Genomic DNA, 52,334 nt, shown 5'->3' with positions numbered 1-52,334 from the left:
CATCCAAGTAGTTGAAATTATAGACCTATGTCACGATAGACCTGTGTCACCATGCTTGGCTGAGTTTTCAAGAGACAGGGTTTTGCCTTGTTGCCCAGGCTGGTCTTTAACCATTGGGCTCAAGTGTTCTGCCCACCTCAGCCTCTCATAGTGCTGACGTTACGGATATGAGATGTTCAGCCTCAATATTTGTTTAGTCTGAATAAAGAGACAAGTGAATTTTTAAATAATAGAATGTTATAAGTAATATACCTAATGTATCTAATAATTGAATATTGTATTTAAAATATTGCTTACATTTGTGTTATTGTTAATATTTAAAGTTATGTAACTTTTGAAGTGTTATGTTGAGGAATTATGCCATAAATAACAAGGAAATAAATTAGAAATAGGTCATCAGTAGCAAAGAGGGTTACAATATATTTTCTAGTATGATTCAACTGGAATCTTAACATTGTGATTTTAGATTAACATTTCTTAAATGTTTTATTAGGCCCAACTCATGTTCTATTAAATATACCATTTTAAGCTATACATTACCCTTTAGAGTTCTGGTGACAAATTCTTTTTCTGGGTGGAAAGTTGATGGAAAGTTCCAGGTTTCTCTCTGTTATAATAATTTTCTTTCAGGTAGTGGTAGATGACCATATTTACCTAATTGAAAGTTTTAGAGTAATGAAGTCTATCACAGAAGTACTTACAAAAAACTTATTGAAGCATAAATATTAATTAGTATTATTAGGGATATGAAAGAACAAAAGGCTGTGTTACAGATTTATTTCTCCAGGTACTTTATTGCACTTCATGTTGTTTCTTTTCTTTCTTCACTTAAGCTCATATTTCATTGATCAATTAGGCTTGTTTTTCATTTGTATCTCTCTTTACTCTCACATTTTAAATAGAAATTTTGGAGGAGTCAGGGTCTTGCTCTGTTTCCCAGGCTGGAGTGTAGTGGCATGATCTTGGCTCACTACTGTCTCCAACTCTCAGGCTCAAGTGATCCTCCCACATCAGCCTCCTGAGCAGCTGGGATACAGGCACAGACCATCATGCCTGACTCCTTTTTGTACTTTTGTGTAGAGATGTGTTCTCATTTTGTTGCCCTGGCTGGTCTCAAACTCCTGAACTCAAGCAATCCACCCACCTTGGCCTTGCAAAGGGCTGGGATTACAGGTGTGAGCCACCATGCCTGGGCAACATTGAGGTTTATTTAAAGGAATTGATTAGGGCTGTGTGTGCTGGTGCACACTGGTTATCTCAACAGTTTGGGAGGCAGAAGTGGAAGGTTTGCTTGAGCCTAGGAGGTTGAGACCAGCCTGGGCAGTATAATGAGGCCTTGTCTCTACAAAACTACCAATAAATACATTAGCCTGGCATGATGGTATGCACCTGTAGTTCCAGCTATCAGGAAGTTGAGGTGGGAATATTGCCTGAGGTCAAGGGTTGAGACCACAGTGAGCCATAATGATGCCACTGCATTCTAGCCCTGGGTTGACAGAATGAGATCCAGTTTCATAAAAAGAGAATGATAAGAATCTCTTGATGTAACTCATTATAATTTTTTAAATGGAAACTAATTCTTGATATTTCCTTAGCAGTGTGTCCCCGAGAAATTGTCACAGCCTTTACCTGGACCTTCCCATGAAAAAGGCAACAGAATAGTCAATGGGAAAGGAGAAGGTGAGAAGTGTATTTTATTTAAAAAGTCATTTGATGGAATGTTTCTTTTAAAACATGAGCACTAATATAGTCTACTAGCTAAAGAAAATGTCCTATTAACTATAATAAGTAAAGGAGAAGTCAAATGGTGATAAATTGTGTCTCTAACCAAGGGTCAGCAGTTGATTCTATTGGGAGCACCACTAAAGGAGCTGAGTGTGAGTTCCATTTTAAGATACTCTAAGACCTGAGGCAACTCAGGAGAGAGGGAAGAGGAAATGAATAAAGAGAAAGAAAGAATGAAGAGGGCAGAGTGTACATGTAATACATAAAAAAACATATGCAGGCGTATGTAATGGAGGTTAGTAAAGTCAAATTGCTCTGTAGAGGAAGGAAGAACAGGGTGTTAGAAATAGGAAAGAAGATAAAGTAAGCTTCCAGTACGAAAATGTGTCAGCGAATTAGAGTAACATTTTCCTACTCTTGCTGTCATCCTCACTACTGGGGAGGCATTAAGGATTGAGGTACTTTACCACACAGACCTGTGGTTTTATCTACCATAGATGAATATCACCGTAAATGGTCAGCCATGAATGGCTATAATTTAGTTTTATAGAAAATGGTGTAAATTCATGGGATAGTATCATATAGGCCAAATTAACATCGTTGAAATGAACAGTGTTGGGTGATTTATGGAGAAGAAATTAAGTAGAGATGGTATTGCCTGATTAAAAGTTCATTAGAAACATTATGGCTTATAATGTAGTATTAAATTCAGGGACATAGTAGGGAAGAAATTGACGCTAGGCCAAACAGGGCAATTAGGGTAAACCAATATGCAAGCACATCAGTGTAGAAAAGGGCATTCAAATTGTCGTGAATTAGTTGAGAAGCTTCTGGAAAGTGCACATTCTGATTCAGCAGGTATGGGATTCTGTATTTCTCATGAGTACTCAGGTGATGTTGGTGCTGGTCCCTGGACATAGCCCTGAATAGCAAGGGAATAGCCTTCCTTTAGAGAAATCTGGAAAAAGAACTATTGGAGAGCAATTTAAAAAATAACAGAATCCAGGGAAAGCATTAATTTCCTTTTATTTCTGAGCATGATTCTAGCCACAGGGGAAGGAGAATGAGATGAGAAGAGAGATTACAGGTGTATACTACTCCTGAACACAGATGACAACAGTGGTCGCAATGATCCATAAAAAGCAGCTAGGAAGGGAAGCATCAGGATGACAGATCTAAAAATCACTTTTTCAAAGGAAGAGGGATTGTGAAAGGACAAGGAGGGAGGAAAGAAAGATATTTGCTGTGTTCTTGGGAGTTAAAGCCAAGTAAACTTGAGATGAGTCACTTCCAGTTGCTTTGGCATATGGCCAGTCTCACAAGAGAGGTTATTGCTGTGGAGAGTACTGGAGGCAGGAGGGAGTGCTAGACTTGGGGTAAACTGCAGCAGCTCATTTCACTTCATAACTGTCAGGCCTCAGAGAGAGAAGTTTCACTGACATGAGCGAATAAGATGTGATTAAATTGCATATAGATGCTTTGGCTAATTTTTTTTGAGACAGCCAGTTATTTGATATGATAGCTGTTTTGTAAATGTCCTTTACAGTGTAAGATAATATACCAAACTTAGTTAATTTTAGATGCAATCATATTATACAATTCATTCTGTGAATACCAAATTTCTCATTTTCAATAAATACTGCACTGATTTTGCAATATAACAGTGTATTCATATCCAGCAAGTCTGTGGTATTTCAGTGTTTTCTTTTTTGATAAATATTTTGATATTGGAAACTGATTCTACATAGTTTATTTGATGTGTTTTATGGACCACCTTGTATGAGTGGATCCAGGAGCTCTAATTCAAGGCCAAACGAGGGGATAGGAGAAATGTAGGTGCTACAGTAGCCCATGTGGTCATGGGAAAAATGAATATTTCATTTAGCTGTGATTTCATAAGTGTGTATAACAGCTGATCAATTTAGAACACTCTTTGATGAGTGGTGAATTGCACGTTCACCTGAACTGTCATCTCAACTGTGTATTTCCTCAGCGACAGGACATGGGGAATTTATCTGTGGTGTGCTGGCAGCAATGCCTCTGATGTGTTGAGTGAAAATACTCTGTACCTTCACCCTCAGCCTTGACATTGATACCCTCAGGTTTGATTTCCTCATCTGTTTAATGGTCTCTTTACTCCTCATCAGCCCATGTGTTTACAGTGATATCCAGGCTTTTCTGTTTTAGGTATAGGCATTTGAAACATAATGTCACTATTGAAATGTAAACTGAGTTTTAGGAATCCTATATTCCTATTTTCCTCATTATATTTCTGTCATGTTGCTGTCCTAGGCAAGGAAAAGAAGAAGCCAAGCAGTACCCTCAAAACTTTAAGTAATTATTTTTATAGTCAGGCATGAGAACTCAGCTTGATAGTAACACTGCCTGAATGTTTGGTTGGCCCTGTCATACTTACATATAATTGATGACATATCCCCTTTGCTTTGTAGGGCCTCCTGCACAACATCCTTCCTTGAAGGTAATTAATTATGCATATTTTTGAAGCACTAACTCCATGTTGTATAAAATATATATGATTTATGAATCATTTTCTTTTAAAACCCATTCAGCCTAGCACTAAAATGGAAGATCCTGCTGTGAAAGGGGCAGTACAAAGAAAGAAAGTACAGACCTTGAGAGCAGGTATGTTATCAATACAAATGGAATGCTGGAAATAAGTACATTAAATGATGGAAGTGCTCACATTATTCTCACCGCTAATTCTATTTGCTTAAAATTGAATGGTAGGCATTGACATAAATGTTATTGTTTGTATTCATATTTGAATAAAAACAAATTTAGAAGCCATAAAAATATTTTTAAAATGTAAACTTTGACTCAGATGTTTCTCTTTTAATATTTTGTATAGCATAAAGTTTTCAATATAAAATTTTTGTACTTGTCAGGGATTCAAAGCAGTGAAATTTGAGACTCTAAGATATTTCCACTGAGTTATGTGCTAGTTGGAGTTCTGATCTTTACCTAGAGGAAGGCTTTACTTATTAACGTGTCAGTTTCTGTGTTAACTTTAGAGGCTTGCTGCTAGTGTTATTACACTGATGATCTGAAGCCAATCAGATGTTCCAATGAGCAGACTGTGCATGTAGGTGTATGCATACGTGTGTGTATGTGTGAGTTTGTGACGTCTTTGATTATTAAAAATGAGGAAAGTAACGATTCATTTATAACTGGTAGACAGTCTTTTAAAAGGGTTATTTTGAGACTTTTTGGTGTTAAGGTTTTTAAAACATGATTGCATAGAGCTACCGACATCGTAAATTGGTTTTCATTTCAAAGCCCTTTTGAAATCTTTAACTATATTGTGATGCTCAGAAGTAATATGCAGAATGTTTTATTTGTGTCCTAAAATGGTACATGAGTGGTTCTACACTTTACATACTTTTCTGCCACCTTCTTTGGTGTATCATATTTTCCAGATGCATCCACATTGATATGATTATCTCTGGTTTAACTCATTTTACACTTTTCATTGTATTCCCTTTTTCCACTTTACCACTTTCAGTTAGACTCTCCTGTTGCTGATAAATGAAGAAAGAAAGAAAAATAGAAATAATGTCAGATTAAAAGGGCTTTTTAAAATCAGTTTGTATCTATTAATATTTACTATATGAAAGTTTAAAGCTGAAAAGTTCAGAATACAAGCATGCACCACCATATTTTATACATGCAGTTAGAACTATGACTCGTGAGCCTTTAGCCTATGAAGTTAGGACAATTCATTTCTCTGAGGAAGAATGCTGCACTGTTCTCAGAAAAGAAAATTGAAAATAGAAAGTGGCATTGTCTTATTTGACCTCGTGGACATCCTTGAATGAATCTGAAACTCCAGGGTCTCTCAGATCAAAATTCAGAAATAATGTTTTGATCAATATATATAGTTTATGTAAGTTCAGTTATCATGAACCCTTGATGGCCAACTGACCTTTCAAGTTTCACTTCTGCATTTTTTGCTCTTTTCCTTGACTTGTCTTAAAAGCTAAAATTCAACAGTTTTATTGATACAGAAACCGGGAATATAACTTTCAAAATATATTTCTGTCCTATCTCACAGCGTTGTGTACTCTTCAGATCTCGTGTGAACATAGACTTATTTTTATAATGGAAAAATTAGGTCTTTTGTTTGTGTTTTTGAGACAAAGTCTTGCTCTATCACCAAGGCTGGAGTGCAGTGGCTCAGTCTTGGCTCATTACAACCTCTGCCTCTTGGGTTCAAGCAATTCTCCTGCCTCAGCCCCTCAATTAGCTGATATTACATCCACGTGCTACCACACCCTGCTAATTTTTCTATTTTAGCAGAGATGGTGTTTCTCCATGTTGGCCAGGCTGCTCTCAAACTCCTGACCTCAGGTGATCTGCCCACCTCAGCTTTCCAATGTGCTGGGATTATAGGCGGGATCCACTGTGTTGGCTACAGATAAGATTGTTAAGGCTATTGTATTTTAGATAAATCTTTGGTCTATATTTAAGGCTTCACATGTGAATTCTGAAGGTATTCATGCATTGAGGGAAGATCATCTTGGTTAAATGAAGGCAGTTTTTAATTTAATGTATACTCATTATAATGGTTTTGAAGTTTTTGTCTCTAGTACACAGAAACACACAATAATGTCATGTGTTTATTCTCAAACTTATTCAAATATTTTCTTATCACTGAAGAATCTTAATTATTAATAAACAAATTTCTCATGGAAAACAACATATATAATAGAGATCGTTGAGTGAGTCAAAGTAAATTGTAGTAAATCACAGAAGCTTAAAACAAGTTAAATAAACTTGTTTGAGTTAATAGCAATTACAGGACTTGTAAAATACATTAGACCATGAGGGAGTAGTGTGTTTGTGGGGTAGATGACAACATGGCACTGCTTCAGGGAAGAAAGAATTTTTACACTTTATTACAATTTGTATTACTATTTACATTCTAATAAATAAAAACATAATTTTCAGATATTTTAGATTATGTTTCTACTAGTTGAATCATCAATAGTAAGACTTTTCAAAGATTTGGGAAGTTGTGAGTTGATGATAAATGTCTATCACCATCAGTGATGAAAAATCAGACAGCAACTACAGACTTTGGACACACGAACTTCATAGTTAAAGAAAGGATTAATATTGGAGCTGTGTTACTATCAGGGAATTATATTCTTCATTACCTGTGTGAGTCGCAGCTATTAGAGTAGGAAGAGAACAAAGAAGGGAAGGAAGCATAAAACATGTTATTCTCGATTCCCTTGGCTGGCTTCATGCTCCCATAGTTCTGACTTTTCAGAAGTCATTTTGTGGCCAAAAGTACTTTGTGTTTCCTCCCCTTGTGCAGCCTACATTCAAACAGAATGCTTCTTAGCAAGGCATTTGTATTCTTCCTTTAAGGAAAGCAACATATAAATAACAAAGAGAATAAGGAGAAAGAGTAATTTCATTGAGGTTAGTATGTAACATAAATTTGAGAGTGGGTACCATGATTATATTTAGAATTTTGGGGCTGGATTGGAAAAATTGGGGGCTGCTGCAGACGTCTACAGATTTTCTACTCAAACACAATGTGGCTTTGATTTATTTTTACATCTCTAATTCTGCAATTATTAGTTACAACTGTATGCAACGTCACTAAAAATATCTTCCCAAACCAAATATTAAATAATGTCTATAGCTTTCTGTATTATAATGTTGATTTTCCCAATATTAATGGGAACCATCGAGCATTTGCCTTATGGTGTCTCCTCAGCTGTACTCACACATTCCTTCACCTTGTCTTAATGGATATAATCATGCACTAGGAGTATGGGTGTTCAGAAGAGCTGTATCATTTAAAGATAACACAGGAGCATCAAATTTAGTTCTGCTAGAACACCAAGTCTATTGACTAACTGCGGCTAATATGGGGTCTACTTTACATACAAGTGAAATTCAGTGCTCTTAATCAGTCATATGATCATGTCAATAGCAATAAATTATGCAATATATTTTCACCCCTATAGTTTTAATTTCTTTTTCCCCTTATGTCTAGAATTAACATTTTGTTTTACAAAACATGATGATAGTCTTCTAGAGTAGTGATGACAAGTTATAAATCCAAAGTTTCTTAACTATGCAAATGACTTGTTTGCTTCTATTTTCTCATGAGCTTGGTAAATCCAGGAAGCAGAACTTTTAAAAGAAAATCCCCAAATGTGGCTGGGCGCCGTGGCTTGTGGGTGTAATTCCAGCACTTTGGGAGTCTGAGGCAGGCAGATAACCTGAGGTTGGGAGTTTGAGACCAGCCTGACCAACATAGAGAAACCCATCTCTACTAAAAACACAAAATTAGCTGGGCATGATGGCACATGCCTGTAATTCCAGCTACTTGGGAGGCTGAGGCAGGAGAATCTCTTGAACCTGGGAGGCAGAGGTTGCAGTGAGCTGAGATAACACCACTGCACTCCAGCCTGGACAGCAAGAGTGAAACTCCATCTCAAACAACAACAAACACAACAACAACAACCACAAAACCCAAATGCATTTCCTGTGCACGGTAAAACTGAAACAGAAAAAGTGTAAAGTAAATAGAAGTAACTGAAACAGTTTATGTAGATTAATTTACTTCTCATTTGATAAAGTTTGTAAAGTAATGAGCAGAGTGTATTGCTCCAGGGACCCAGATATATACATTTATTCATGCAGTAAAAATCTATTCTTATAATGACCACTGATACTTATATCCTAAATATTTCTGAAAACATCTCAGGCCTGCATCATCTTTGCAACATTGCCTTATGTTTTATCTTTGTTCATTTGTTTATGTGTCTCAGAATTTTATGCTCCTCACAGTATTTAGAGTTAATTATCTCTAATGCAAATAGATCCGTGAACCACTCCTGAATACCTAATGTCCAAGCATCTTAAAGGTATATAAGGATATCAGAAACTGACTTCTGGGTTGGGCACGGTGGCTCATGTCTGTAATCCCAGCACTTTGGGAGGCTGAAGCAGGTGGATCATTTGAGGTCAGGAGTTCAAGATGATCCTGGTCAAACAGGTAAAACCCCATCTCTAAAAAAAATACAAAAATTAGCAGACGGTAGTGGCATGCACCTGTAATCTCAGCTACTTGGGAGGCTAAGGCAGGAGATCTGCTTGAACCTGGGAGGCCGGGTTGCAGTGAGCCAAGATCATTCCACTGCACTCCAGTCTGGGAGACAGAGTAAGACCTTGTCTCAAAAAAAAGAAGAAAAAAAGAAAACTGATTTCTGCCCAAATCTTCATCCATAGCCCGTTCCCCGTCTGCCTTTTTCTCTGGAATTACTGAGCTGCTGGCAATGGCCCCCTCACCATTCCTCTTTTGTAGAGAAATACATACACTCTTGGAGGCTTCTCTCCCTCTCTCATTGCTTCCTGGCATGTGCTCACCCTTTCCTGCCCTCTGCCTCACTTAATCTGGCTAACCTCACTCTCTAAGTCGCAGCTCATGCATGATCTTTAGGAAAGCCATCGCTGACAGCTTTATTTTCCTTCCTTATACCCCAGTGCTTAACACATAGCAGGAACTCAATAACTAATTATTTAGTAAAGTTAAGACTGTTTATACAAAGATGATTCAAAAGATTGTCCTCTACAATCTAGCAGCAAAGGGGATCAACAAGTAAAGGCATGATGTGCAGTTCAGGTGGTAAAGTGACACTGGAAAAATTGCCAAAGTACTAAGGGAGGCCCATGAAGCAGACACGTGTGTGTGGAGAAAGACAGCTAGAATGAAGGAAGACTTCACACAGCATTCTGAGCCTTTTTTCTTTTTCTTTTTCTGTTGTTGGAGACAAGTTCTTACTCTATGCCCCAGGGTGGAGTGCAATGACGTGATCGAGACTCACTGCAACCTCAAACTCCTGAGCTCAAAGGATCTTCTCACCTAAACTTCTTGAGTAGCTGGGATTGCAGGCACATATCAACATACCTGTCTAATTTTTTGTAGAGTCAATGTTATCTATGGTTCCCAGGCTGGCCTTAAAACTCTTGGCCTTGAGCAATTCTCCCATTGTGGCCTTCCAAAGTGCTGGGATTACAGATGTGAGCTATTATGGCCAGCCTACATTCTGAGTCTTAAAAGATGAAAATAAATTTTTCAGAATAGTAGGGGAAAACATTTGTGATGTAAAAAATGGGGTGAACACTAATTAAGGTATAAACAACGACAATTTTGCAAATTATTAGTAACTGCCAACTCAATGGGTGTGTTGTAAAAAGATACTGTTATGAATTATAGTAAAGTGTTACATTGTATATTTTGACTGCATTTCAAAATTTGTTTTGTTTGCAACAGCTTTGTTTATTTATATTGGGTGGAACAATTTGTAAGTGACCCTGAGATTTTGTATGGCTTGAACCTGGTGATACCTACTGTCTCCCCAAGTGGTTTGTTGAAGTTTTGGATAATAAGAAGTATTTCTTAAAGAAGTAAATATTTCAGTAAACATTAAGCTTCATTTAAACTCTCAAAATATATATACAAAGAAATTTTATTCTCTATTTTTATAAAGATTATAAGTCTTTATCTAACTGTTCTTAGTTCATTTGAACTAAACCAATGAATTTGTCAACAGAACAAGCCTTACTAGTGGCTTCAGAGGAGGAGCAAGAAAGGCATGAAAGAAGCGAAAAGAAGCAACCACAGGTATATAAAAATTTAAGTTTCTTGTTTAACATTGTTTTTTTTTTTTTTTTTTTTTTTTTGCTTTAGTAACAAAGCATAGACCAAATGACATGACCTTTTAGAATATACCTTTAGAATCAAATGGATCATAATTTTATATTCAATTTTTAAAACATTTTAACCTGTTACAAAACCTAAGATATTCTTACTATCTCTAGTAATTCATAGTTGTCTTTACCCTTGGAATTGAGGCAAGAAATCTTCTTTTATTTTTATAACCTTACTCTTAATACAGAAGGTAACATGAAATATTGAGTCATATTACTAAGGAATAGAAATTATGAACAATTTAACCATGATGGCCATTGAGCTAAACTAGTGCTAAAGGAGTCATCATTGCCAGTGGTTCAAATGTTGCAGTTTTATATTGCTGGTCATCAGTGTCGAGTTTAAAGATGTATTCTGTTTTGTGGTAGCCAGTTGACTTCAGTGTCTGTGTTCTGGAAGTGAATGGGGTCATAAAAGTCAACCCAGTTGCCTATTAAGAGAATCCTACCTTGCAGAATGGGACTTTGGGTGTCAGGGTACAAACAATAACTTTATTTCAACATAAATACATAGTAAATATTCCTACAATTTAAAAAATCCATCCACTATCACTAGTGGAACTTAAAATATATTAGAAGTGGATATAAGCAGAAAATCTATCTAGATACATAACACTATCATAGTATATCATTTGAATTGGAATTTAAAATTTTGCTTCTCTTTCTTAGTGGTGTTCAGTTTGGCTCTCAATAATTGAGTGTTTGCCTAGTCTCTAGTTAATCTTCAGAAATATATGTGCACTGTAGGGGCTCACTCTTTCTTTTATGCTGAGGTAAAATCTTTGTAAGAGAGGAATCTTTTATAATACTACCTATCTTTGAATTTATTTCTGGTAGATTTAACACATAATGAATTAAGTTCAGTCCAAACAAACACAGAGAGTTCAGCTTGCCAGTTCATGTTTCTCTCCTATGTTAAGCCAAGGCAAATTATTTTTCACATTTTAGTTACAATCCCATCATATAAGAGTAGCGACACATAGATTAAGTATCAGTTAAATTTTAATTATTTTCTAACATTTCTTTGTTTGTACTTGATTAAAGCCAATTTTAAAACATGTACTCCAACAGAAAAGACAGTAACTGAGAAACAAAACAAGCAAATTTGTTTTCCATTTTGCACCTGCCAAAAAAAAGGTCTCAAGAACCAGAACTGGGTGAGAATTGTGATAACGGGAATCTATCTGTATATTCAGGACTTTCTTTAATATTCATTACAAACAAGTTCAAGCTGAATATTGGTGAAAGTTTTGAAAACTCCAAAAGTATTGCTTGCCCTGAGGCAGAGCTTCTACATAGTAACTCTAAAGAGGGATGAACAAAAAAGGAGTGCCCTCTGATCTGATGAGTCATGTCCATGATTGTGAGGAGGAAGATGCATCTGGAGGGTCTAACTCTGTGGCATTCCAGGCAGCGCCTGAACAGAGGAAGCCCATGACAAATGTCTTTCATTCCATTCCCACTCCAGGTACCTGAAATATACTTACCAGTCATCTTCTAAGCTTCATTTAAATGAAAATAAATCAGACTATAAAAATGATAACAAACCAGACACATAGTTTGTTTCTAACACAGATGAAGAAAAAATTTTAATGATACAGACACCAAAAAATTAAGGAACCTAGTAATTATGATTGAAATGAAAGATGATTAAGAGTTTGACATGCAAATAGCAAAAAATATAAACCCGAATATCACTCTTTGGAAATTAGACATTAGGTACTGGCCTCAGTCTAGAGATCCTGAAAGTCTTTTTGATTTGTGGTTTACCCACCCAAAGAAATGAAGCATATGATTCAGATAGAAAGCTACAGTATTTCTGCTGCTACAGACACTTCTAAAAACAGAAAACCAATACAGTGCTTATTCCAGAAGCCACCATATGACAATCCCAGTGCTAACAACTACAAAAGCAGGAATCTTGAATTATAAAATGTGAGTTATTCTCTGCCACATAGTGAAAAAACATCAAAAATATAGCTAGGAGACTTACAGCAAGATATTCCAAGGTTTAAGAATGAGATAGGCATGTTACAAGTAGAGTTCCCGGCTTTGGAGAAAGAGAAAGTCCAACTTCAAAAAGACAGAGGTTTACTTGCTGCTTCTCTTTTTTCTCTTTATCAATTATTTGATTTAGTCAAATTTTCTATTCAAGAAAATCTCATGCGTACAGTTACAGCGGGGTTATCTAAATGTGTAATTATGTGTCAAAGTAGATTAGTTCTGCTATCTAAATAACGTTCTGGAGAATGTTCTCATAATGTTTGTTCATTAATCAACCTAAGTCTCACTCTCAGTCTTCCAAGTGGCATATGGGCTGGGAAACTAATTCAGCCATATACCAAGAGACCTTCTGAACCAGAGAAACATAAAGAAATTGCTAAAGAAATAAGCTCTAGATTCTAGATTCTTTTTTCTGTATTCATTTAGAGATGAAGTTACATTTATTTATTAATAGAATGGGAATACAATGGGAGGGAAGCAATGACTGAGATGAGCCACAAAAACACATCTCGCCTTGAGAGTTGCAATGAATATTCCCAGCCAAATGAGTCTGTTTAATGTGTTTACATGCATGCAAGTTTATCTGCTTAGCTCAAACTGTTTGAACTTGTAGTCCCATCATGGTTATTTCAAATACTTTTGAAAACAGATATATACTTCCACATATTTTAAAAAATCACCAGTTTCCAATTTTTCTGCTGAATCAGACCTTATGTTGTTTAATAAAGTATAGTAAGTTTTGGTATGTATGATTTTGATCATATAAGGAGCATCATTTATCAGCCAAAAATTTAACCTTTGACTCTTTAGTAGGAAGTTGAGTTCTGTACATTGTGTTCTAAAGATAGAGATTTTCTTCTTTCAAAGTAAAAGCACATGAGGCTTTTTGCACCCTCTGAGGCATTAAATTGCTTTGCTCAAGTTAGACTTTTAATATATCTGACTAATTTGATAAATTGATCTTTTATGTAATTCAGCAATATAGAGTTGTATCATGTTATTTGGTGCCATGAAATGCTAGTGAATGCCACCTTAGGAGATGTGGATGAAACATTTAATAGGTCTTGGTTGGTTTGACCCTCCCATTATCAGTAGATAACGGGGCTAAAGTTGGTAACTGGAACATATACATTCCACCTATCAACTTTTGTGGTAATTGAATGTGAAATCTGGGAAGCATTGCATTTTCCAGAATTCTGCACTAGAAACTCAGCAGTTTCACTCTGCTTCTTGTGTTGTGGCAAACTTTGGTTCCCATCCTTCAGGGAGCACGTTTACTTTTTTGATATCCCAGGATTCAAATGGAAAAAAAAAAAAGAAAAAGAGAGAGAGAGAGGGATAAAAGCAGTGGGGAAAAGAATAGCTTAGTGCAGAAAAGGGAAACTTCTTTACTGTTCCTGAAGCCCCACAAGGTCACATCCTCTTCATCTGGCTATTTCATGTAAAATCCAGGTGGTAAAGACAGAAGACATATGTTAGGCCTGTGTCTTTTTATTTCTCTGTTTCTGCCAGTCAGATAGCATAAAAATTTATATCAGGCAGCAAAGAGTGGATGGGAATAAAAGCACAAAATGGAGAAGAGTCCTTTTTGAAATTTTGTAAAATTCTTCTGTTCACTCAAACAGAAATAAGCAGACTTGGCAAAAATTTCAATGGTAAAATGATGAGTACCTTATAATTATAATCATTATGTACAATGATAAAATTAAAGTAAACACAAAATACTTTTATGATAAAAATGGTGACATTTAACCTGAATCAAGTGAAAAAATCAGGGAAAAATGTTCTTTTTATTGAATAAAATAATAACAATTATTATTCATATTACTTTTATTAAAGGTCAAAGAAGGAAATAATACAAACAAAAGTGAAAAAATACCAGTATCAGAAAATCTATGTGATCGCACAGCTGCTGCTGACAGATTACCCAACAAAGAAAGACTGGGGAAATGCATCCTCAGCAGTTTCCCAAGAAGCTGAAGGAAGAGCGTGATAGGTAAGCCTAGAGCACGGATTTTTTTTTCTTTTTCTTTTTTTGATGGAGTTTCTCTCTTCTTTCCCAAGCTGGAGTACAATGGTGTGATCTCGGCTCACTGCAACCTCTGCTCCCAAGTTCAAGCAATTCTGCTGCCTCAGCCTCCCTAGTAGCTGGGATTACAGGCATGTGCCTCCATGCCTGGCTAATTTTTTGTATTTTTAGTAGAAATGGGGTTTCACCCTGTTAGCCAGGCTGGTCTCGAACTCCTGACCTCAGATGTTCTGCCCACTTCGGCCTCCCAAAATGCTGGGTTTACAGGAGTGAGCCACCGTGCCTGGCTGCCTATAGCAGTATTTAACAGGAGGTAATTGTCATTGTGCTATAAACTAATGCAAATTTGGACTAATATTCCTTATGATTAACAAGTTTTATATTTTTACCAGGGATATTTAGTCCTGCCTGGTAATCAGAAAAATGCAAATTAACATAAAATAAGATATATTTTTAAAAGTCATGCTGATATTTAAAAAGTAATTACCATGTTGGCGTATGTGAGGAAAAACGCATTCTGTACACCGTTGGTATATGAAATTGGTAAATTATTTCCGAAGGGCAACTTAGTGCTTTGTATCAAAAATTCAAATAACCCGACATCCCTTTAACTCAACAACTCCATTTCTGGGACTAGATTTCACGGGAAAACAAAACTTGTGTAAACATACACACACTTATTAAGGATATTAATTATATATTACACATAATGAACAATAGGTTAATAAATATATAAAATCTATGTAATAACAAGGTGAATTGAAAGTATTTAGAAAGTAATATAAAAAATATGGGGTAACAGATGTTAGACTCTTTAGCCTAGTTTTGGCTGACAGTCATCTGCAGATATAGTTTGTGTGAGGGACAGCTGAAGGTTCCATCTTACTCTGTCAATCATTTGGAGAGGTACCTGCAATATTTCATAAAGATGAAACTTTATTTCTAGTGAACTTAGACACTTGTCAATAAATAGTAACTTTAAAAATGTAGTTGATCGTAAACAATCTTTTCTAATAAGGGAGTAATTATGATTGTGTGATTTAAAAAGGTAATTTTGAACTTGTAACTTTACTGAATAATCTCCAGTATCCTTTTTTATAATATATACTAGAGTGACTAGTAACAGAAACTTTAGCGGAATATCCTTTCCTTACTACTTTTCAAGTATATGCATTCTTTGAAGATGTTGAAGTGAGAAATTAAATATCTGAGAGCTGCAAAGGAAAAATAATCCAGAACATGGAAGTTTTATTAGGATGATAAACAACATCTGCAGAGATGAGCTCTTTATTTTTTAACAAAATGCATTTTAAGAGAAATGTCTTTATCTGCAGATGCACCTTCAAACAGGAAAATGAAGAAAAAATAAATGTTAATATGCTGTACAAAAAAAATAGAGAAGAATTAGACAGGAAAGAGAAACAACATAAGAAAGAAGCTGAAGCAAAACAACCTGAACCGACTGTTCAGTCACTAGAGATGAAACCAAAAACTGCAAGATATACTCCAAATCAGGTAAATCAATCTTTGGTAAAAATTCTATATTTTAAACATTATTTATCAATTTTACTTATAATATCCACTTGATTTAATATATACTATAATAGGTCTAAAACAAATCAGAAATGTTATCTCACTTTTAAAAATGAATGATGACACTTACAGGTACAATTATTAATATTTATTATAAGTCTTGGCATCCACATAGGATATTATTTTATTACCAAGTGCTTTTGCAAACAATAACATGCCATAATGTATACTTAGTGATAACCTATTGATAAAAATGTTGTTCCCAGAAAATTGTTCCTTGTACTTCCCTATTTCATATTGATTACTGTACCTAAAATAAAATAAAGAAGAAACAGAAATTATTGCAATCACAAATAATCTCATGATATTCTAAGAAGAGCTCTATAAATTTTATCTTATTTACCGTTGGTGTTTTAAAATAAAAGTTTTATTTTGTATTGATATAATTACACCACAGAAGTAACTGTGATCTGTTGGAGAACTAGAAATAGACTCACAAGTCCTGGGGAAAATCCTGTAGCTTGCTTATATTTTTAACCTTTCTTTTTCAAAATTATAGTAACTAGAGGAGTTCATCAATGAATGTATATAGGAGTGACTAGTATAATGTCTAGATTTATGATTTAGTAAGTGTAATTCTTATAACTGACTACAGAAGTGTTAAAAGAGTCAAATTGCAATAGAATATTATCTGGGAAACAGAACTGTAATAACTTTGGGAAATTTTATCTGTCCAAATATGTGTGAACTAAGGTTCTTACTATAGGGTGGTGTAAGGGTTAGATATCAAAGTGTAAATGCATTTTTTGATATATTTTAATTTAGTCAAATTTGTTAATGCTTTAATTTATGCTTTTGGGTTTGTTGTAATTCAGGCAAAGGCTTTTCCAATTCTGATATTCTTACAAATTCTCTGGTGTGCATGTGTGCGTGTGTGTGTGTTTACTTTTATGAATTCATTGACTTTAAATAAATTTCTGAACTTTTTGGAATTTATGCTCTACAAGGTTCAAAGTTTTGCTTCAACTTTTTCTCCTGTTGGATATCCACTGACAGTAAACTTTTTAGTGTACGGATGTGCAGGTTTTTCTTTAGCTTCAGAGGTAATCATGATATGTTATTTTATGGAGTACTAGCTAAAACTTTCTTTTATTTTATTTAGGATTTTCATACTCATGAAGAAACGGAAGATCTGATGGATGAAAATTGCATTTTGAAGACAGATATTGCTATACTCAGGCAGGAAATACTCACAATGAAAAATGACAACTTGGAAAAAGAAAATGAATATCTTAAGGACATTAAAATTGTTAAAGAAAGAAATGCTGCCCTTGAAAAGAGTATAAAACTCAATGAGGAAATAACAAAAACAGCATTCCAGGATCAACAAGAGCTGAATGATCTCAAAGCTGAGAATAAAAGGCTCAATTCCGAACTGCTGAAGAAAAAAGAAAGCAAGGCAAGACTGGAAGCTGAAATTGAATCTTATCAGTCTAGACTGGCTGCTGTTATAAGTAAGCACAGTGAAAGTGTGAAAACAGAAAGAAACCTAAAACTTACTTTACAGAACACACAAGACATTTCTGTGCAAGAAAAAATGAGTTCTGATGTCTCCGAAGTTGAAGATAAGAATGAGTTTCTCACTGAACAACTTTCTAAAACGCAAATTAAATTCAATACCTTAAAAGATAAGTTCCCTAAGACAAGAGATACTCTCAGAACAAAGTCATTGGATTTAGAAACTCTACAAAACGACCTAAGCCAAACCCAGCAGCAAATAAAGGAAATGAAAGAGATGTATCAAAATGCAGAAGCTAAAGTGAGTAATTCCACTGGAGAGTGGAACTGTGTGGAAGAAAGGATATGTCAACTCCAGGGTGAAAATCTGTGGCTTGAACAGCAACTAGATGATGTTCATCAGAAAGAGGATCGTAAAGAGAGAGTAATTAATATCCAAAGAGGTTCTATTGAGAGTGGAAAGAAAGACCTCCTGCTCCAAGAGAAAAATAAGAAGCTAATGAATGACTGTGATCATTTAAAAGAAAGTCTCTTTCGATATGAGAGAGAGAAAGCAGAGAGAGTAGTAAGTATCAAGGAAGAGAAATATTTTCAAACTTCTAGAAAGAAAATGTAAACATTTGGTTCTGGATACATGTTGAACCTAGTTGAATATAAAAATCAATAGATGAAATGTGTGTTTACCATATTGTATAATTCCATTTATGTGAAGCATCCAAAAAAGAGAAACGTATAGGGACATAAAGTAGATTACTGTTTGCGAGGGCTGGGGCTGGAAGCTGGTAATGACCGCTAAAGGGCGTGAGGGATCTTGCAGTGATGGAAATGCTCTAAAGTTGGATTGTAGAGATGGCTGCACAACTTAGTAAATGTACTAAAACTCGTTTAACTTAAGTTAAAACAGATGTAGTATGTAAATGATATTTCAACAAAGCTGTTTTAATAAGAAAACATAAAAGGCAAAATGTGTTTACTCCATCAGCTTAGAAACACACCTTGTTTCTAGGAAATAAAAGGTAGAGGTGAGACATGATTTACTTTGAGAAAAGACATTGTGTCACCTGCAAATTGTATTAGGCACAGAGTCATATTTTCAGGTAGATAGTCCTGTACTGGTTAAATAATAATTTTAATGTCTTTATGTTGCCACATGTTAAGACCATGATGAAGGTATAAATGGAAATGTTTACACCTGAAATGAGTCTTTTCAAATTACAATTTAATTAAGTGATTTTCTTTGACACTTAATTCTAGATTTCCCAGATGAACTGAAGTGCATTGCTGTGTCTTGTCATACCTTGCTTTAAGTAGCTTTTAATATATTTTAGTTGGTATAGCTTTGTTATTATTCATATTAACAAATCTGAAAATATGTCAAATTACATATTTTTATGACCACATAATGTTTTAAGGGCACCTACTTGTTAAAAAATCATAATTTAGGATAAATGTGGTAAATTTTAGCAAAACCGTATTTGGTTTAGTCTTCCCACTGGAATTTATAGTTTACTTTGAATATTTTTATTAATAATTAACTCATAATTTTTATTTCAAAGCTCAATGACTATCATTTGAATATAACTTTGTCCAGTACAAAGATACTATAGCTGCCTGTGATTTATGAGTTAGGCATTAGATCCCCATTTTCAAACGAAAGAGGGGTGGCAGGCTTCACATACAGTGGGAATGGAGTAATTACAGAGGGAGTTGTAGGAGCTTGAAGTCAGAGAGGGAGGTAGAGGCCTGTTTACCTAGGGCCTCAAAGGTCATTGGAATTTTACTTTTATTCTGAGATAGGAATCTGTTAGAAGGATTTGAACAGGTGATTAAATATGTTAGGAACTTTGAGGTTGAGTTGAGCTTCCAAGATGATTGAATGGTGGGATGAGTCTGTTGCGTAAGTAAGAATACCAATTAGGCAGGAAGGGAACACATTCTGCATTCCTCACTGAATTCAGTAATAAATAAAAGTGTGTACATGTGATGAAAAGAAGGTGAATTAATGTGTGTGGTGATAATTTTCAAAGTAGGTACGTTAGAGTTCAATAGTCTTAACATAATTTAATAATAAGGCAATTAATAAAATCAGTAACAAAAATATTTTATCGGGTGGTTGTGAGACAACTTCAACGAGAAGTAGCTGATTCCCTTAAAAAATTAACTATGTTAGAGTCTCCACTGGAAGGTACATCACGTTGTCACATTAATTTGGATGAGACACAGGCCTCAAAGAAGAAATTATTTCAAGTGGAAAGTCAAGTATGTATGAAATTTAACATGTCAACAGTTATTCTGCAGCTGATTGAATTATATAACATGTTTTAGGATACTAATTTTGGCAGAAGCTTTTGTGTTTTAATTGTAATTAATTATTTCCATTTTACTATGTTTATAATGTACTTTTCTTTTATATTGTGACTTTCATTCTACCATTTTGAAAAACCATTGTATACCTTTTCTCTTGCAACACATGCCCTTGGAAAGGTTGAGAATTATACATCATTCCTCACAGAAAATTGACTTTTCTCCTGTTAAACAGTATTTTTAAGTAATTTTTGTGTTGCTCTGATGAGGCACGCCAGATTAAATCAGAGGAGAATGTTTAATGGAATGTTCCAGAAAATTATCTTATTTCTTCACTTTTGTGAATGAACACAGAATCTGTGTCTATTTATTTCACAGATTCTAGGTTAACTTGTACAGAAAGGCCACTATACTAGTCTTTGAAATGTACGTATTTTAGGTTAATTTACAAACCATTTGAAAAGTTAGGCATTTTCTTTATCTTTTATTTAAAATATACTATAAAACTGTAGAAATATTTAGATTTGATATAGTATGTACATCAAAAATTGAGAGTTGATAAAATTATCTTGGTCCTGCCATTGGATTTTAAAAACGGTTTCACTGATATAATTCACACATCAGATGGTTCAACCATTTAAAATGTGCAACTCAGTATTATTAGTATATTCACAGCATTTTCATCACCCTGAAAAGCAACCCCACATCTCCTAAGCATGACTGCAACCTTCCTCCGTGTCTCTTCACCTACCCCTGTTATAGGCAACCACCATCTACTTTTGTCTCCACAGGTTGGCCTGTTCTGTGTATTTCATATACATAGAGTTATACAATCTGTAGTCCTTTGTGACTGGCTTTTTCACTTAGCATAATATTTTCAGAATTCATGCACATTTTGGCACACACTGGTAGTTTATTTCTTCTTATAGTTAAATGATATTCTATTGCATGACTATACTGGTTTTCCATTCATTCATCAGTTGATGGATCTTTAGGTTAGTTTCCACTTTTTAGCCATTATGAAAAATGCTGCTGTAAACATTCACTTACAGGTTATTATGTGGACACGTGTTTTTATTTTCCTGCCATTGAACTTTATCCTCAGAGTTAATTGGGCAGATTTCAGCACTTGTCTTGCTCATGCTATCCTTTCTGCCTTTTCAGTTTCTGTTCATCTAGCCTCATTCATCAGACCTGGCAGACGATTTTTTGTTTCATGAATTTTTCTATGACTGTTCTGACTCTCATCGACCTTATGTGTTAGCAATTGTTGTCTAGTCTGTGCAGAAAAACTTAGTCCTTAATTTTACATGGCTTTTTAATGAAAGATAATTTTGTCTCATTATAAATGTGCTTAATGGGGGAATAATATATAATATGTATGCCACCTATCCTTGCATAAATTGAAAACATTTTAGCTTAGAAGATTTTAACATACAATGAAGTACTTTATACCACACCAATTATTTCTTCTTTGAGACTTTGACACAGTAAGGTTTATATTCTAAATGTATTTTTAGCAATTAAATATCAAATCTAAACCAATGAGTCTAATAGAGGAGAATCGTTCAAATCCATGTTTATGTTTTTCTCACTATGAAAAGGAATCTAAATTGGCCTTTTTTCACTCCGCAGCCAGAACTGTATTTCTGGACTGCTACCAGTTTGTCAGCTGAACAGTTCTGGCTGCAGCTTGTCTGAGGAACGATAGCACAGCCCCTCAATCTGAGTGCTCAGCAGACGGCTAGTGAAGGCAGCACCACAGCAACAGTTGCTCAGAGGGAACTGATTCAGGAACCTCGATTTAGCAATAGAGCCTAGGGTTTTCCAGCTCAGTGTCTTTAGCCTGTCTCTGTTGGTCATGTCAGTTACATACTATTCAATCCAGGAGGCGCTATTTACATTGTAGTACATACATAGTCATTGCCTACTGAGTCACACAGATAGAAAAGTCAGTTATAAATTTTATGCCCCCCATTTGCTGCAGCTCTCAGTGGTGAGAAGAATGATGGAGTGCAGCTATAGTAGACTAGTTCCATTGGCATGCCACCTGCCTAACATACACAATTTTGTTAAGATATACAGATAGAATTATTATACTAATAGCAAATATTTTATGTCGCTCACTATGTTCCACGTGCTCTTCTAAGGGCTTCATGTTAGTCCCCAGTTAAACACCTGGTTGGGGGAGGTGACTCATGCCAGTAATCCTAGCATTTTAGAAGGCTGAGGCAGGAGGATCGCTTGAGCCCAGGAGTTGAGACTAGCCAGAGCAATATAGTGAGACCCTGTCTCAAAAAAAAAAAAAAAAATTTAAACACTTACTGAGGCATAGTGGTGCATGCCTGTAGTCCCAGCTACAATGGGAGGCTGTGGTAGGAGGGTCACTTGAACTTGGAATATTGGGACTGCAGTGAGTGGTGATCAAGCCTCTGCACTCCAGCCTGGGTAACAGAGCGAGACTCTGTCTCATAAGTAAAACGTTCTGTATAGATTCCCATAGAATTGAGTTAGACATCAGGCATAGAATTATTAGCCACTTGATGTCTGCCTTGAGTGTAAAACATGTAATAAGGGGCAGCTTTAAACCATTTCCATCAATAGCCTCTAACTTCTCAGGAAGGTTCTTATTTCATGAATTTCTAAGCAAGAGACTACCTGGATTAAGACATTTGGTGGATACCATTTTGAGATGAGGAATCTCAATTGGGAAGCAGGGAGACCTCTACTTGACTGGAGCTGCCAATGATATAGTTGAGTGTCCCCCTGAAAGAAACTTTAGAACAAGACTTTCATCATGCCACATCTCTATGGAAAAGGAAATTCTTTAAAAGAAAACAAAGGCAAACAATTGATAATCTGATTCTCATGGGAAAGTTTTTGTTACAAAAGAAAACAAGGAGTGGGTGCCATGGTTCATGTCTGTAATCCCAACACTTTGGGAGGCTAAGGTGGGTGGGTTACCTGAGGTCAAGAGTTCAAAAACAGCCTGGCCAACATGGTGAAACCCTGTCTCTACTGAAAATATAAAAATCAGCCAGGTGTGGTGGTGTGCACCTGTAGTCCCAGCTGCTTGGGAGGCTGAGGCAGGAGAATCACTTGGACTCAGGAGGTGGAAGTTGCAGAAAGCCAAGATGGCACCACTGCACTCCAGCCTGGATGACACGGTGTGACTTCATATCAACAAAAAATGAAAAACAAAGAAAAACAGTGTATACTGGTCCAAAAAAGAAGAAAGAAAGAAAAAAAGGACAAAGTATACTGGTCAGTATCGTCACAATGAGATAGTCCCTCTTTGAGATTAGAAAATAACAGTATTCTCAAAGTAGCATCAATAAGAACCAATGTAAAATAGACAAGATTCACTATCTACAAAAGTCATCTGCACCAAGTAGCAACGTATGAGTGTGTGGTTGAGAATATGGTCTATAATATGTGTCCTAGAAGGAAGAGGCCTCAAGAGAAAGGTCAGAGCTGGAAATGTAGATTAGGGAATCTAGGTCAAAGTTTTGAGGTTTTTCAGAGTCCCGAGAGAATTTAAAAAGTGAAATAGCATCCGGGTGTGGTGTCTCATGCCTTTAATCGCAGCACTTTGGGAGGTCAAGGCAGGCAGATCATGAGGTCAGGAGTTCAAGACCAGTCTAGCCAACATAGTGAAATCCCGTCTCTACTAAAAATACAAAAAATTAGCCAGGTATGGTAGCACATGCCTGTAATCCTAGCTGCTTGGGAGGCTGAGGCAGGAGAATCACTTGAACCCAAGAGGTGGAGGCTGCAGTGAGCCGAGATCATGCCACTGCACTCCAGCCTGGGTGACAGTGGGAGAGTCCATCTCAAAACAAAAAACAAAAACTAAACAGAACAAAAACCAAAAAGGAGTAGAGCTGAACAACACAGGTTGCTGCATTTAGAAATGAAGTGGGGTCAGAGGAGCAGAGGGAGCATTTGGTGACCGCTCGCAGTTGCTGCTGAGTAAAGCGGAGTAAAGTCCTTGACGACCCTTGGAGTTTTTAATTGGAATTATTAAAAATCAGATTTCAGTATAAAAAACACAATAAGTGATGAAAAATAGATTTCTGGATGAGACCATGTGTCATAGAGTCCAATGGAAGGGGAGAAACAGGGTAATAGAAAAGCCACAAAAAGTAGACAAAAGTTGTGCTTTTGTTTATTATAGAAAAAATAAACTTTATTTAAAGAGAAGTGGTTAAGAGAAAGAGAAAAACTGAAACCTATGGGTGAATACTTAGAATGACAGTATTTATCTCAGCCTGAAGACAGATGAGGATCAAAAATGTAACAGGAACTAGATAAGAGTTTTCTAAAACTCGTGTTAGTAAGACATAATTTAAGAAAACTTGGAATATCTTAAATATTAATGACAATGTTTCTAGAGTATCTTTAAAAACTAAATGTAAATATATAACTACTCCTTTTTTTTTTTTTTTTTTTTTTTTACTAACCCTTAGTATTTTATGTGTAAAAACCCTCATTTGTAACAAAGATTTTTGGCAGTTTAAATTTCAGAAAAGATAATGATGAAAGTATGAATCATTTTTAGCAGTATTAAGAAAAATTACTATTTTTGAAATCTGCCCTTCCTGGCATCGGGTTTATAAAATGCACTTTATACACCTGCCTAAATAAGTATTACTCATCCACTTATGAGAAAAATATTTGAGATAAAAGAGGGTCTCTAGATTTTACAAAAATAATTTTAAACATTTTTTTTTAAGACTGAAGAAAAAAAGGAAGAATTAAGAAAACTTGTTGAGTTAATATCATCACTGGAATGTAATGTGAATCGAGTAAGAAAGAAAAATCATGAATTAGAACAAGAGGCAACTGGGTAAGGTTTTCCTATTGTAGAACATGTTAACCATTTATTAATTGATTTAACTCTAATTTTACTTGACTAAAACCTAGATACAAATTCATGTTGTGTCTGTATTTTCATAATTAAACGAATTCTATTTTGAAATGTATTTTACAAGCTCACAACACAACTTTATAGGCATCTGCGTCGTGGGGGCGGGAGTCAGCTGAGCTGCTGGGGCAAGGTGAAAGTTTTTTGAAGCCAAAATATTATACTTATTTTATTTTTTTATTATTATTTTTTTGGTGGAGAACAGAGTCTGGCTCTGTCTCCCAGGCTGGAGTGTAAAGGCCCGATCTTGGCTCACTGTAACCTATGCCTCCAAGCAATTCTCCTGCCTCAGTCTCCTGAGTTGCTGGGATTACAGATGTGTGTCACCATGCCTGGCTAATTTTTGTATTTTTAGTAGAGACAGGGTTTTTCCAAGTTGGTCAGGCTGGTCTCGAACTCCTGACCTCACGATCTGCCCGCTGCAGCCTCCCAAAGTGACGTGAGCCACCGCGCCTGGCCACTTACTCTTTAATGGTTTTGAAAACAATGACAAAGCCTTGGACAAGTAATGTCAAGTACACTCTTCATTATGTAGCTTGAATTTTGATTTCTGAAGATATTTTTGCTGTCTGTGGTCATTTTTTCTTCCCTTTGTAGTATCCTCTGCTGCATTCAAATTCTTTAAAGACCTATTTGTGTCATTCTTTAACATCAAAATTTATCTTGATATGTAGCTTATATTTTGTTTCTGCTTCTTTCTTTTTCTTTTAGATATAAAACATATCGTGGAAGTTTACTCATTTTACACGGTACCTCCGTTGTATACATGAAGTATACATGTTATAAAACTTCTGTTTTACATAAATAAATTTCATATATATATAAATATATGTAAAACCTAAAGAAAAAGTAAAATGAGCATTCACGTTTTGATCACTTTTTTTTTTTAATGGAATGTGTCTTTGAAGCCCTGAACACAGCTACTTCTCTATTTATTTACTGAGCACTTAAGTTTGTTTTTGAATCTAATCGACATTTTTCTGACATTGCCTTTCTCTACATGGTTTTGTATCTCTTTATTTTGTTGACATCATGTCAGCAAAGATCTCTAGATCTCTTCTTCAAAGTCTTTAAATCATCACACATCTCTCTGCCCCTTTCCCTTTTTCTAAAACGGCCTGTTTCCTTTTTCTCCTCAACTCAGATACTAAAGATGTTTTCTTCTCTTTTTCTACATTGAATGATCTCCTTGATGCTTTTTGTGTGTACTTTTTTCTCTTCTTATAGACTGCGGTCAATGGGTGTCAAAATGTATTTTTGTGTCTTTTTCAAACATATGTGTTTTACTTTTTTATCTTGGTTACTCATCTCTGGGTTATGGCTTATATTTAGTAATAGGTTATTTTACTTAGCATACCAACACGGATACGAATAGTTTATTTACAAGAAGTGTAGTTAGGCCAGGTGTGGTGGCTCACACTTGTAATCCCAGCACTTTGGGAGGCCAAGGTGGGTAGATCATTAGAGGTCAAGAGTTCAAGACCAGTCTGACCAGCGAAACCCCATCTCTACTAAAAATACAAAATGAACCAGGCGTGGTAGTACACGGCTGTGATCCCAGTTACTTGGGAGGCTGAGACAGGTGAATCACTTGAATCCAGGAGGCAGAGGTTGCAGTGAGCCGAGATCACACCATTGCACGTCGCCCTGGGCAACAAGAGTGAAATTCCATCTCAAAACAAAACAAAACAAAATGTATGGTTATAATATCACTTTACCTGCTATATATGCCATAAATTATTCTTCATATTATTTATCTAAGATTGTAATTTCATATAGAATGCTTTCAAACTATGTTCAGTTGAAACTGAAAGGATCATAGCTTATAGATTTGTTTCTTTGATATGCCATAGCATAACATCTTTTTAAATAATTATTAAATAGTTACTCTAAAAAATACTTGACTTACTAACTATGTACATTTTTGCAGATATAAGAAACTCCTGGAAAGGACAATAAATATGTTATATGTATTTGGAAATGAAGACTTTGGTTTCCATGGAGACTTAAAAACAGATAAACTGAAAATGGATATTCTGATTAAGAAGCTAAACCATAAGGTAATTTTTTTTAAAAAAATTATTTTATCTTAAGGTCTAGATTACCTGAGCAAGGCATGCAGGTGTGTTACATAGGTAAACGTGTGCCATGCCATGGTGGTTTGCTGCACCTATCAATCCATCACCTAGATATTAAGCCCCGCAGGCATTAGCTATTGATCTTGATGCTCTCCCTCCTGACCCCAACAGGCCCCAGTGTTTGTTGTTTCCCTCCCCAAGTCCGTGTGTTCTCATTGTTCAGTTCCCACTTAAAAGTGAGAAGATGCAGTGTTTGGTTTTGTGTTCCTGCATTAGTTTGCAGAGGATAACAGCTTCAAGTTCATCCATGTCCCTGCAAAGAGCATGACCTCATTCGTTTGTATGGCTCCATAGTATTCCATGGTGTATATATACCACATTTTCTTCATCCCGTCTATCGCTGATGGACATCTGGGTTGATTCCATGTCTTTACTGTTGTGAACGGTGCTGCAGTGAACATACAAATGCATGTATCTTTATAATAGAGTAATTTACATTCCAACATACGGTAATTTTAAATCAGTTTTGGGATCAAAAATCACATAATTTGGGAAAATATTAATAATGAAAAAACCCAAATTCTGCCAAAATATGTTGAGAAAATAGAGGATAAATATATCTTTTCAGATTTTAAATGCATCAGGCTCTTAGTTAATCTTCCCCAGAACTGGGAAGACCTAGAAGGGGAGAGATTGGGCTACATTAATGAGGGCCATTTCAATCTCTTGGCCCTGCAGCGGCCATTTCAAAATATGTCAAAAATATACTTAGGGGTTAAATATTTTTATTTCCTTCAGCTTCTTCTCTCTGTGATGCTGGACCGGAATCGGGTTAGAAAGTGAGCCACATTATAAGAGTTAATAAAACCCATCTGATGAGATTTTATAGTTTGAAGTGTGTGATTCCCAGACCCTGTGGATAGAAATTGGAGCCAAAGAAAACAAGGTCTTATTCCTCAATATAAATCTCTCAGTGCTTTAAGCAGTGAAAGAAAGATTTTTCATTTAATTTTACTGAGTTGATACTAATGAAAAGAATAGTTTTCAAAACATGAATCCTTTTTTCTATAAAAAGGACATGCTGTTGATTCTCTTAGGCCTTGACCTCTGGCCAGTGATCTGAAACCAAGCAACATCTGTCTCCAGATCACTAGTACCAAAATCACTAGTACCAAATTAATTTGGAGTGGAGGATAACAGGTTTATTGAGAAATAATGAGCACACCATGCAATTCACTAATTATAATATACAATTCATTCACTTTCATATTTTGAGAGAGTTCTGCAGTCCTCGTTACAATCAATTTTAGAACATTTTCATCACCCTAAAAACAAACCCCACATTATTTAGCCATCTTCACTAGTTTCCCCTTCCTCCCTCAGCCCTAGGGAACCACCCACCTTCTTTGTATAGATTTGCCTATAAGCCTCTGAAATAAAAAGCAAGTGGTCTACAGTGACTGGCTTATTTCACTTAGCATAATTTTTCATGCTGCATCTGTGCTGTAGCAGGTATTGATGCAGAGTTTTTGCTCCTTAGTTCAGCTAAATCTGGGTTCTTCTGTCATGACCAGGAAAAATTAAGCACGAAGACACATTGAAGGGTGAGGAGGACAGAATTTATTAAGTGAAAGGAAAGTGCTCAGCAAAGAGAGGGGTCCTGCAAACAGGTTTCCACCTCACAATTGAATACCAGGAGCACAAGAGCTGAAGTGGTCAGGCTCCTCCCCTGCATAAGGTGGGAATTCCTGGTGACTCCTCCCCATCCCGCCAGTGCTTGTAGGCCTCCAGTCCTCTGCCGGCATGTCCAGGCAAGACAAGTCCAGGTTCCCTTATCTGCACATAACATTGCAGAAATATCTATTCAAAATCTTTGACCATTTTTTAAATTGGGTTATCTTGTTGTTTATGAATGGCAGACATTCTTTATATGTCCTATATATGTAAGTCCCTTATCAGATATATGCTTCTCAAATACTTTCTTCTACTCAGTGTCTTACCTTTTCACTTCTTGATACTGTCTTCTCAGGCACAGCAGTTTTCAATTTTGAAGTCCATTGAATCCATTTTTCCTTTGGAGTCATAGCTAAGAAAACACTGAGAAATGCAGTCACAAAGATTTATTCCAGGGTTTTCTTCTGAGAGTTTTATAGTTTTAGCTGTTACAGTTAACTGTTTTGAGTTAATTTTTAAATAAGATATCTGGTCCAGCTTTATTTATTTTTTGCATATGGATACCCAGTTTTCCCAGCACCATTTGTTGAAAAGACTATTCTTTTCCCATTCTGTTCTTTTGTTAACCTTGTATAAAATCAATTGACTGTAAATGTGCAAGTTTATTTTTAGATTATCAACTCTTAGCTTGTTTATGTCTATTCTTATGCCAAGGCCAAATCAAATTTAATGAGGAGTTTTTTTCCATCATATTGCATATTACCAGATGTCTTATGTCATAATAAAAATTAAATGTAGTGGAATATCTTTAACTTCACTTTTTGTGTCTCGAAGACGTCTCTGACCAGCTTATACCTTACTTAGTCTAAGACATGATGGGAAGTCAGGCTTACAAGACACACTTGATTTCTTTTTTTCTCCATTCCAACCTTTAGTCTCTTTTCCATTGCCCCACTCTATAGTTATATTTGCGGAAAGTTTTGATCACAGGATATGCTGACGTAGTCTAATATTTAGTGCATTATGTTTTGCTAATTCATTGTACTTCATAGAATCTTCCATAGCTGTCTACCATCCAGGAAGGAGAAGTTTAAGTCTGAGCTGCCAGCTTTCCTCAGTGGAAATCAAGTGAAGTCATCATCTTTCAGTTCGCAGATCCTCTTTCCACCTGGTAGCTGGTTCTCTTGGGTAGCATTGTGGCTAATACTTTTCTTGGTGCCAATCTTGCATTCTCAGAAACCACAGTTCCCTGTATTGACCTCCTTTTGCTGAAACAGAGATGCACAGCTCTGCTTTCTAGCTCAGTAGATGATTCTTGGAATATAAAGTTTAATTCATTCCAAGAAAAAGTCTTAGGAGTGCAGCACTTCAAAATCAGGTAATGTTCAGGCAATTTATCAGAGACACATAGTAGATTAGTATTTTGACTTTTGAAATTTCAGAGTGTGCTATAGAGACACATTGTGGCATAACATAGAGATGGGATGGTCTTAACTTCTCCATACAAACAAGCTTGAAGTAAGGTGAAGGAGAAATTGCATTTGATGTCTTAGCACTCAAAGCGTGCTGTTTATTTTACTTCTTTGAAGACTAAAAATCATTCCATAATGTTCTCCTTATTTCCTCACTGAGAAAAGGAAAATGAAAATTGAACACTAGATCCGATTAATAAATACTCAAAGCTTCTTCTTTTAGGATTTTAGTTCATTGAAATCAGGTAAATGTCTGATTTTGGTTATGTAACCAAGTATTTCTAGTTGTTTCTCAAATCATATGTCTTCTTGCTTCCCAGTCTGGTCTCCTAACTTGAGGGGAAATTGTAAGGAGACACCCTGGCCTTGTTATCAGAGCTCATAATTGAAGGGGGTTTTAGGAAAAGTTCCTCCTCAGCAGCTTATGTCTCTCTCCTGGTTATCTGCTGCTTCTCAGTAATGTTTGCCATCAGTGAATAAATCTCAACATTTATTAGATCCTACTTTAAAGGAGACTCTTTTCTGCTACACAAGTTATGTTTCCTGTCCTTTATTTTTCTAACAATTACCCAGAGTTTTGTGACTTACAAGAAAAACATTTCGTTTGTTCATGAACCTGTGGTTTGGAAAAAGCTTGGCCAGGAGAGCTTGTCTCTGCTCCCCTCAGCTTCTCTAGGAACAGCTGATCATTTGGGGAAATGGAATCATCTGAAGCTTTGCTCACCCACGTGTTTGATGGCTGATACTGGCCATTGGCTGGAACCTTGGTTGGGCAGGCAGCATGAACACTGACCCTGGCACTGCCAGGCTGTCTTTGTGGCCTGATCTCTCTCACAATCTGGGGGCTGAGTTCGAAGGGAAAGCAGTCTGAGATAGGGAAGCCACATGGCATCCCTTTTACTGCATTCTATTCATTAGAAGGAAGTCAATAAGGTTGGCCCATATTCTGTTTTTAAATGGGATGAATATAGCCTCGCTTCTGTTCTAATTGACATACATATATATATATATATATATATATATATATATATATATACACACACACACATAATTATGGCCATAGAGTGACATTTTGATACATGTACATAGTGTGTAATGATCAAGCTAACTAGCACATTTACTACTTCAGTCATTTTTCATTTCTTTGAATTATGAACATTCAAAATCTTCTGGCTTTAAAAAACATACTAATAATTTTAAAAAACATACTATAAATCATAGCCATATTCACCCCACAATACCACAGAACACCGGAACTCATTCCTCTTATCTAACTGTAATTCTCTATCCATTAACCAGCCTCCCCTCTCCTACTTCTGTGAGCTTTTTTGTTGTTGTTAAGAGACAGGACTTTTCTAGTGTAGTCTGGGCTCTGGGCAACTGTAGTCATCCAGATTGGAGACAGTGGTTTGATCATAGTTCACTGTAGCCTCAAACTCTTGGGCTCACATGATCCTCACACCTCAGCCTCCTGAGCAGCTGGGATTATGGGCATGCAGCACTGCACCTGTCTGATTTTTGACTTTGTAGAGATGCCTCCCTATGTTGTCCAGGGTGCACTGGAACTTTTGGCCTCAAGTGATTTTCCTGCCTTGGTCTTTTAAAGTGCTAAGAAATAACAGGCATCAGCCATGTTACCCAGCCCTCAGTTTTTCTTTAGCTCCCACACATGAGTGACAATGTGCAGTATTTATCTGCACTTAACATAACATCCCTCAGACTGATCCACGTGGCCACAAATAACAGGGTTTAATTCCTTTATATGGTGAATAGTATTCCATTGTGTATGTGTACCACAGGATTTTGTCCATTCATTTGGTGGTGGACATATAGGTTGATTTGATACATTAGCTGTTGTGAATAGTGCTACAATAAACATGTGAGGACAGATATCCTTGTGATCTGTTGTTTTGTTTTCTGTTGCCTGAATACCCAGTAGTGGGGTTGCTGGGTCCCTGGGCAGTCCCATTATTAGATTTGTGAGAAAAACTCGTGTTGTTTTCTGTAGTGGCTGCACTAATTTACCTTCCCACCAACAGCATGTAAGAGTTTCCTGTTCTCCGGAGCCTCACCAGCATTTGTTATTTTTCTATCTTTTCAATGACAGCAATGTATTCAAATTGAAGCAAGATTCTATCACATTGTAGATTTGATTTGTATTTCCCTGAGGATTAGTGATACTGAACATTTTAAAATTTATTTGTTGGCTATTTGTAGTTCTTTTTTCTAAAAACAAGTATAGTTAGATATTTTGTTCGATTTTGAACTCAGATTTTTTTTTTAACAGTCAAGTTGTTTGAGTTTCTTGTACATTTTACATATTAGTCCCTTATCAGATGAATAGTTGACAATATTTTCTCCCACTCTACAGGTTTTCTCTTCACTCAGTTGTTTGCTGGCCAGAAGCTCTTTAGCTCAATGTACTACCATTGGTCTATCATTTGTTTTTTCCTATGCTTCTGATGTCTTACCCATAAAAATCTTTGTGCAGACTAATGTCCTCAAGCATTTTCCCTATATTTACTTACAGTAGTTTGATAATTTGGGGCCTTACATTTCAGTCTTCAATTGATTATGAGTTTCTTTTTTATATGATGTTACAGAGGAAGCTAGTATCATTCTTCCCCATATGGATATTTAGTTTTCCCAGTGCCATTCATTTGAAGAGACTGTCCTTTCCCCAATGTATGTTCTTGGCACCTTAGTCCAAAATCAGTTGGCTTTAAATATGTGGATTTATTTCTGGGTGCTGTATGCTATGGCCTTTACCCCAAGAATCATGACTTCTTAAAATGCAATTCAAATTGTCCTGAAACATTTGCAGTCTAAGGAAAGGCTTATGGCATTGAATCCTTATTTACAGGATTCATTATTTTGTGTCTTTTTGAAATACGGTCTTTGTCTGTCATCCAGGCAGAAGAGCAGTGGTGTGGTCATAATTCACTGCAGCCCTGAACTCTGGGTACAAGCCATCCTTTTGCCTCAGTCTCCCAACTAGCTGGCTCTACATGCATAAGCCACCATGCCCAGATAATTAAAAATAAGTATATATATACACACACACACACACATACACACACACACACACACACACACACACACACACACACACACACACATATATATAGACATGGGAGTATCACTATTTTGCTCTTGCTGATTTCAAATTCCTGGCCTCCAGTGATCTTTCTGCCACAGCCTCCTAAAGTGCTGGGATTACCGGCATGAGCCACCATCCCTAGTATAGAGTATTAAATTATTTTCAAAGTCTTATTCCCAGAGCCATTTATTGACTTTGGCCTAAATCACCCACTATGATATGTCTGACACCGTTTTGACATATTATGGGGAGTGAGAATGAGGGAGGGGGTTAGACACTTTTCACTGAGAGATCACTTAGTGCCATTGAAGGAGGAACAGAAATGTATTATCAGGAAAATAAAAGTCAGATGAAGTGCAAAAGTTCTCTGGAAAGATGATGACAGTAAAGCATATATTTTTGTGACTCATGGTAGCTTTAACTTTGCTCTTAAAATTCAGAGTAATTTAAGGCTTTACATTTGAAGAATGTACTGTGTTACAGATAACATTTTATTGCAAGTAAATACTTTTCAAAATTTGCTATTTGTTTTGTATTAGATTATTCTTAGTCTATATCAAACTATATTATTTTATTCATGCAGTTTGATGATCTTATGGCAGAGAAGGAAGCTGTATCTTCAAAATGTGTCAATTTGGTGAAAAACAATCAAGTTCTTCAACAGGAGTTATTATCTATGAGAAAAGTAGAACAGGAATGTGAAAAACTTGAGGAGGATAAAAAGATGTTGAAAGAACAAATATTAAATCTTAAGACACATATGGAAAACAATATGGTAGAACTTGGCAAAGTACAAGAATATAAATCAGAGCTAGATAAAAAGGCAATGCAGGCAATAGAAAAATTAGAAGAAATCCATTTACAGGTTAGTTTTTTAAATCAGGTAAGTTTATCTGTAATGTGCTTTCATTTATTTCACTGCAAACTGTATTTTGGATATGTATATATTGTGTTTCTTCTGCCTCTCTTGTAGCAATTTGCTTTGTAGAGTTCTAGAAAGAAAATGGCATCTGTTTTTTCTTTTAAACTTTTAAATTTCCATTATTACTATGACAAGATCAATCTTTCAGAGTAATGATTCTCACTATGGTGTCATTTGATGATTAAGACCAGTTGGCATAAGAAAAAATTGTGATTTAGAAATTATGTGATACTTTCAAATTGGTCTTAAGCTACATTGTTCTTTGATCACTTTTTAAAATTATGAATGGATTCTATTACTTCTTGTATGACCAGATTACATTAACAGTAACATAATTATGATTTCAAATTTGTATAAATCAGACTTAATTCTGAAATCAGTTATTAGTTTTTTGGATATTGCTGATAAATATGTTAAGCTCCAGCCTCTTTTTGCTTTTTTTTTTTTTTTTTTTTTTTGAGACAGAGTCTTGCTCTGTCACCCAGGCTGGGGTGCAGTGGCCAGATCTCAGCTCACTGCAACCTCCGCCTCCCGGGTTTACGCCATTCTCCTGCCTCAGCCTCCCGAGTAGCTGGGACTACAGGCGCCCGCCACCTCGCCCGGCTAGTTTTTTGTATTTTTTTAGTAGAGATGGGGTTTCACCGTATTAGCCAGGATGGTCTCGATCTCCTGACCTCGTGATCCACCCATCTCGGCCTCCCAAAGTGCTGGGATTACAGGCTTGAGCCACCGCGCCCGGCCCAGCCTCTTTTTTTTTAACATATTCAAAATTGCTCTTTGAATCACTGACTCAAAATGAAAGGCAAAAAACATATGGTAATTAGGTTATAATTGTTTTAAAAGTGTATTCTTTTCATTCGTTTTAGACACAAGCACAACATGAAAAACAATTGGAGCAGTTAAGCAAGGATAACATGGCTTCACTAAATAAGAAGGAACTCGCCCTTAAAGATGTGGAATGTAAATTCTCCGAAATGAAAACTGCTTATGAAGAGGTTACAACCGAATTGGAAGAATATAAGGAAGCCTTTGCAGCAGCATTGAAAGCTAACAATTCCATGTCAAAAAAAATAACAAAGTAAGTCAAAACATGCAATCGTAGGAAATGAATTAAGCTCATTAATTTGTTTTGAAAACATAATTTTTAGTGAGATGGCCTCAGGAGATTAGTACGAAGTGAATGCTAATTTGATAATGTAATTTTGGAAAATAATGTTAGTAAATAATGTTACCTTTAAAATATTAGTCAAGGATAATGTCTGTCCCATTTCTATTTTTTATTTTTATTTTTTTGCTTTTGTATGACTTTTTTCCTCTGAAAACTCTCATGTAGTTAATCTGATCTGTTAGTTTTTGTCACTAAGTATTTTTGAAGCTTTATAATTCATAAAGCGATCTTGTTATAAAATTACTTGTCAGAGTTTCCCTAAATAGAAAGATTAATGAGTTTAATTTATTTTTCGGTAGATCACAACCTACACCCAAAGTGTCGAGTGGTACTGCTACTCTGGGCACAATCGTTTTTAATTGTGATTTTTAGTATTATCAATAGAGGGTGTCTCAAGAAAGACTATTTGTGTAACATTTTCAAGGTGTTACAGAAAGGCATCCTTGTGAAATAGGGAATAATTATCAAGGAATTTAAAGAAGTGTAATTCACAAAGTGGTTAAAAAAGTAACACCTTGTTCAGCCTGAAGATTTGTGTGGAAGGCAGAAAGAACAAGCCCCCCACTCCAGTGCCTTGGTCACAGTGCTGGGGGCTAATTGCCTTCAGCGCTGCTTTAGTTCTTTTCATTCCAAGCCACACCATCTAGTTCTCCCCAGGAGCTGTTGCTCTGAGTTCTTCCTCAGTGCCAAATGCTTAATTGTTCCCAGATAATGGGTGAAATGTACAAGGGTGAAACCTAAAATTTCTTTACTAAACACAACTATTCCTAGATTTTTTGTTGTTGTTGTTCATTTTACAACATGATGTTTTGATATAATGATTTCCAGTGAAGTGGTTCTTATACTCCAACAAATCAACATATTCATTTTCCTGCATAGTTACCCTTTAAGTACAAGTATTTCTAATGGAATCTTTAGAATCTCACAAGTGGAGCCATTTTAGAAAGCAGCAAGTTTCACCTGGTGAGCCGTGCATCACTGACAGCCGTTTCTCTCCCCTGTCTACTTTGTTTGAACTGCTTGTTCAGTATAAATTACCTTAGAAACACGGGTGCTTCTTTAGAATGATTTTACAATTATAATTGCTTACAACAGGTATGCTGTCACACATCTTCGGTGTGAAAACACCGTTTAGTGGGTACTTTGGTTTACTCTCAGGGCAACGTTTTAGAAACTGCAAGTCATTAAGAATCATTTAAGGAAAAATGAAATACTAAGCATTTGTCTTTGCTATCTTTACAGATCGAATAAGAAAATAGCAATGATCAGCGCCAAGCTTCTTATGGAGAAAGAGCGGATGAAACATTTTCTCAGCACTCTTCCTACAAGGCGAGACCCAGAGTCACCTTGTGTTGGAAATCTTACTAGTAGAGGACTCAACAGAAAATATGTTCCCCAAATGCCCATCAGAATTCCTGCTTCAAACCCACAGACTTCAAATAACTGCAAGAACTACTTCACTGAGGTTAGTTATATGATCGTTTCTCTTTTGGCTTTCGTTTTTCTCTAATATAATTCCTCTTTGTAATTTGGTAAAATACTGAGTTGTTCTGTTGACTTATGCATGTTAAGTAAACATCATAATTAGCTATGTTAACACAGAAAGGAAAGGGGAACTTTACATTTTTTAATTCCCTGGAGCTCTCATTTTCAAGAGATACCCATTTCCTAGCTTTATTCAATACATGTGACTAAACTGACACATTTAAAATGTCTTTAAAAGCTGCATTTAAGTTAGGTTTTAGAAATTGCATGTTTTTGCCTAATAACTGACGATATACCTTGAGATGCTTTGGCTTACTCTCTAATTCTAGTTTAGTTGCAGTGCATACTACCACCTTTTTTTTTTTTCTTTTCTTTTTTTTTTTTTAATACAGTGTCTCACTCTGTTGTCCAGGCTGGAGGGTCGTGGCACCATCTCGGCTCACTGCAACCTCCACCTCTCAGGTTCAAACGATTTTCCTGCCTCAGCCTCCTAAGTAGCTGAGACTACAGGCGCCCACCATTTACACCCAGCTAATGTTTGTATTTTTAGTAGAGAAAGGGTTTCACCCTATTGGCCAGGCTGTTCTCAAACTCCTGACCTTGTCATCTACCTGCCTCAGCCTCCCAAAATGCTGGGATTACAGGCATGAGCCACTGCGCCCAGCCCATGTCACTTTTAAAGTTTGTTTGCAGCAGACACCACGGCGACTCATGCCTGTAATCCCAGCACTTTTGGAGGCTGAGGCAGGTGTGTCACAAGCTCAGGAGTTCAAGACCAGCCTGGCCAAGATGGTGAAACCCCATCTCTATTAAAGTACAAAAAAATATTAGCCAGGTGGGGAGTGGGCACCTGTATTCCCAGCTACTAGGGAGTCTGAGGCAGAGACTTACTTAAACCTGGGGAGGCAGAGGTTGCAGTGAGTCGAGATCACACCACTGCACTCCAGCCTGGGTGACAGGGCAAGACTCCATCTTGTAACAAAAAATACCCTAAAAAAAAAAAAAAAAAAAAATTTTAAGAAAAGTTTATTTGCACCATCTCAACTCTTCCCACCCATAATCACAACTGAATGATTGGCATCCAAACACTTTACCACATATGGATGTTTATTATTTAGTAGAATCCAATTTAATTGCATTTTATGAATTAAACAAAACCCTAAAATGTTAATTTCCTTTTTTATGTTAAAAGCTTTGTGCTTGGCCAGGCGCGGTGGCTCAGACTTGTAGTCCCAAGGCCTAGAAGTTTGGGACGCCGAGACAGGTGGGACGCTGAGACAGGTGGAACACCTGAGGTCAGGTGATTGAGACCAGTCTGGCCAACATGATGAAACCCGTCTCTACTAAAAATACAAAAATTAGCAAGGCATGTTGGCAGGCATGTGTAATCTCAGATGCTCAGGAGACTGAGGGAGGAGAATCACTTGAACCCAGGAGACAGAGGTTGCAGTAAGCCAAGATCATACCACTGCACTATAGCCTGGGTGATGGAGACTATCTCAAAAAAAAAAAAAAAAAAAAAAAAAATCGGTTTGTGCCTTTCTTACATAAGAGTACGTCCTCTGACTATAAAAATCCTGGAAGAAATCCTAGGAAATGCTCTCCTGGATATCATGCTTGTCAATTAATTTATGGCTAACTCCTCAAAAGCAACTGCAAGAATAACAAAATTGACAAGTGTGGTCTAATTAAGCTAAAGGGCTTCTGCACAGTGTGAGGAACTATCACTGGATTAAACAGATAGCCTAAATATTACAAGAAAATATTCACAAACTATGGATACAGCAAATGCTTATTATCCAGAATCCATAAGAGACCTAAACAAATCAACAAGTGAAAAATAAATAACACCGTTAAAGCTGGGCAAAGGCCATGAACAGACACTTCTCAAAATAACATATGTAAGTGGCCAACAAACACATTAACAAATGCTTACCATTGATAATCATCAGAGAAATGCCAAATAAAACATCAGTGAGATACCATTTCTCACCAGTCAGAATGACTTTTTTTAAAAAGTAAAAAACATATATATATAAATATATATATATATATATGTTGGGGAGGCTGTGGAGGAAAGGAAACACACACTGTTGGTGGCAATATAAATTAGTTCAGCTGCTATGGAGAGCAGTTTGGAAATTAAGTACTAAGAATGACCGTTGGATGAAGCAACCTCATTACTCTACTAGGGGTATGCCTAAAGGACAATAAATCATTGTAACATAAAGATGCATGAACATGTGTGTTCATTGCAGCACTATTCAAAATAGCAAAGACATGGAGTCAATCCAGGTGCATCCAAGGTAGATTGAAAATCCAAGCTAGATTGGAGAATTCCATATATACAATGGAATACTTTGCAGCCATGAAAAGAACAAAATCAGGCCCTTTGCAGCAACGTGGATACGGCTAGAATCTACTACCCTACTCAAACTAACACAGAAACAGAAACCAGATATCTCCTGCTTTCACTCATGTGAGAGCTACACATTGGGTGCACATTATCATAAACATGGGAATAATAGACACTGAGAAATAAGAACGGGGAGGGACAGAGTGGGCCAAGGTTGAAAAACTACTTATTGGGTCATATGCTCACTACTTATGTGATGGGTTCAATTGTACTCCAAATCTTGGCATGCCTCAATATACCTTTGGAAAAAACCTCCACAGGTACCACCTTAATTGAGAATACAAACTAGAAAATAAATTAATAAAAGAAAAATTTACCATAAAAAAGTTTAGTATAAGTAGAGAATAGAAATTTCTTTTTAAGATAAAAATTTATTGGAGTAAAAAAACAGATTAAACTTTTATAAAGGGGAGAGTTCTGCTAAGAATTTCAAAGTAATGCATTCATTGTAAAAGATGACTTTAATTTTTTTTTTTTTCTTTTTTGAGAAAAGGTCTCACTCTGTTGCCAGTCTGGAGTGCAGTGGTGCAATATTGGCTCACTGCAACCTCCAACCCCTGGCTTCAAGTAATTTTCCTGCCTTAGCCTCCCCAGTAGCTGGGACTATAGGTGTGGGCCACCACGTCTAGCTAATTTTTGTATGTTTAGTAGAGACCAGGTTTCCTCATGTTGGCCAGGATGGTCTCGATCACATGACCTCGTGATCTTCCTGCCTTGGCCTCTCCAAGTGCTGGGATTCCAGGCATGAGCCACCACACCTGGCCATTGTTTAACCTTTGTACTAATAAACACCACCTTTCTAAAATTATGTATATGCAATAGACCAATATTAACTGTGTTTTTGTCCAATTACTCTAAGCAACATTACACAGATACATCCTCTGTTATCTAAATTAAAATAAGTAGAAAATTTACTTTATGTATGTGATTATTTTTCTTTTGAAGCAAACTTCAAGTTATGTCTAGTCACTAAAAATACTAAAGACCACAATTTGTAAGTGATATATTATTTTCATGATAATGTTTCGTGTTTAACTTAAACATTATTATTATTTTCACTTATTTTAGATGGAGCTGGACTGTGTAGAACAAATAATTAGAGAGACAAAGAGAAGTATGTTACCAAAATTTATTCCTTAAATTTAGGTTTATTTTAGAAATAAAATTTAATAACAAATGGCATTCCTTTTCATTGTTGGGTTAGTAGATACCACCTTAAGTATTTTTCTCTTATGCACATCTAATGAAAGATATGAAAACAAAAACTTCCACAGAGAAGACTGTCCTTGTGCACCATAAATTCATCACATCCCATAGCTTCAAAAATTCCCAAGAAGTCTATGCATCTCTTTTTCACTGGCTCTACACTTTCTTAAGTTTTTCCATCCTCATGGAACTGTCAGCCAGCACCCTGAAACGATTCTCAGAAAACAAAGGCATCATCAAGTTCTCAGGGTTTTGGTAGAGATTGAAGGCCAACAGATGTCAAATTCATTCAGAAATACTTAGCTGAGCAATAACCCTTAGTAGGCAGTCACTTGACAAGTGACATTTTAAATCTCCTGTCATTTACTGTGTCATTGGCTTATGTCTGTTCTCAGGAAAAGTTCCAACTTTTTCACCATGAAATAAAAACACCCACATCAATGTGATTCCTGTCAAGTTACTCAGCCTTGTCTCTCACCACTTACTGCACTCTGCCCTTTGCTCTAGCGCCAAACTGGACGGAGCGGAACTCTGCAGGGCTCTTCCCCACCTCAGGCTCTTTGCCTGCACCTCTTCCCTCTCTCTGATGAGCTTTTCCTTGTCCTTCAGGTATCAAGTTATATTATCTCCTCCACCAGAAAGCCCATGATATTGACATAAAAGTGGGATAGAGGACCCTTCTGTGTGTTCCAGTAGTGCCCTGCTGTATACCTCTCGTGTATCCATGACTCTATATGGACATTGTCTTGTCTGGTTTTTTTGGGTATAGCTTATGACTGTTGGGAGGTGGACCATACCATCTTCATCTTGAAATTCTAGTGCTGGTTCTAGAATCTTAGCACGTGTCTGTTGAGTAGATGAATGAAGAATGAAAAAGCTCTGATATTTAAACACAATTAGATTTAATGCCATGTGTAAATTATTTAATAGTAATTTTGTATTGTAAATGTACATACATATTTCTCATTCTTATTAACTCTGATAAAGTTCTCAACTCTTTAGTTTTTAAAATCACACTGAGCTAACCAAAGTGTTTTAGGTAAAGAACATAATTCTTTGTTTTTCTTTCCAGCTGTTGCTGTGTTGGACACTTTCACCCGTCTACTTTCTTCTACAGAATCCACTGGTAAGCCACGTCTAATCGAGAGAATATTTAACCATAAAATCATAAGGACAAATTTTGTGATATAAAAGATTATAAAACTTTATTACTGGGCTATTTACACAACATTTTAATTGTTTCTCATAAAATATATACAACATCACAATCTTTACTGAAGTAGGATATTTTTGTATCATATGTATGAAGGTAACTTGTAGGGTATTTTAAATGATGTTTTTCAGTCTCCTTCAGTTTTAAGTGGATCTTGAAGATGAAAACCAGTATTAATGAGTTTGACATACTCAAATTGCCCAAATGCCAGCTATTTAAACAGCCAAACAACCAAGTCATCATTGATTCTTTAGTAAAGGTCATCGAAGACTTATTTGCATATCACAGTTTTTATTACTTAGGAGACCTAAGGAGTACCTGCCAGGCTTGTCCATGCTAATGTTATGATTTTCTTTTTGTAGTTGAACCGTATTTTGTGTGGTGATGATCTGAGGCTCTGTAAATATCTGGTTACTCCTCAAAACACACTAGATTTGGCATTTCATGGATGACTTGTGTTTGAACAATTATTACTGCAATGGTTGCCAGGTGATTATTTTCTGATTCTCTTCTTTGTTCTACATGGAGAAATAAAAACAATAAATAAGGGAGAAGGGAAAGCTCATGTTTCTGGTGCTCCAATTCCCCAAGATTAGGCCAGTGGTAGATATTCTAAGCTGACTCTTTATGTCTTTTTGATTTGTGCCTGTTACTCTGTCAGCACTTTTTTACTTTCTGGCACAAGATGTTCTAAGATAATCTTGTGTTTTCTCTGCCCCAGCCCTGAAATGAGTGATTTCTTTTGGAATCAGAGGTGGAGCCACTGAGGAAGTATAGGCGAGCCCTCCCCAGCGTGTGCTCACTGGTCCTCAACAGAAGAACAGCTGCTGCATCCACTGAGGTACCAAGAAACTAGCAAAGGGCCTTCTGGCTGTCTGGGGTCAGTCCTCATGTGGTCCCTGGCTCAGCCTCAAGGGTTCTGGGTTAGTCTCCCTGCAGCCTCTGTGCTGTGTCTCTAGATCGGGCTCTGCGGGAAGGGCCCCGGGAGACCCAGCAGCACAGGGTGTCTCGTCTGCCAAATGTCCCTCCCTTCCTCCCACTCTGACACTCAGGAATAGGGTAGATGGGGTTTCCAGGCTGTGCCAGGCCACCTCACTGTCTCCTCTGAGATGAACCCTGAGGGCCTTGGGGGATGAGTGTGAAGCTGGCTACCTGGAGCCTGAGGCTGACTGTCTCTCCCTGTGTCTTGGAGGAGAGGCCTTGTCCCAAGAAAACCCCCAGGGCCTGACCCCTGGGCATGCATGCAGGGAGGGAGGGTCTGTGGGCTAAGGGGGGGCATGGTAATGAGACTTTAAGCAGCACTGCTCAGGGGCCGGGTAGGTAGACCGTGGTCAGAAATGACCTGGTCATTAGGACCTAGTCAGTTGGTACCTGATCACCAGGGGCCTGGTTAGTGGTGTTCTCCTCAGTAAAGTTCTCATCAGTGGGGACCTGGCAACCTAGTCATTGGAAGCCTGGTCAGTGGGGACATGGTCAGTGGGGGTCTTATTAGTGGGGCCTCATCTGTTGGAACATAAACAATGAAAAACTGGTTGGTGGAGCCTATACAGTATACCAGGGGCCTGGTCAGTGTGGGGCCTTAGTGGCTTGGAGCTTGGTCAGTGAGGGCCTGGTCTGAGGGGACTTGGTCCGCTGGGGACTGATCCATGGAGATTTGTTCAGTGAGGGATGGGGGGGGCGACAACAACCTGGGAAATTGTGCTCATGTCAGTGGGAACCTGGGCAGTGGGGACCAGGTCAGTGGGAAATTGGTCAGTGGAGTCTGGCCCATGAGGCCGATTAAGTGTGAGCCTGGTTAGGAAGACATGGTCAGTTGGGACTTGGTCAGTGGGACCTGGTCAATGGAGGAGTGGTCATTAGGGTCCTCGTCAGTAGGGATCTGGTCAGGGGCGGCTGGTCAGTAGGAATGTGGCCATCTGGCCACTGTGTGACCTCAGGCAGAGGGTTTGTCTGTGGAGTCTCCTTGCTTCCATCTGCAGGGAAGGTGAGTCAGGGCACCCTGGCAGGTGGTTGGTAAAAGAAGATGAGAAGATGTGTTGTATCCAGCACTGTTTGGCAGACCTACAACTTTACACAGGACCTGTATTCCACCTAGAGAGGATGCCAGCCCTTTCTGCTCTACCCGGTGCCCCTCCTTTGTCTGCATCCCCAGGACCCCCATGGATGGGGAAGGCAGAGATTGGAGAGCACCTGTAGAGGCTCTGGCCACGGGCCCTGGTTGTGACAGTGGTGAGACCTGGGTGCTCCCCTGAGTGTAGAAGCTAAGCCTGGCCAGAGAAGCAAGACAAACACACACATACACACACACACAGGCACACACACATGCACAAACACACTGCATGCAGACGTGTCAGTTCAGGGGGTAGAGGACACTGACTCTGGGCCCTCTTGACCCAAGCAGGCTCCAGTTGTGCTGGGTTGTGTCACCCCACGATGTCACTGTTGCTGAGCCCCCATCGCCTCTGTGTTGTGGAGCAGTTAGAGGCACACAGCAGAGTCCGTGAGTGGCTCTGCGTGAAGGACTGTTTTCTACATGAGAAGCACATCTCAGCACAGCTGACTCATCAGACTCAGGTGAGTGGAACCTGCTCTCTTCTCTTCCTCCTGGCTTGGGGACAGTCGCTATCAGGTGGGTGGTTTTGGCCTCTGGGCAGCTACTGAGGATAAACCCTAAACAGTCACCGGGTGCCTGTTCTGTGCTGACAGTCATCTCATTCATCCTCACAGCAATTCCATTCTGAATCTCCTCTGGACACCCCCAGGACCACCAGGACAACCCCATCAGGGCCCTGTCACCAGGCCCAGTCTGGCTCCATGATAACCAAGACGCAGGTCCAGAGACAAGCGCCCTGCATGGTGCCTGCATGTGACTCCCCTTGGTGGGTAGTGACCAGCTCACCATGGAAGAAGCCAGGGCAGCATGCGGCCATCTGCCCTGCAGCCCTAGATGACTCCTGGGCCTTAAGAAGTCATTCTTAAAGGGAAAGCTGGTCACTTTGAGGTCCCTGGAAGGAAGGGTGAATGTGTCATCCCAACAGCCCTGGCAGCCAGCAGCATGCCATACATCTTCTCACCCAATCTTTGTGACAGAGGCCACCTTCTGAGGCACAAGTCCCATACCTAAAGGGTCCTATCTCAGTCGGCCTCATCCTGAGCCCTGGGATGGGAGAGGCACCATGCACCCCCCTGCAGCAGCCAGGATTACCACCCAGAGGACTCATCCTTCTGTGGCCCTGGCCAGATTTAGAATTTGGCCCAAGACAGGACAAGCTCAGTCAGAGCAGCTTGTCAGTACCCAGAGTCTATGTATGCCAGACATGGCCAAGCTGGCTCAAAGAGCAACCAGCCACCTCTGCAAGGGTGTGCCAGGAGCAGGTGGACCAGCCACCAACCTCATCCACTCAAGTAAACAGAGATGGCCAGCTTCCACACACCCTGAGTGACCACCACCTGACAGCTGATGAAGTGGAGGCCTGAGGAAAAGCAGATGGCACTGGGGCCCTGCTTCCAGGGCAGAATAACCGATTGACCCTGACTGGCAGTGAGTTGGTGACTGGTCCACCTGCTCCTGGCACACCCTTGCAGAGGTGGCTGGTTGCTCTTTGAGCCAGCTTGGCCTTGCCTGGCATGCACAGGCCTCAGTGCAACAACTGTGCTGCAAATGGAGTCACATAGAGGATATGAGCAGCAGCCTCAGGAGCAGGCTGTGCACTGCCTTTGGGGCTCCAGCCCATGCATCAGGGCTTCTACAGCACTGTGGGCTTCTTGGGTGCCAAGAGGCAGACCACAGACCATCCTGAGGAGGACTCTGGTAAGAGCTTCCTTGTGTATGTGGATGATGTCCAGGATGTTGGCCTGGTGTCCCTGAGGCATCACTAACAGGTCCATGACTGGGTCCAGGTCCTGCCTGGGCTGATTGGCGAAGATCTCCCTGGCAGCATTGAAGGCATCAGTGGTGAAGTGGCATCTATGTTCAAGTGCAGAAAGGGCCCAGTCTGGTGGATGAACCACACGGCCAGCTTCTGGGTGTGGGCACGGTGCCACATCCTTTGTCACTTCCTGATGTGCCCCACCAGCACTGAAGAGACAGCCTGGAGACAGGGCAAGAGGAAGGCTGAGAAGGATGAGATGGTGAGTCCCAGATTCTTCCTGTCCCTGAGCCCACCCTGAGTGACCCTCAACCTTTAGGAATGGGAGAGCAAGATTGACAGCTTCAAGTACTTCACCGAGAAGATAGACAACAGGGCACTCAGCTCAACTTCACAGCCAGTGAGTTGACATCCAAGCAGATGATGGTAACAGGCTTTAAGAAAGAGCATCAGATGGCAGCCAACACTTCAGCCTCAGCCAGGCATTGGAGTTGGACCAGGCCATCCACTTCACCATAGAGGCCTTCCACACTATCAGTGAGCTCTTTGCCAGTCAGCCCAGGCAGGACCTGGACCCAGTCATGGACCTGTTAGTGCTGTCTCAGGAACACCAGACCAACATCCTGGACACCATCCACATGCACAAGGACGCTCTTACCAAAGTCACGGAGAGCCGGCAATATGTGACAGAAGTGAAGACAGAGGTGCAGAGGCTGATGACGTCAGAATCGCAGGAACAGGATTTCTTTGGCTACTTTGGCTGAAATTCACCACTTTCATCCAATTCCAGTGAGAGACATGGACTCACAGATGCTGCATTTCTTGCAGCAAAAGATACTGTTTTTTCAAAATGCCACCCAGGAATTGATAGTGTTGAATGACTAGATACTCGATCGTGGACTGCTTCCAGTTCAAGGATTCATTCTACAGAGAATAATAACACTAGAGCAAAGAGCTAGTACACGCTATCGGTGGTAGCACAAGGATGGTTTTGTGATCAACTGAAATCCAGGTGAATACAGAATTGTGTAGGAAACAGTTAATATGATGATACAATAGAAACAGTAGCAAACATGAATTAAATCATGCTATGAATGCCTAAACTACCATTGTAACTTTTGGAAGAATAATACCACTTTACTGCTTTTTGAAGTATGAATATTTTAGTGTATGTGCTATAGGCCTCAAATCCTATAAAGAATCTCCGAGAAGTTGGCTGGATAAATCCTGCTGTGGATGTCTTTATACTCAAAGATTAATGATGTAATTTGCATTGTCCCCACCAAATCTCCTGTTGAATTATATACTTCCTATTGTGGAAGGTGGATCCTGGTATAAGGTGATTGAATTGTGAAGGCAAATTTCTCATGAATGGTTCAGCACCATCCCCTTGTAGCATCCTCACAATCATGAGCAACTTCTCATGAGATCTAGTCACTGAAAACTCTACATCACCTCCCTACTCTCCGTGTTTTCCTCTTGCCATGTGAGACAACTTACTCACTCTTTCTTTGCCTTCCACGATGATTGATAGATGTCTGAGTCCTCCCAGAAGCAGAAGCCACTGTGCTTCCTGTCCACCCTGCAGAACCATGAGTCAATTCAACCTCTTTTTCAAAACAAATCATACAGAAAATGGCAAATGAGGATTGGAACATTGCTATAAAGATACTCAAGGACGTGGAAGCAGCTTTGGAACCATGTAATGGGCAGAGGTTGGAAGAGTTTGGAGGGCTCAAAAGAAGACAGATAGATGAGAAAACTTTTGGAACATCATAGAGACTGTTTAAATGGTTGTGACAAAAAATCCTGACGGAAACATGGATAGTGAAGGCCAGGCTGAGGAGGTCTCAGATATAAGAAGATTTCTGGAAAACGTCTTCCTTTTGGATATGGAAAGCTTATACAATGTCTGTACCATCATTGTGCCTTAGAAGCAGTGAATTCCCTTTCTATTTCCGAGGCTCATAGGCAAAAGTGACTGTTGCCTTGACTCAGATGAGACTTTGGACTTTGTAACTTTGAGTTACTGCTGAAATGAACTGATGCTGAAATGAGTTAAGACTCATGCTGGAAAGGCAGGATTATATTTTGCAATGTGAGAAGGACATGAGATTCGTGGGATCAGGGACTATTCTGTCCCTGTGTCCCTACCAAAACTCATGCGGAATTCTATTCCCTAATGTTAGTGATGGGGCCTAGGTGGCAAAAGATTTAGTCATAAAAGTGTGGGGGTGGATCATTCACGAATGATGAAGCACCATCCCCTTGATGCTGTCCTGAGAGTGAGTGAGTGCTCATGTGATCTGGTTGTTTAACAAGCTGTGGAACCTCTGTCCTCATTTTTTGTTCCTCCTACTCCTGCCTTAGGAGACATCTCATCGTCCCTTGGCTTTATGATATAATTAGGAGGCTTCCTGATTCCTTCCAGAAACAAAAGACACTAAGCTTCCTTCACTGCTTGCAGAACCATGAGTCAATTAAACCTCTTTTATTTACAATAATACAGAAAAGTAAAACTGCCAAGAGGAGCTGTGAGATGCCTTCAAGGCCTTTTTCCCTTTGTCTTGGCTATTAGCACAGGGCTTTTTTGTATGCAAATTTCTGAAGTCTTCTTCAATTTTTCCCCTTAAATTGGGTTTTGCTTTATTACTACATAGTCAGCCTGCTATACAGATACCTGAAAAAGTAGAAGCAGGCTCAGTAGTGGCTAGCAAACAAAGATTGGGAGGGTTTGGAGGGATTGGAGCATGACGGAAAGATGAGGGATGGGGAGGGAGTGATTTAATTATGGATGGGCGGGGGGGTGTGGAAGGAAATAAGGGGGGGAGGGTGGGAAGGAATAGGCTGGCTGTAGGGTGGTTTCGAGGGTGGTGGGTAGTAGGCAGGGGTAGTAGCCTGCTGCAGAGGCAGAGCCTCATGGAAAACCCCTACTAGGTCAGTGCACCTGTGGCTTTGCAGGTTTGAGCCTTCATTGCCACTGTCAAGGACTCGACTCGTGTTCAGTGCCTGTAGCTTGTCCACAATGAGGGTGCAAGCTGTTGGTGGGACTATGATTCTGGGGGTTGGAGGGTGGTAGCCACCTGCGTGGGGGCTCCAAGTCCATATTTTCCTTCAGCACTGCCCTAGTAGAAGTTTACCAAGAACCCTGCCTCTGCAGCAGATTTCTGCCTGGAAACAGCAGGGGGTGGGGGTGGCAGGCATATCCTTCACCAATGGTTAAGCACCATCTTCTTGATGCTGTCCTTGTGATAGTGTGTTCCCATGAGATCTGGTTATATAACAGGGTGTGGCACCTCTTTCCTCTCTCAGTCTTGCTTCTACTCCTGCCATATGTAGCATGTCCTTGCCCCTAGGCCTTCTGGTATGATGGGGAGGTTTCCTGAGTCCTCCCAGAAGCAGAAGCCACTATGCTTCCTTTACAGCCTGCTGAACCATGAGCCAGTTAAACCTCTTTTCTTTATGATCATATGGAAAATTAGTGCTGTAAAGTGGAGCCCTGAAATGCTTTCAAGGCCCTTTCCTCTTTGTCTTGGCAACCAGCACTCAGCTTCTTTTCATGCAAATATTTGAAACCTTTGTGAATTTTCCCCCGAAAATGGACTTTTCTTCTTTTATTACATTGCCAGGCTGTGACAAAGAGAGCTGACAATGTAGAAGCAGGTTCAGAAGTAGGTAAAAGACAGAGGTCGGGAGAGTTGGGAAAGCTAAGAAGACAGCAAGATGAGGAAAAGTTTGGACCACTGTAGAGAATTGTTAAATACTTGTGATCAGAAGGCTGACAAAAGGATAAACACTGAAGTCCAGACTTAAAAGGTCTCAGATGAAAATGAGGAATTTCCTGTTAACAGGAATCAAGGTTCCATTTGATTGGCCTTAGCAAAGAACATGGCTGTGCAGTGACCCTACCCCAGAGATCTGTGAACTATGAACTTGGGGGTGGTGATTCAGGATGTAGCTGGTGGAATGAACATCTAGGCAGCATGGCATAAGAGGTATCCTGTCTGCATTGAACAGCCTGTGTTCTTATGTGTTACCTAAGAAATGACTTCAAGATAGAACTTCTATTTAAATGAGAAGTGGAGACCTAAAGTTCGGAATATTTTCAGCCTGGCCAAGTGTTCAAAAAGAAAAGCTGATTTTGAGTGGGAAAATTCAAGAAGCCTCAGGGTATGTGCATAAAAACCAGTCCAGTGCAAATAGACAAGACAATGGGAAAAAGGCCTTGAAGGCATCTCAGAGACCTCTGCAGCATCCCTTGCTGTCACAGGCCCTGGGGCCTAGGAGAGAAGAATGGTTTCCTGGAAAAGCTCCATGGCCTTGCTGCTGTGTGCACCCTCAGGACACTGCTGGCTGCATCCCTGCAGCCCCAGCTCCAGCCATGGCTGAAAGATGCACAGGTACAGCTTGGGTCACTGCTTCAGAGGTGGCTTCAAGCCTTGATGGTTTCCATATAATGTGAAGCCAGCAGGTGCTTACAGCAAGAACAGAGGCTTGAGAGCCCCCATCTAGATTCCAGAAGATGTACAGAAAATCCTGGATGTCCAGGAAGAAGCTTTTCCATAAGGCAGAGCCTCATGGGAAACCTCTACTAGGGGAGCCAAGAAGAGACATATAAGGTTGAAGTCCCCACACAGGGAGGCATCATCCTCCCAACCCCAGATTCATAGACCCACAAACAGCTTGCACCCTCAGTGTGGAAAAGCTACAGGCACTCAACACCAGCCCTGTCCATGAGAGCAGCCACAGAGGCTGAACACTCCAAAGCCACAGGTGCAGATCTGCCCAAGGTCTTGGGAGCACAGCCCTCACACCCCTGTGCAATGGATGTGGGACAGGGATTCTAAATGGATGATTTGGGAGCTGTAGGATTGAGTGACTGGTCTGCTGGATTTTGGACATTTATTTATCCTATGAGTCCCATCTGTGTTTTGTGCTTCTTTCTAGAAATTTTGTTTTCTATCAGCTGGGAATGCTTACCCATTGCCTGTGTAATCATTGTACCTTGGAAGTAGTTAACTTGCTTTATAATTCAGTGGCTCATGGGCAGAAGGGACTGCAGACTTGTCTCAGATAAGACTTTGGGCTTTGGACATTTGAGTAAATGCTGGAATGAGTTAAGATTTGGGGGACTATACAGAAGGCATCATTGTATTTTGCAATGTGAGAAAGACATGAGATTTGGGGGACCAGGGACAGAATAATATGATTTATCTCTGTGTCTCTCCCAAAACTCATTTGGAATTGTAATGGAAAATGTTAAAGGTGGGGACTGGTGGAAGGTGATATAATCGTGGTGGAGAGTGGAGTTTGGATGGGGAAGGGTGGGGAGAATTGGGGGGTATTGGGATGGGGAGAATTGAGGGGAAGGTGGTGGGGTTATGGGTGAAAGGCAGGGGTGGGGTGGATCCTTCACAAATGGTTAAACTCCATGTCCATGATGCTGTCCTTCTGATAGTGAGTTCTCTTCACGATTTTGGAGCTGTGAGATTGAATGAACACTGGCCTGCTGGGTTTTGGGTGTCCATTGTGCCTGTGGTCCCATTTGTGTTATTTTTCTTGGAAATTTCTTCCCTTTGGATTGAGGAAACTTACCCAATACCTGTACCGTCATTGTACCTTGAAAGAAACGAATGCACTTTTAACTTCAGTGACTCATAGGCAGAAGAGATTGTAGCCTTGTCTCAGATGAGACTTTGAACTTTTTACATTTGAGTTAATGTGGGAATGAGTTAAGCTTTTGGAAACTTTTGAAAAGGCATGACTGTGTTTTACTCTGTGAGAAGGACCTGAGATTTGGGGGGCTCAAGTTCAGCATGATATGATTTGGCTGTGTGCCCCTAGAAATACTCATGTGGAATTGTAATCCCAAATGTTGGAAGTGGGGCCTGGTGGGAGATTATATAATCATGGATGGGAGGGCTGGGGTGGAAGGAAAAAGGGGTGGGTAAGGTGGGGAAAAGTAGGCTGGCTGTAGGGTGGTGCGAGGGTGGTGGGTGGTAGGAAGGGGAAGGAGCCTGCTGCGGAGGCAGAGGCTGATGGGAAAGCTCTACCAGGGCAGTGCACCTGTGGTTTTTCAGCTTTAGCCCCCATGGCTGCTCTCCTGGGCTGGGCTGGTGTTGAGTGCCTGTAGCTTCTCCATACTGACGGTGGGAATTGTTGGTAGGTCTATGGATCTGGGGTCTAGAGGATGGTGGCCTCCTGCATGACAACTCAAAGCCCTTATTTTCCTTCTGCACTGCCATATTACAGGATTTCCAGGAGGCTCTGCCTCTGCAGCCAGTTTCTGTCTGGAAGCAGTAGGGGATGGAGGTGTGTTGTGGGGCAGATCCTTCACCATCTTATGGTGCTAAACAGCACCATCTTCTTGATGCAAATGTCCTGATAGTGCGTTCTCATGAGATCTGGTTTTATAACAGGGTGTGGCACCTGTATCCTCTCTCAGGCATGCTCCTACTCCTGCCGTATGAAACATTTAATGGCTGCTTTCCTTCTGGTATGATTGGGAGGCTTCCTGAGTCCTCCCAGAAGCAGAAGCCACTATGCTTTCTTTACAGCCTGCAGAACCATGAGCCAACTGAACCCCTTTTCATTACGATCACACAGAAAATAAGTACTGCCAAGTGAATCTATGAAATATCTTCAATGACTTTTCCCCCATCGTCTTGGCGAGTAGCACTGGAATTCTTTCTAACGCAAACATCTGCAGCCTTCTTGAAGTTTCCCCTGAAATGGAACTTCTTTTCTTCTACATTGCCACGCTGCAACAAAGAAAGCTGAACAGGTTAAGAAGTGGGTAACAGCCAGAGGTTGGAGAGTTTGGAGAGCTTGAAAGAAGACAGGAAGATGAGGGAAAATTGGGACCATTGTAGATACCTGTTTATCTACATAATAGCACACCTATTGGTGGGTCTATGACTCTGGTGTCTGGAGGATG

General features: G+C 38.7%; 1 protein-coding gene across 4 annotated transcripts; it reads left to right on the top strand.

Moving 5' to 3' along the window:
* The first annotated feature begins 10,322 nt into the window (after window positions 1-10,322).
* LOC126929829 (ankyrin repeat domain-containing protein 18B-like) lies at window positions 10,323-44,885 on the top strand. 4 transcript variants are annotated; one of them, XR_007717289.1, is made up of 14 exons: window positions 10,323-10,393; window positions 14,323-14,479; window positions 15,847-16,027; window positions 17,208-18,128; window positions 24,604-24,716; window positions 26,725-26,854; window positions 33,702-33,983; window positions 34,907-35,118; window positions 36,451-36,673; window positions 41,388-41,441; window positions 41,891-42,017; window positions 42,250-42,369; window positions 43,927-44,102; window positions 44,256-44,885. XR_007717289.1 is itself a non-coding variant. In XM_050746492.1 (12 exons), exons 2-12 carry the CDS (start codon window positions 14,433-14,435, stop codon window positions 41,911-41,913), a joined length of 2,232 nt encoding a protein of 743 aa, XP_050602449.1. In that variant the 5' UTR covers window positions 10,323-10,393; window positions 14,323-14,432; the 3' UTR covers window positions 41,914-42,009. The 4 variants fall into 4 exon arrangements, 1 of the variants encoding a protein (XP_050602449.1); XR_007717290.1 differs by having other exon boundaries at window positions 42,281-42,369; window positions 43,930-44,102; window positions 44,256-44,884; XR_007717288.1 differs by having other exon boundaries at window positions 43,930-44,102; window positions 44,256-44,884.
* The last annotated feature ends 7,449 nt before the right edge of the window (window positions 44,886-52,334 follow it).

This window comes from Macaca thibetana, chromosome 10 (genome assembly GCF_024542745.1).
Source record: "Macaca thibetana thibetana isolate TM-01 chromosome 10, ASM2454274v1, whole genome shotgun sequence".
Classification (NCBI taxonomy): domain Eukaryota; kingdom Metazoa; phylum Chordata; class Mammalia; order Primates; family Cercopithecidae; genus Macaca; species Macaca thibetana.
This window is presented reverse-complemented; position numbering and strand designations above follow the sequence as displayed.

Excerpts from the sequence above, each read along its gene's own strand:
- LOC126929829 (XM_050746492.1), top strand. The coding sequence starts at position 14,433 with ATGCATCCTCAGCAGTTTCCCAAGAAGCTGAAGGAAGAGCGTGATAG. Across the intron at positions 14,480-15,846 it reads CTGAAGGAAGAGCGTGATAG|ATGCACCTTCAAACAGGAAA; the intron begins GTAAGCCTAGAG and ends CTTTATCTGCAG. Across the intron at positions 26,855-33,701 it reads TTAAGAAGCTAAACCATAAG|TTTGATGATCTTATGGCAGA; the intron begins GTAATTTTTTTT and ends TTATTCATGCAG.